Source organism: Gavia stellata, chromosome 33 (assembly GCF_030936135.1).
Source record: "Gavia stellata isolate bGavSte3 chromosome 33, bGavSte3.hap2, whole genome shotgun sequence".
Taxonomy (NCBI): domain Eukaryota; kingdom Metazoa; phylum Chordata; class Aves; order Gaviiformes; family Gaviidae; genus Gavia; species Gavia stellata.
This window is the reverse complement of record NC_082626.1, coordinates 2,019,576-2,087,657: the sequence shown is the minus strand read 5'-3', so window position 1 is coordinate 2,087,657 and position 68,082 is coordinate 2,019,576. Positions and strand designations below refer to the sequence as shown.

At 64.6% G+C, this 68,082-nt stretch overlaps 4 protein-coding genes across 4 annotated transcripts in view; all 4 read right to left on the bottom strand.

The window, feature by feature from the left end:
- Nucleotides 1-60, bottom strand: part of ETV3 (ETS variant transcription factor 3) — an 8,789-nt gene extending 8,729 nt beyond the window's left edge. The window contains exon 1 of the mRNA XM_059832093.1: nt 34-60. The gene's annotated coding sequence lies outside the window, so the exon portion shown is untranslated. The remainder of the gene's footprint in view (nt 1-33) is intronic.
- Nucleotides 61-10,554: 10,494 nt separating this feature from the next.
- LOC132319998 (SLAM family member 5-like) lies at nt 10,555-16,169 on the bottom strand. The gene is made up of 7 exons (XM_059832092.1): nt 16,097-16,169; nt 13,535-13,627; nt 12,834-13,175; nt 12,226-12,519; nt 11,980-12,099; nt 11,775-11,866; nt 10,555-10,671 (listed from the first exon to the last, which is right to left on the bottom strand). The coding sequence occupies exons 1-7, from the start codon at nt 16,167-16,169 to the stop codon at nt 10,555-10,557; spliced, it is 1,131 nt and encodes a 376-aa protein (XP_059688075.1).
- A 1,616-nt stretch (nt 16,170-17,785) lies between these two features.
- On the bottom strand, nt 17,786-19,889 carry LOC132319997 (uncharacterized). Its single transcript, XM_059832091.1, has 4 exons — nt 19,826-19,889; nt 19,244-19,567; nt 18,297-18,581; nt 17,786-17,925 (listed from the first exon to the last, which is right to left on the bottom strand). The coding sequence occupies exons 1-4, from the start codon at nt 19,887-19,889 to the stop codon at nt 17,786-17,788; spliced, it is 813 nt and encodes a 270-aa protein (XP_059688074.1).
- Nucleotides 19,890-26,753: 6,864 nt separating this feature from the next.
- Nucleotides 26,754-52,926, bottom strand: KIRREL1 (kirre like nephrin family adhesion molecule 1). Its single transcript, XM_059832182.1, is given in 16 exon segments — nt 26,754-27,277; nt 27,279-27,572; nt 27,752-27,829; nt 27,941-28,080; nt 28,221-28,328; nt 28,498-28,696; nt 28,804-28,904; nt 29,080-29,206; nt 29,293-29,420; nt 29,519-29,667; nt 29,817-29,922; nt 30,964-31,114; nt 31,225-31,382; nt 32,816-32,965; nt 34,050-34,199; nt 52,852-52,926. Coding segments are annotated over 16 exon segments (2,268 nt in total). The 5' UTR covers nt 52,904-52,926; the 3' UTR covers nt 26,754-27,100.
- Between the last annotated feature and the right edge of the window lie 15,156 nt (nt 52,927-68,082).

Sequence of the window (68,082 nt, the reverse complement as noted above, 5' to 3'; positions counted from 1 at the left end):
CGGCTCGGCCGCGCGCCCGGCACCGGGACCCACCTGCGGGGGCGGCGCGGGCCGGGCCGGGTCCAGCGGGGTGAAGCGGGGTGCGGTGGGGCGGCGGAGCGCGCCCGGGCCGCGGGTGCCGATGCGAGGTGCGCGCCGCTCGCCTCGCTGCTGCCGCCGCCGCCGCCGCCGCTGCCTCCCCCGCACGGCCGCCGGAACCGGAACCGCCCGCCACCGCCCACACACTTCCGGGCACGCTCCCACGCGCTTCCGCTTCCGGCCTGGGCGGCCGGGCGCGCGCACGCACGGCCCCGCCTCTTCGCCACGCCCCGGCGCTTGCGACGGGTGGCGGCGGGGGACAAACGAGGGCGGAAAGCGAAGGGCCCGGCGGGTGTGACGGGGACGGCTGTGCGGGGATCCAGCTGTGCGGGGATGTGACTATATGGGGATCCAGCTGTGCGGGGATCCTGGTATATGGGGGTCCAGCTGTGCAGGGATCCAGCTGTGCGGGGGGACCAGCTGTGCAGGAGTGTGACTGCATGGGGATCCAGCTGTGCAGCGATCCAAAGGGGAGGGGATCCTGGTATATGGGGGTCCAGCTGTGCGGGGATCCAGCTGTGCAGGGATCCAGCTGTGCAGGGATGTGACTATATGGGGGTCCAGCTGTGCGGGGATCCTGGTATATGGGGGTCCAGCTGTGCGGGGATCCAGCTGTGCAGGGGCGTGACTATATGGGGATCCAGCTGTGCAAGGATCCAGCTGTGCGGGGATGTGACTATATGGGGATCCAGCTGTGCAGGGATCCTGGTAAATGGGGGTCCAGCTGTGCAGGGATCCAGCTGTGCGGGGGGACCAGCTGTGCGGGAGTGTGACTGCATGGGGATCCAGCTGTGCAGCGATCCAAAGGGGAGGGGATCCTGGTATATGGGGGTCCAGCTGTGCGGGGATCCAGCTGTGCAGGGATGTGACTATATGGGGATCCAGCTGTGCAGGGATCCAGCTGTGCAGGGATGTGACTATATGGGGATCCAGCTGTGCGGGGAGTCCAGCTGTGCAGGGATCCTGGTAAATGGGGGTCCAGCTGTGCAGGGATCCAGCTGTGTGGGGGGACCAGCTGTGTGGGAGTGTGACTGCTTGGGGATCCAGCTGTGCAGGGATCCAGCTGTGCAGGGATCCTGGTATATGGGGGGTCCAGCTGTGCGGGGATCCAGCTGTGCAGGGATGTGACTATATGGGGGTCGAGCTGTGCAGGGATCCTAGTATATGGGGGTCCAGCTGTGCAGGGATCCAGCTGTGCAGGGATCCTGGTATATGGGGGTCCAGCTGTGCAGGGATCCAGCTGTGCGGGGGGACCAGCTGTGCGGGAGTGTGACTGCATGGGGATCCAGCTGTGCAGCGATCCAAAGGGGAGGGGATCCTGGTATATGGGGGTCCAGCTGTGCGGGGATCCAGCTGTGCAGGGATGTGACTATATGGGGATCCAGCTGTGCAGGGATCCAGCTGTGCAGGGATGTGACTATATGGGGATCCAGCTGTGCGGGGATCCAGCTGTGCAGGGATCCTGGTATATGGGGGTCCAGCTGTGCAGGGATCCAGCTGTGCAGGGATCCTGGTAAATGGGAGTCCAGCTGTGCAGGGATCCAGCTGTGTGGGGGGACCAGCTGTGTGGGAGTGTGACTGCTTGGGGATCCAGCTGTGCAGGGATCCTGGTATATGGGGGTCCAGCTGTGCGGGATCCAGCTGTGCAGGGATGTGACTATATGGGGGTCGAGCTGTGCAGGGATCCTGGTATATGGGGGTCCAGCTGTGCAGGGATCCAGCTGTGCAGGGATCCTGGTATATGGGGGTCCAGCTGTGCAGGGATCCAGCTGTGCGGGGGGACCAGCTGTGCGGGAGTGTGACTGCATGGGGATCCAGCTGTGCAGCGATCCAAAGGGGAGGGGATCCTGGTATATGGGGGTCCAGCTGTGCCGGGATCCAGCTGTGCAGGGATGTGACTATATGGGGATCCAGCTGTGCAGGGATCCAGCTGGTGCAGGGATCCTGGTATATGGGGGTCCAGCTGTGCAGGGATCCAGCTGTGCAGGGATCCTGGTATATGGGGGTCCAGCTGTGCAGGGATCCAGCTGTGCAGGGATCCTGGTATATGGGGATCCAGCTGTGCGGGGATCCAGCTGTGCAACGGTCGCACTTTACTGGGACCCAGCTGTGTGGGATCCTGCTGCATGGAGATCCAGCTGTGCAGGGATCCTAGTATATGGGGATCCAGCTGTGCAGGGATCCAGCTGTGCAGCGATGTGACTATATGGGGATCCAGCTGTGCAGGGATCCTAGTATATGGGGATCCAGCTGTACAGGGATCCAGCTGTGCAGGGATGTGACTATATGGGGATCCAGCTGTGCGGGGATCCTGGTATATGGGGGTCCAGCTGTGCAGGGATCCTGGTATATGGGGGTCCAGCTGTGCAGGGATCCAGCTGTGTGGGATCCTGCTGCATGGAGATCCAGCTGTGCAGGGATCCAGCTGTGCAAGGGTCCTACTTTACCAGGATCCAGCTGTGTGGGGGTGTGACTGTATGAGGATCCAGCTGTGCAGGGCTCCTGGTGAGCGGGGGTCCCACTGTATGGGGATCCAGCTGTGCGGCCATCCAGCTGTGCAGGATCCGGCCCTGTGGGGACCAGGCCCCGTGACCGGCCCCTGACACACTACACAGAGCCGTGGGTGCTATTCCCCACCACCTGTGGGTGCTGCCCCCCCCCCCCCCACTGTGGGTGCTGCCCCCCGTGGGTGCTGTGCCCCCCCTGCAGCTCCTGGGGGGGCCACTTTGGGATGGGGCCCCATCCCGGTGCCCGCCCCAGTCCTGAGCATCACCCCATGTCCCCCCGCAGCTTTGACACACACACATGTCTGCCCCCCCCCAGCACCCAGAACCCCCCACCCCACTGCAGGGAGGGCAGCCCGGCACCCACCTCCCTGGGTGCCCCCCGGGGGGGGGGGCTTTGGCCCCTATAAATCCACACACCCCTTGTCTTCACCCCCCCTTTATTGGAGTCACCAGTGAGCCAAGAGGTGCGGGGGGGTTGAGCCCCCCCCCAGCCCATCCCGCACCCCTGTCCCCACCGGGCTGCTCTTGGGTTTGGGGACAAGGGGATGTGGCAGCCCCCAGGGACGCTGCTCGCCGCCCCCCGACTCCTGCTCTGCTCCCACGGCAGAGGTGGGGGGACACGGAGCAGGGGGGGGGCAGGAGGAGACATCACGGGGGGGACACGAGTGTCTGTCAGCCCACGGCGCTGTGCAGCGGCCGCTCCTGTCCGGTGTCACGGGGGCTCGGTGGTCTCTGTCCTGCTGCTCCGTCCTGCTCCGGCTGTCCTGCTCGGGGACAAAGCGGGGACAGAGCTGGGTCGCTCCGGGGGTGGTGGGACAAGGACAGAGCCCCCCCGGTGCCGGCGGTACTCACCGGCGTCTTGGCCTAGGTGCCCACTCTTGCCTGCAGCTGGCTGTAGATGGTGGTGGGGTGCTCTTGCTGCTCGGGGCCAGAAAACAGGGAGACCCCCCCTGAGCCACCGGCCGTTCCGCACCGGGACGGTCACGGCCGCTCCCCAGCCGGGACAAGCCCCCCCGGGGACATGGTGGCCCTGGAAAGTGCCCTTCGGTGTCCCCTCATGGCATCTCCCCGTCCACCCCCGGTGAAGCGCGAGGAGCTTCGGAGCGATGCCGGGAGCCACTTCCAGGGCGATGGGGCTGAGGAAGGGGGCTGTGTCCCCCGGCTCAGGGGACACTGGGGACATGGAGGGACCCTCAGCCACAGCGCCTGGAGGGGAGGGCTGGAAGCTGGAGCCTGGCCCCGGCATGAGCCGGATTTGGCCCCGGCATCGCCATCCAATGGGTCAGGAGCCAGATTCGGCCCTGGCATTGCCATGCGATGGGTCAGGATCCGAATTCGGCCCCGGCATCGCCATGTGATGGGTCAGGAGCCGGATTCGGCCCCGGCATTGCCATGCGATGGGTCAGGATCCGAATTCGGCCCCGGCATTGCCATGCGATGGGTCAGGAGCCGGATTCGGCCCCGGCATTGCCATGCGATGGGTCAGGATCCGAATTCGGCCCCGGCATCGCCATGTGATGGGTCAGGAGCCAGATTTGGCCCCAGCCCCCCCTGCCTCACCCACTCATTTGTCTCCAGGGGGGGTCTCCTCTGGATCTCGGCATAGCACGGCGCCAGCGGAGCATCCTCACTGGAGGGGGAGGCGAGGGCGGCTACGGAGAGAGGAGCAGGCAGGGGTGAGCCGAGGGGTGCCGGGGGGGAGCCGGGATGCGGGGAAGGGGGGGATGGAGCCGTCCTGGTCCAGGCAGGGCGGGCAGAGCCACAGCGAAGGAAAAAGCCAGTTCCCTCTTTCCCGGCTCTGTTTGCCGAGCGATCCCAGCTGCGAGGACACAGCCTTGACCCGGCAGCACCCACCTCCCTCGGCTGCTTTCTTCCTCCTCATCTTCCTCCCCAGCCAGACGATGGCGAGCAGGGCTCCCACGCCCATGCCCAGCAGCACCGGGCACACGTGCCACCTCCACCTGCCACGTGTCTCTGCGGGGACAAACCGCGGTGGGTGCCGGGACCCCACCGGCCGGGTGGGACCGGGCGCCGGGGGGTGGTTTTTACCCTGCTGCCGGCACAGGGTGTCCAGGCGGATGGAGATGCTCCGCTCCTGGATGGGATTTCGGGCCACGCAGGTGTAGCTGGAGTTGAGGGCGCTGGTGGGCACGGCCAGGCACAGCGTCCCGCTGTCCTCGCAGAGGTGTTCCCGCAGCGTCCCGGGAGAGCTGCCAAGCTGCCAGGTGGCCTCGGCATCGCTGCCAGCCGGCACCTGGCACCGCAGGGTAACGTTGCACCCTTGGGCGGTGCGGGAGACCAGCCGGGGCTGGATCTCCGGCTCTGGCACTGGTCCTGTTTAAGGTGCAAACAAACCCTGTCAGAGGAGTCAGCTGCCCGGGGACACCCCAAGGACACCCTGGGACACCCTGAGGACACCCTCGGTCCCCCAGGGAGAGCGAGTTGGGCTGGAGGGGCAGCGAGAGGCTGTGGGAAGGGGAAGCACAGGTGGGGGTGGATCGTGGTTAGTCATAAAGCCAGGAAAATCCCGGTGACAGATGCTCAGCAGCAAGAGCAATTTCTCTTCCCCTTTCCCGGGCGCTGATAACTCCGGGTGCAGAAGGGTTTTATTGCCTCTCCCACGGACTGCTCCTGCCAGCGGCTGTAAACCCGTCCCCACCACCCGCCGCTTTGCAGCCACTCACCGTAGACAGAGAGGTTGAAGAACTGATCCTCCAACAGCCCCGGGTACAGTTTAATCCGAGCCCCGTAGACCCCGCTGTCGCCCCGCTCCAGGGCCCCGATCTTCAGCGCCGTCTCGTTGAACATCTCCAGCCGGTCCTTGAACCGGTCCTTGGGGTCGGGGCGCTCAAAGCCGCCGGGGCCGAACTTTGCCACTTCAATAGTGGCACCGGCGCCGGCCGAAAAGCTCCACTCGATCTCCTTCACCGTCTTGTTGGGGGGCAGAGCTGGGGAGAGCAGCACGGACCCCCCCAGGACGCCGTTCACCTGCCAGCGTGGATTGGCCGTGGCACCTGACCGGGACAGGGAGGATGGAGACCCCCAGCAGACCCCCCTCTGTTCCTGCCCACAGTCCCCACCCGGGGCACCCGTGGGCATCCGCCCGCCCGTGCCTTAGTCATGAGAAGAGCACAGCGCCCGCCTGAGATGATTCATTTAATCCTACACCCATCACCTCCCCTGCCAGCATCCCCAGCGCCTGGGTACCACACGTGGGGCTGGGCAACCCCCGGGGCCGGGGGGACGCTGGGCGCTCACGGTGCCTTCCCAGCGTCGTCCTGTGTTGTCCCAATGTCACCCCGCATCACCCCACGCTGTGCATGGGTCATCCCCATGACAGAGACCAGCCAGGGCTCCACAGGGAGGACAGGGATGCTCTCCCCACCTCTCCTGCACCCAAGCAGGGCTCAAACTGGGGCAGGTTTGCGATTAAACCTTTGGGAAACGTCCCCATGGGTCCCAGCGGGGACAGGGACCCTCCCTCCAGGGCTGTGGGGCAGCTCAGCGCAGAGCTTTTGGGGTGCAGCCCCCCTATTCCTGGGGTGAGAGCGAGATGTTCCCAGCGTCAGAGCTGCCCACGCCAGGGGAAGCGGCTCCGAGATGCTGAATGCTGCGAGAAGCCGACGCAGCCTCCCCCAGGCAGGGGACAGACAGACAGACGGCCGCGTCCCCACACCGCAGGGCCCATTCTGCACCCCGGCTCGCAGGCTGCTCGCTTCCTGCGTGCTTTGGGGCTGGCTCCGGCCTCTGCCCCCCTTTCTCCGCAGCCGCTTTGGTTTGCAAAGAGGAAGGCGAGGCGAGGGGAACCGCGCAGCCAGCATGTAGCTGGCAAACCGCATGCACCAGTGCAGCGTTGGGGGGTTCATCGCCCCATCATGCGAGCACGGCCATGGACCCCCCCTGGCTCAGGGCAAGCGATCCCCCGGGAGCGGAGGGGGGAGATGCATTTGGGTACCACTGCGTGGGGTGCAGCCGCGCGTGGTGATGGGGAGCGAGACCGCGGCACCGCCGCGTCCCAGCTGTCCCCGGGGCACCCAGCCAGGTGGTGGTTAAACACCGGGCAGCACCCAGCCCCTGCCCACTTGTTGCACCCATTGAGCGTTTTCCAGGTGCCTCTGACGGCTGCAGGATGCAAACCCCCCTCCAAGGAAGCGAGTACGTAGCGGTGATGCTGCGGCACGGCTGGAGCAGCCTGGGGCCAAGCCACCCTTCAGCCTCCCTCTTCCTCCTCGTGAAAACACGCAGGCAAACAAAGAGGGGAGATCGCCCCTCTTTGCCTTCCTCCGTAACTCGCCAAAATTAATTTTCCCTTTCCCTACAGCGGGTTGGCCGAGCCCAGAGCGCCTGGCAGCAGCCCCGGCAGCAGCCCCAGGTGCCAGCTCTGGAGTCCCAGCCCCGCCGGGAACCATAAACCTCTTGAGAGTTGATTTATGCCGGTAAAGTAAAGTGAGGAGGGGAGGCTGAGGGACGCCCCGCATCGTTTCTCTCATCGGCTGCCAGCAAGCAGCCCTGGCTCGCCCCAGCTCACCCCCCCGAGGAACCGCCGGTGCCCCGGTGCATCATTCCCAGCTCCTTCACAGAGGGAAATCCTGTTCTCACCCCTAATATTTCACCTATTTTCTAAACCCCTGGGGTTAGCGTTCATTTTGCAACTGGGACCCAAAGCCGCACTCCCCAGCGCTCTCTCCCACCGCCACCTGGTCGCTAAGAAATGGGGGTCGTTAATAAATGGGAGTGGGTAAGAAATGGGGGTCGGAAGCGTTGGAAGAGCCGTGCTCCCCTCCTGGCACGGCTGCTGCCCTCCCCTCACGCCTACCTGCCACCACGAGGAGCGGGGCCAGCAGCCAGGGGACACGGGGACGTGGGCGGCCGGGTGACATCCCCAACGCTCCAACGCTGCGAGCTCGAAGCCTTGATCTCAGCTCTATGTACTGGCTCGGAGGCAGTGAACATGCAAATCTACCCCCACACACCAACGCACCTTCCCAGGGGAGTGGCAATGAAAGGACACCACGGGGGACATCGCCCAGCCCCAGCCGGCGTAGCCCGGCCACGGGTCGAGGTCGGTGGGATCCCTCCCTCCCGCTGCACTGAGGGTTTGGTGGTGGTGCCCAAAGCCCCCAGACTGGTCCCCAAAGTCCCCAGGCTGGTCCCCAAAGCCCCCAAGCTGGTCCCCGCTGTCCAGCCCTTGTTTTGCTCCTGGAAACCAGGTGCAATAAAGGAAGGAGACGGATGCTGCCTGCTGCTGCCTGCTGCTGCCTGCTGCTGGGTAAATAACCCCAGCTGGGCTGGCTGCCGGCACGGAGCCCAGCACACCCGGGATGAGGACGAGCCCCCGGTCCCCAAAGCGGGGTCAAGCTGGAGTGGCTGCTCCTGGCGATAAATTGAGGGGAGAGGGTCCCTGTCAGCGTGGAAATGGCCTGGTTGGGCTCCCAGCACCCAGGATGTCCTGACCCCAGCGCCCATGATGTCCTGACCCCAGCACCCCGGATGTCCTGTCCCCTGCACCCAGGATACTTCTGTCCCCCGCACCCAGGACATCCTGTCCCCAGCACCCAGGATGTCCTGACCCCAGCACCCAGGATGTCCTGTCCCCTGCACCCAAGATGTCCTGTCCCCAGCACCCCGGATGTCCTGACCCCTGCACCCAGGATACTCCTGTCCCCAGCGCCCGGGATGTCCTGTCCCCAGCACCCAGGATACTCCTGTCCCCAGCACCCCGGATGTCCTGACCCCTGCACCCAGGATACTCCTGTCCCCAGCGCCCATGATGTCGTGACCCCAGCACCCAGGATGTCCTGTCTCCTGCACCCAGGTTACTCCTGTCCCCTGCACCCAGGATGTCCTGTCCCCTGCACCTAGGATGTCCTGTCCCCAGCACCCAGGATGTCCTGTCCCCAGCGCCCATGATGTCCTGACCCCAGCACCCAGGATGTCCTGTCTCCTGCACCCAGGTTACTCCTGTCCCCTGCACCCAGGATGTCCTGACCCCAGCACCCAGGATGTCCTGTCCCCAGCACCCAGGATACTCCTGTCCCCAGCACCCGGGATGTCCTGTCCCCTGCACCCAGGATACTCCTGTCCCCAGCGCCCATGATGTCGTGACCCCAGCACCCAGGATGTCCTGTCCCCTGCACCCAGGATGTCCTGTCCCCTGCACCCAGGATGTCCTGACCCCAGCACCCAGGATGTCCTGTCCCCAGCACCCAGGATACTCCTGTCCCCAGCACCCGGGATGTCCTGTCCCCAGCAGCCAGGATACTCCTGTCCCCAGCATCCAGCATACTCCTGTCCCCAGCACCCAGGATGCTCATGTCCCCCGCACCCAGGACGTCCTGACCCCAGCACCCGGGATGTCCTGACCCCAGCACCCAGGATGTCCTGACCCCAGCACCCAGGATGTCCTGTCCCCAGCACCTGGGATGCTCCTGTCCCCCCACACCTGGGATGTCCCATCCCCTGCCCCGAGTCTTTACTTGAGAAGCTTTCGCTGAACCAGAACCCCCACAGCAGCAGCAGGAGAAATGTAAAAGAGAAGCAGGTCTCTGGGGACAGCCCAGCCCTGTCCCCACTGCGGTTGTCACCCCTCGGGGCTCCCGCCACGTCCCGGCTGTGATGAAAAGTCAGGTCGCGAGAGCCCTCTGGGTTTTTGGGGGGGATGAGGGGGGCCAGGCTGACCCCAGGCAGCACACGGACCACGAGCGGAGGTCACATCGCTGCCGGCGCTGCCTTTCTGAAAAGGGAAGCGAGAGTCGCCTGCGTCCCCCGCTGCGCGTGGGGGACCGGACTGGGGCTTCTCGAGGTGCAGCCCCGAACCTGGGCGGTTTGCACGGCCCCGGGATGCTTTTACTGCAACGGGTCCACGTGCGGATGCGCAGAAACAGGCACGCAGGTACATGCATGCACACACATGCACACGCATACCCATGCATGTACATGCCTGCACACGCATGCCCACTCCGCCGCCAGCTCTCCCCTGTGATCTCACCAACATTTATTTACTCTTTTTACAACGGCGGGAGGTCCGGCCGAGCGAGGGGCCCCGTGACAGTAGGTGCTGGACACACAGGCAGTGAGACACCCCCCCCACTTCGCGGCGGTGCACGGGCTACACGAGCAACAGCTATGGGGCAGGGTAGAAGGTGGGGTGCTTTTCGGCGGATCCGTGCGGGTGACGGTTCCTTCTGCATCCCTCCGTGGCCCCGGAGATGCCACCAGGCCGGCTCCAGTGGAGCCGCATAGGATGGAGCTGGGGGGACACCGGTGTGTCCCCCCACCCTGGTGTCTCTGTGGCAGCGGCGAAGCGGGTGGGCAGGTCCACCCCGCGTGGGCATCTCCCCACAGAGGGTCCCTGCGAGGTCCCGGGGGGAGCTGGAGGCTGGGGAGGGGTGGGAGGGGGACAGGGGGGTCAATCTGCCCCAGGGGGTCTCATCCTGCACCCGCAGTGCTGTGCCGAAGCGGCACGGCCCAGCTGGCACCGGGATGTGCCCCTGCCCTCCCCAATGCCCCCCGTCCCGGCCAAGCCTGGCGGCGGTGGCATGTGGGAGGTGAACCCCACGGTCCCCCCCATCCCAGAGCATCCAGGGACCACGGAGGGTCCCCCAGCTTCGCCGTCACTCATCTCTGCCTCGGTCCGGGATCCCGCTCCCCAAACAGTCTCGGAGGGCGTCAGACAAGGAGGTTGGAGAGAAACCGGAGGTGGGGGGGAAAGCATCCATCCGGCTATCGCCCCGAGATGGTGCCTCCCATCCCCGGAGCCGAAATGGGGGCTGGAGGGTTTGGATTTGGCACACAACGCACTTTACAGCCCTTCCGGGAAATCCCGATGCTCCGGCTCTGCGGGTGCCTGCGGGAGAGAGGAACCCTTCAGCCTCCGCAGCGTGCGGCGACGGAGGTTGGGGGGGACCCCAGATGGACCCCGCCCAGACATCGGTCCCCTTTTAGGGACAGCCCCCCCGCACCTGAGGGCCTATGTCACCTCCTCGGCCGTGTCCTCTGGCGCCCGGCGGATCTGCTCGTAGATGGTGGTGACGGGTGCTTTCTGCGGCGAGCTCTGCTCCTGGTTATTTTCGGGGTGACTGAGGCCCTGCAGCAAAAGTCGGGGGGGGGACTGGTGAGGGACCTGCCAGCCCCACTGCCCTCCCCAGCCCCGGGGAGCCCCGGCAGGGTGCTCTGCACCCATGGGTGTCCCGTGCGGGTGGAAGCCCGCTGTGGCTGGGAGCCTTGTGTGGCTGGGACCCCTGGGGTGGCCAGGACCCCAGCGTGGCTGGGACACCCAGTGTGGCTGGGACCCTGGTGTGGCTGGGACCCCAGTGTGGCCAGGACCCCTGTGGTGCCATGACCCCATTGTGGCTGGGACCCCCAGTTTGGCCGGGACCCCAGTGTGGCCATGACCCCAGTGTGGCTGGGACACCCAGTTTGGCCAGGACCCCAGCGTGGCTGGGACACCCAGTTTGGCTGGGACCCCAGCGTGGCTGGGACACCAGTATGGCTGGGACCCTGGTGTGACTGGGACCCCCAGTGTGGCCAGGACCCCTGTGGTTCCATGACCCCAGTGTGGCTGGGACCCCCAGTGTGGCTGGGACCCCCAGTGTGGCCAGGACCCCTGTGGTGCCATGACCCCACTGTGGCTGGGACCCCCAGTTTGGCCGGGACCCCACTGTGGCTGGGACCCCCAGTGTGGCTGGGACACCCAGTTTGGCCGGGACCCTGGTGTGGCTGGGACCCCCAGTGTAGCCAGGACCCCAGTGTGGCCATGACCCCAGTGTGGCTGGGACCCCCAGTTTGGCCGGGACCCCAGTGTGGCTGGGACCCCCAGTTTGGCCAGGACCCCCAGTTTGGCTGGGACCCCAGTGTGGCTGGGACCCCCAGTTTGGCCGGGACCCCCAGTTTGGCCGGGACCCCAGCGTGGCTGGGACCCCAGTTTGGCCGGGACCCCCAGTTTGGCCGGGACCCCAGCGTGGCTGGGACCCCCAGTGTGGCTGGGACCCCCAGTTTGGCCGGGACCCCAGCGTGGCTGGGACCCCCAGTGCTGCAGTGACCCCTGGTATGGCTGGGACTCCCAGAGCTGTCAGGGTCCCCAGTGTGGCTGTGACCCCAGTTTGGCTGGGACCCCCCAGCATGGCTGGGACCCCCCCACCGGCACAGCCCTCCCCGGGTGGCAGCCCCCAGCCTCCCCGGGGGCCTCACCTGGTCATTACCTTCCGGGGGGCTCCGGCGCACGATCTCAGCGTACTGGGGGTCAGAGGGGCTCTCCTCGGCGGGCACCGTGGGGGTGGCAGCTGCAGGGGAGCGGGGTGTCAGGGGGGGGCCGGGAAATAACCCCATCACCACTCCCTCAGCCCCCCCAAAGCCATGCTGGCTCTCGGGGGGGGGGGGGGGGGGGGTCACTTGCCTGGGTCTGCCGCCTTCTCGCTATTCATCCGCCAGCACCAGAAGGCTCCCCCCAAGCTCACCGCCAGCAGGATGAGGGTCAGGACGATGTACCCCGACTTCGAGAAGGATGTCTGCCCCCCTGGGAGGGCAGAGAGAGGCTCTGAGAGGTGCCAGCCCCCCCGCCCCCCAAGGGCTGAGCTCACCCCATGGCCAAGCCCACCGGCTGGTGTCGGACCCCCGAGCATCCTCGGGGCGAGGGTCTCACCTCCGCTTTGGCAGATGGCTTGCAGGTCAAAGAGGACGACCTTCTGGTCGGCGGGGTTGCTGACGGTGCAGGCGTAGGTGACGTTGGCGGCGGTGGGTGGCAGGGCCAGCCGTAGGGTGGTCCCATCCGGGGAGAGCTGGTGGCGGTCGGAGGTCAGGTCCCGGATGATGTTGTCCCTCTTCCAGGTGACGTTGACGGCACCTTTGCCGGCGCCCTGGCACTGCAGCGTCAGGTTGCACCACTCCAGGGTGCTGGCCAGGAGCTGGCTGCGGGTCCGGGGGCTCGGCACCGACTCTGCGTCCGATGCGGGGGGGAAGGATCAGCACGGGGCGGCAGGGATTTGTCCAGCCTGCTCATCCCCACCATCACGCTTGTGATGCGGGCATGGCACGGCCACACCGGAGACCCCTGGGGTGGCAGGATTTGGCCTTTTGCAGAGGGGCTGCAGGCACTGGGGTGCAAAGCTTGGGGTCTAACCTAACCCTGGTAAACCCACTCATTACTCCGTGCCTCAGTTTCCCCACCTGTAAAGGGGTTCATGCTCGCACTCAGGGCTTTCTATCTTTGTCCCCAGTGCCTCTGCCAAACCCCAGCGTGTGGCCACTCACCGTAGACAGAGAGGTTGAAGAACTGATCCTCCACCAGCGCCGGGTGCAGTTTAATCCGAGCCCCGTAGACCCCGCTGTCGCCCCGCTCCAGGGCCCCGATCTTCAGCGCCGTCTCGTTGAACATCTCCAGCCGGTCCTTGAACCGGTCCTTGGGGTCGGGGCGCTCAAAGCCGCCGGTGCCGAACTCTGCCACTTGAATGGTGGCACCGGCGCCGGCCGAAAAGCTCCACTCGATCTCCTTCACCGTCTTGTTGGGGGGCAGAGCCGGGGAGAGCAGCACGGACCCCCCCAGGACGCCGTTCACCTGCCGGGGCTGTGCCCGGGCTTGGCCGAAGAGGAGCTCTGCGGACAAGGCAGAAAGTCACCGGGCGCGTGGGGACAAGACGGGGACAGCGGGGACAAGACGGGGACAGAAGGACCCTCGGGGACGGGTCCCTTTTCGGGGGGAAGAAGCAGCATCTCCCTGCCCTGACGCAGCCTCTTGGTCTCCTCTTCGCCGGCTGGTCCCTCTCCAGGCTGGGGACAGGGATGTCCCCCCCAAAAGACCCTGCATCCCAGCGGAGCCACCTCCTGCTCCGGCAGGGAGGGAAGGATGCCGGGCTTGGAGACTGGTTTGCCAAAAAAGATAAAGCATCTACTGGTTCAGATGCGGGTGCCCCATCTGAACGCTGCCGTCCCCGGGGCTGCGGCCGGGCTCTCACCAGAACAACGCTCCAAGAGAGTCTGGGAGGAGTTCCCAGCCAGCATCTGCAAAACCTCATTGTCCGCCTTAAAACGCGCCTCGGCCAAGATGCCTACGAAAGATCGACAAGGGTTAAGGCGATGGGGGAGAGCAGGGATGGCTCCGGGGGTCCCTGCACGGGGGGGATGCTGGACCCACCTGGGAGGGACGGAGCCACCTCCGAGACGCAGGACCAGGGCGATTCCCGCGGGGATGGAGTTTGCTAAAGCCTCCATCCCGGGCGGCTCCCCCAGCCCGAGGGGCAGGTTTCAGCCCCTCCATCTGAGCCTCCACCATGGGTTTTTTTTTGGCAGCATCGACAGTTCTCTGCAAAATCACGCCGGGAGCTGCTCGGCACCACCTCCCTCGCTCCTGGCAGCTCCCGCCTACCTACAAGCTGTCTCCTCTGCCGGCCCCGGCCCCCGCGGCCCCCCACGCCTCTCTGCCACTGGGATAACAGTCTCCGCTTCTCCCTATCCTCATCCCGTGCAGAAAACCGGGATGCCGAGCCGTTGGGATGGTGAGGTCGGGGCGAGCGGCTTTGCCCCCGTCCCAGCTGGGGTGGGACCCCGCGATGGTCGGGGTGACGGGTCCTGCATCGCCTCGATGCAACCCCTGCCGCCTCCCCTCCTCTCCCCTGGCCCGCAGGAGGCAGAAGCAGATGTGCCTGTATATTAAAGCAGATTAAACACAGACATCCGAGTGTTTACTTTGTATAAAACCCTCCAGCAGCCCCAAATTACAAGCTGCCTCTTTGCTTTGCTTTATAAGAAGTGCTCCGCATCGCTGGAGCTTTTGTTGCTCTGATCCTGCTTATCCCAGGCTTGATTCCTGTTCTTCCAGCCCAATCTTAAACCCGACCGCATTTCTGACAATTCCCCGGGAGACCGCGGAGTTTTTGGGGCCCCGGGAAGCTGCCCCGGCTGTGGGCACCATCGCTGCGTGGCTCTCACCGAGCTCGGAGGGAGGATGCTGAGCCCGTGCGTGGGAGCGGGGGGATATGGGGGGGATCAGTGGGGTGGTGAGGGGAAGCTGGGGGACCTGGGGTGCCAGGTTTGGGGTCCGGGGTGGGGACAGGAGGGGACAGCCACCACCCTGAGTAGGGGAAAGGAGCTGGGGGGACCCTGCAGAAGCTCATCGGGTTTCTTATGGAGGAGCTCGGGCAGATGCTCTTCCCCCACGCCTCGCCGCAGCCGTGCGAAGGCTGGAGGTGCACGTGTGCCCTGTCCGCCCGCTGTCCGTCTGTCCGTCGGCCGTGCGTCCCCAGCGGCACTGCCCACCGCGTTTAAACCAGGGGCTGCTCACCCAGGGCACCGCGCAGGCAGCAGAACAGGCAGCGGCACAGGCAGCAGCACGGGCAGCGACATGGGCATCCTCCCTGCACCCCTCCCGGCGTTTTCCACCCTCCGGTGGCACATCCGTCGGCCGCGGCTCTCCGGGGGGGTCCCCGCCGGCCGCCCCCGCGCTATTGTACGGAGCGGCTGGAGGAAATGACGGCTGGGAAAAGCCAGCTGGTGCCAGGCCTCCGCCGAGCACAGCCGCCGCCTCGCCTCCTCGGCATCCTCCCGGCTCATCCTGTTTACTCTGGGATTCGGGGAACCCAAGTCTCCACAACCCCGACCCCATGGCAGGATCTGGCGGGCGAGGGAGGCGGATAAACACGTTGATGCTCGATGCATCGTGATGCATTCGGCACCCAACTCGGGTCTCCATCAGACCCTGAAAAATAGAGCTATGGGGCTGATTTTAACCCGGGGTTTATCCACCACCAGCCCAGGTTTTGCTCTTTCTCATCACTCCCCCACCCCCGCTACACTCCGATATCGAATAATTTTGATCAAAGAAAGCAGCTGGAAAACTCCGAAGCATCATTAACCACCTATTTTCCATCTAGCTGGGTCAGATATTTGTCATCAGCGTGGCAGGGCTGGCACCTTGTGCCACAGCCCTCCTGCCCGATGGCTGGCGACAGCCCATCTTGCTCGTGAAGCCAATTAATTGTTAGGAAGATAAACACCCCCCAACCCCCCGCTAATCTGCCCGTACTATTAGATGCTTTCTGTAGGAATTGGAGGTTTTATGGGAATTATTAAATGTGTGGATTAGTATGCTGGGAATTAAGGGGATTCCTCACTCCTGCTTTACGTAAGGAGCCGATTCGCAGCTGGATCTGGCACGGCCCTGGGGGGTTAAAGGGCTCCGTGGGGCGATAGCGGCACCCGGCAGAAGCCACATTAGGGGCGAGGGGACCCTCGCAGGGGGATGGAGCTGGGGGGTCCGCGGCCGCTCAGCCGTGGCCTCGTTACGAAACCTCTCGTTAAGGCTGGACCGCTAAGCCAGCGTTCCAGAAACCATCTCACGCCAGGCCAGGAATGCAGAGGGATGGAGGGGCAGCAGTGGGGTGGGCTGCAATTAACCCGCAGCAGGCAGAGAGAAGGCAGGACGGGGTCGGCATCCCTACTCGCAGCCCACCCGGCCACCAGCCCCCTGCCACGAGGCTCCCACGGGACGAGGACTCGGCGGCGGCCGCCCGTGCACTCACCTGGCCCGAGGCCGAGCAGCGCCAGGAGCAGCGAGGGCAGCCGGGCTTTGCTCCTGGCCAATTCCCCCTCCATTTCTCCTCCTCGGCTCTTCGTGCGGCTCAGTGGGCAGAGTCAGCGGCAGAAGAGACGGGGAGGAGCAAAGCCGCTTCTCGCTGCAACCCGTAGGAAGCCGTGCATCGCGGGGCACAGCCAGCTTATTAATTAGCTCGTCAGAAATGATTAGGTGGCCGGGGGAAGCGCGCAGGACCCACACCGCTGAGGACGGGAAGTGAGGATGGTGGGGGCTGCTGGTGACCCCCGACCCTGCGGCATCCCTCGTCAGCCTGGTTCAGTGCCCGGATTAACGCCGGCGATGCCCGACACAGGGCTGCCGTGTCTCCGGCTGGCCCTTGGGACGACCAAGGGCTCGTTGAAATGGGGCTTCCCAACATCAAGAGCACTTCCCTGGGGAAGCCCAGGCAGCAGGAGCATCCTGGAGCTGGGTGGTGGGAGCACCCCCAGCTCCACTCCCAGGGCAGGGGAGTATGGGGGTGCCTGAGCACCCTTGGGTGCACAAAGCAGCACGGGAGGGGATGTCCCCGAGGGGCTGCGAGGTCTAGGCTGAATCACAGGGGACGCGCGTAGGGGACAGATGCCCTGGCAGGGTCTGGGGGTGATGCCCAGGCAGCTGGGGACCTGTCACACTGTCCCCACGGGCTCCCCCCAGTCCCTCACGTACCTCTCCCCCCTCGGAGGGGCTGCAGAAAAGCCCCCCCGAGCCCTCTCAGCCACGATTTAGCAGCCCAGAGCTGCTGCGGGGGCTGTGGCTGGAAGGAAGTGCTTTCCATTAGCAGCACTGAAAGCTTATTTTTTATTTAAAACCTCCAGCAACTCGAAGTGGAAAACACGGAGGGGGAAAGCAGCCTCCGCAGCAGGGCTGCTCTCCCTGCAGCAGGACAGAGCAGCGGGGATGGGTTCGTCGCTCCCCGCCTCCGAGCGAAATCATTAACCTGCACCCAAGGGACTATTAACCCCAGCCCTTCTCCTGGGGCACCTTAAAATGAGGATCCTCAAAGCGCTGGGGAAACTGAGGCCGGCGTGGGGAGGGACACAGGCTGTTTATGACCAGTGAATGGCCCAAAACTGCCCGGCGGGGTCCCCCTGAGGGGAGCGGGCAGCCGAGCAGGGGCTGGACACGCTGTCCGCTCTACCAGATCCTCCCACGTCTCTCGAGAGCAGAGGGGAAATGAAAGTTGCTGAGCTGAAATTTCCAGCTAACGGGGAAAAGCACCTGGCCTTCCAAGAGCCGAGGAAGAGGAGGACAATGTGGCTGGATGGCACGAAGGCCATCCATCTGGAGACGGGGGTCCACGGCAGGCGCTTGCCGGGGATGACACCGGCTCTTGTGCAAGGCAGGGGCTTCCTCCTGCCAAATCCTCCTGCCTGTGAGCCGGCACTGAGGGGTGTCGCGGGTTGGGACATCCCCAGCAAGGTGAAGCATCGCTGCGCTGGACATCCCCCGTGGTCCCCACGTGATGGGGAGACGGGCAGCATCTCGCCAGGGCTCGCCTGGCCGGGCAGGCTGACGGCGTTGGACGCTGGCTCAGGACTTCGGGAAACACTGAGCAGAGCCGCTGGGTCCGTCACTCCCCCAGCATCGCGCTGGGAAATGCTGCTGGCTCGGTCCTCTGTCGGGGTGTCCATGGGACTCAGGGGAAGGACACAGGATCAGACCCAAGGTCGTCATTCCTGCTAGCACGTGCCGCTGCCAGAGCTGCTCCCTGCGTCTGGGACTGGCTGGCTGTGGGAACGGTCTGCAGTTCTTGGCACATGATGGTGAGGGATGTCCCTGCGGCACGGGGAGCCGGCTCGAAGGGGCAGCCAGGCAGTGCCAATGTGAAGCTGAGAGTGTCGGTGAAGGCGCATGGGGAGACCTGAGCCATCACCGCGTCCCTCTTCATCAGGGACGATGCCGTGGAAGGACTTTGGGAAACTGCAGCGTGGCAGCACAGGCTGCCAGGACCACCACCGCAGCCACCGCGGTCCAGCAGCTGGGCCTGACGCCATTCCCTGCAATGGGGAAAGGATCGCGGTGAGGGGACGCCTGGCTGCCAAAACAGCCCTTTGCGGAGCAGGAGGGAGCTCGTGGGTGCCTGGAGATTCCAGGAGACCGCCCCAAGCCCCTCACCCTCCCCTCTGACCCCTCCATGCCTCCCTCACCTCCGCTCCAGCACACGCTGGCCAGGTCTATGGACTGGCTCCTCTCCTCCAGGGCATGCCAGGCCCTGCAGGTGAGGGTGGTGTTGGGGGAGCCGGGCTGCACCACAACGTGCAGCACCCCGCTGCAGAGGGGATGCACCCTGACACCCCTCGGTTCCCCATGGAGCTCCATCCAGGTGACGGTGCCTCCGGTCCCGCTGGGTACGTGGCACTGCAGCATGAGGTGGCACCACGCGGGGCTCTTCGAAAGCAGCCAGCTCTGGATTTTGGGGTCCCGCAGCGGCTCTGCAACGGGAAGGGATTACGCATACTGGCAAAAGCAGATCCTCTCCGCTGCCCTCCTGTCCCAGGGGTCTTGGGGACAACCAAAAGGTCAGGCAGAGCCTGGGAGCAGCCGGGATGTGGTCCAACAAGCACCACAGCCACGGGGACCAGGCACATGCCCTGTGCCACAGCCGGCTGCCAGAGCCAATTAGCTCAAGCCCAGCAAGGCTGCAGCGTGCCGGAGCTGGGAGGTTGGGAAACAGCATTGGGAGCTTGGAGCCGGAGCTGCCTACGTGCTCACCAGCCTCGGCTCGGCAGCTGCCGTTTGGCAGGCGAGGAGCAGCGAGCGCTTGTGTGCTGCGTGGGGGGAGAGCGGGGCCCCGGCGTGCAGCCGGCAGCCCAGTGCGCGGCCGATGCCGAGTGGCGCTGAGCCCCGGACGGGTGGGGGGCAGGGACCGTGCTTATTCGCAGCCAGGAAAACCACAGAATTTGCTGAGAACTCAGCTTGACGTGACTGTAAATCGTCACTTTGCACACACAGAGGGAGGGAGACATGGGGGCCAATCTGCTCCCAGGGCTGGAAACATCCCAGCCGCACTAGCAGAGGGGCCACGCGCGCTGGCGTTTGGTGCCAAAAAGAAAGAATTTCTGCAATCTCCATCCCCCGCTTTGCAGCCACTCACCGTAGACGGAGAGGTTGAAGAACTGATCCTCCACCAGCACCGGGTACAGTTTAATCCGAGCCCCGTAGACCCCGCTGTCGCCCCGCTCCAGGGCCCCGATCTTCAGCGCCATCTCATTGAACATCTCCAGCCGGTCCTTGAACCGGTCCTTGGGGTCGGGGCGCTCAAAGCCGCCAGGGCCGAACTCTGCCACTTGAACGGCAGCACCGGCACTGTCTGAAAAGCTCCACTCGATCTCCTTCACCATCTTGTTGGGTGGCAGAGCCGGGGAGAGCAGCACAGAGCCCCCCAGGACTCCATTCACCTGCTGTAGCTGTGCCTGGGCTTGCGGTAATTGAGCATCAGAAAAACAGGGTGCAGAAGAGAAGTTAAGGGAGGTCCCAGGAGCCTGTTGCCCCATCCCTCACCCCAGGGCTGCAGGTACAGGGCGATGGGGGACCCCAAAACTACCTGCAGCCAGGGATCTGGCTGCTGGGGCAGGGGAGGTGGCCGCAGCCCAGCGGGTGGTGGGACGCTGCGGCCGACCCAAGCCCTCTGTCCCCGGCCATTTTGCAGACACCTCTGTTCTCGCGCTTCACCCACCTGCAAAGCTGACGGCCACGGCCAGCAAGGCAACCCCGAAAAGGCAGACGCTGCGCCCACCCATCCTTGACCCTCACTGCCTTCTTGCGCAGTGGCAAATGAAAGCGCAAAGCCGGGGGTTCCGCATTTGCACCCTGGCGCCTATAAATAGCAACTTCCCCTGCAATTTCACACCTTGCCCATCTCTGTCAGCCCATGGCTCGGCAAGCGCTTCCTTCACCTCCTGCCTCACGACCTGCACTGCTGTCCCCATGTGAGCAGGGTCAGAGTGACAAGGAGGGGACACTGCGTGGCCACTGTCATACCCCCCTCTCAAGCCACTGTGCCCCCCCAGAACAGACGGGGAAGGAGGGAGTGGCAACTCAGGCTGAGAAGTGACGCCCCTGCACCAGAACCGGGGGACCCCCGTGGCTCTAGGGGTGCCAGCCGATGTCAACCCCCACCGCCCCCCAGCCAGGCCTCGGCAGTGGGGTGAGCGAGGCAGGTCCTGGGCGTTGGAGCTTGCTTCTCTTTGTCCCCATCGCTGTCACAGCAGTGGTGACAAAGTCCGCTCAGAGCAGGAACTCGGCTCAGTGTCACCTCCTGGGCGGACCCCTCAGGGCCGGATCTACCCCTCCCTGCCCACCGTCCCCCAGCCTGCAGCCTCTCCCCTTCTTTCAGGCAACCACATTCGGGCTGCCTGGCATCATCTCGCTGACGATGGTCCCTGGGCAGCGGTGCCGGCAGCTGCCAGACTCAGCTGGCAGGCTAGGAGCAGGAGCTGTGGCCGGCCAGGCTGCACCCCTCGCTTCAGCTCCCGAAACTGGTGCGAAAGTGCCAGGGCCAAGGCACCGCCACACGTTTTCCTCACCCAGCGGTCATTTCTCTCCCTGCAGGTGACAACCCGAGGATGGAGGGGTTCAGGGGTCTTCCTGCTGCTCCCAGTAAATGAGAGCTCCTGGATGGAGAAGGATGCGCCCGTGTGGCCTTCCAACAGAGGGAAGTGTGGCCTCAGGAAAGGACCCAGTGACAGTCACAGCTATTTGTCACCAGCTGCAGACAGAAAACACGTTATTTTGTAGGGATCTTGCAGGTCCCAGGGGGCTGCGCCAGCCCGGGGCCTTGCTTTCAGCCCCCATTCCATGGGGTACCCCTGCCGCAGCCGCCCCGTTACTCACCCCACACACCCGGGACTTGCCCCCAGCGCTGCCATCTCGCACCCCAAAGCACGAGAAGGAACCCAGGGCCAGCACGGTGCTGGGCAGGGGCACCGAGCCCCTGGGCAAGCCGATGCCAGCTCCCGTTTCCCCTCCAGCCCACGCTAGCAACCGAAAAAACAACTGCATAAAACCAGGAGGGGCTCAGCAGGTAACATAAACCAGGGTTGCCTGTGCCCCCCGCAGCCACGGCCAGAGCTCAACCTGCCAGCGTCAGGGCTGGGTCCTGATTTTGACCCTCTGCGAGGGGCAGAGGCAGCTGAATTCACGATAGTTCAGACTCTTTTGCTCCTCAGAAAAAAAACCCAAGTTGCGACATGGTTAAAGCACCAAGGGCTGCTGCCAGTAACTAACCCCCACGTGCAGTAAGTGCCCCCCGCTGCGAAAGCGCATGTTGTGAAATAGGCCACTGCTCCAGAAACGGCTGCTGGAGGGGGCTGAGAATGCAGGGAGAAGCAAAAGGCAGCCTTTTATTATTTATCACCAACAGTTAGGGATAGAGATTCACTCTTACGAAGCGCTTCCCTCCCGGGGCCAGGCCAGCAGTAACACTATTTAGCACTTTGCAAGTAGCATCTTCCCCGGGAGAGCGCCACAGCGCTCGGCAAACCCCGTCCCGTCCCGCCTCTGCTCCCATCGCTCTCGGGCGCAGGCCTGGCTGCTGCGGGCGGCTCTCGGGCTCGACCGTGCCCTCCGGGCTGCTCTCACCAGGGCTGAGCAGCACCGCTCTGGGAGGTGACCCCGCGGTGCTGGGGGCCCGGGACGTTGGGGTTCAGCCAGGGACAGAGGCCTGCAGGGGTGTGCGTGGGTGAGGCTGCAGATGGAGGCGGGGGGACCCTGCCCACCTCAGCCAGCTCTGGCTGCTGCCCCCCAAACCAGGGAGCAGAACAGAGTTATGGGGGTAGCAGACCCCCCCAAGACCCCCAGTGCCCCCCAGCCTTAGGTCCCCCCAGCCCTGGGCCCCCCAGAGCCCCCGGGCTCAAACCCAGCCCCTCAGCATTCCCCAGCCCTGGGCCCCCCCAGAGCCCCGGGCCTCAGCGCCACCCAGAGCCCCCCAGCCCTGCCTGGGCCCCACGGCACCCCTGGAACCGCCAGCCCCCCTCAGGCCCCCACGGCCCCGTGCCCTCTGGCCCTACCAAGGAGCCCTCCAGCCCCAGCTCCCCCCGGCCCCACGGCCCAGGCTCCCGGGGACACCCAGGCCGCTTCCAGGCCCCAATGGGTACCCCCCCCCGCCCCCGGGGCTCTGGCTGCCGCCGGGCGCCTCGTGATGACGCACGAAGGGCGCAGCTGTAGGCAAGCCCCGCCCCGCGCCTCGTTCTCACCTGGCAGCGGCCCCACCCAAGTCTCGCGGGATTCCCGAGGTTATAAATAGCCCCGCTGTGGGGCGCAGCCCTCAGTGCCCACCCGGGTCGGGGGTCGGCGGGTAGTGGAGGGGCTGAGGTGGCTCGGGGGAGCCAGGGGTGTTACCGTGACTGGGCAAGGCCGAGGCCTGTGAGGGCCGGGGCCTGCTCATGAGCCCTGTGAGGGCCAAGGCCTGGCACCGGGGCCTGCTCCTAAGGCCTGTGAAGGCCGAGGCCTGCTCCTGACGCCTGTGAGGGCTGAGGCTTGGCATTGGGGCCTGCTCATGAAGCCTGTGAGGGCCAAGGCCTGGTGCCAGGGCCTGCTCATGAGGCCTGTGAGGCTGGGGCCTGGTGCCGGGGCCAGCTCCTGATGCCTGTGAGGGCCGAGGCTTGGCGCTGGGGCCTGTTCATGAGCCCTGTGAGGGCCAAGGCCTGGTGCCAGGGCCTGCTCATGAGGCCTGTGAGGGCTGAGGCCTGGCACTCAGGGGGATCTCGCCCCCTCGGTCCCCTTCTCCTCTGCGCTCAAAGCAGCCGTCCTGGCCAGGACAGGTCCTGCAGGGCTGTGGGTGGAGGGGCAGCCACTGTGTCATGCTGTCCACGGTCACTGCTCTCGTGGTTTGCTCCTAGGCCTGACGTGGCCCTTTGAGAGCCCCGGGCAGGTGGGGAAGCTGAGGTCCGTAGGCAGCACCTGCCTGTCTCCTGCCTGTAACCTCCGCTTTGCTTCGCGGCCTCCTGCGTCTGCCCTGCCTGCTTCGGGGACGGCTGCTGACACCAAGCACCAAGCTGGGGTGCTGCGTTAACCCCCACTTTTCCATCCTTCCACCACACAGACAATTTCAGGCAACTTCAACCCTCCTTCTGTCTTTTTTTTTTTTCCTCTCCAAGAGCTCATGATTTATTAGGAACAAAATCAAATTATATTTTATCACCAGCCTGGGTAACAGAGGGCTGAAAGATTAAATTTCCAGCATGACAGCCGGTGGTGAGGGGAGGGACAGGAATCATATCTCTGTTTGGTTACAGCGTGTTGTTATCAGGCACTGGGCTCTGAGAGACAAATTACGGTTTTCTTGAGGGAATCTTTATTTAATTTTTTATTTTTTTAACCTGCTGCAGCTGCCGGGGTGACTCAGAGTTAAAGCGTGGCTGTCCCGTATCCCCCGGTAAGCGAGTGGGGTTGCGTTTCCCTGCCTGCCTGGTGGTTTTGCTGGCACAGGACAGATTTTGGGGAAAATCCTGGGACCCGAGGCCGGGTGTGTGTTGGTTCCTGGTGGGGGGGGGGTGTGTGTCCTCCCCCCCCAAAACACGGGGATGAGAGCAGAGGTTTCTTCTGCACCCCCAAACTTAAGTAGAGACCGCCCGCAGCCCTCCTCTGCATCATATCGAGGGGAGAGCGGCCGCACGGGGGTGGAATTGAAAGAAAATCACGCAGCCCACCCCAAATTCTGCCCCTGCTCCCCCGAAGGCTGCAGCCTCAGCGAGGCCGCGAGGGAAGGGAAACGGGAGGAAGAAGGAGGCGAGAGATTTCTGTGCCGCTGCGTGGAGGCGGTGAGCCTGCCGCCGTCCTGGGGAATAAATTAGAATCCAGCTCGGGAATAAATCAGCCGGATGGCGAGGAGGGGAGATTTGTTTCCCGGGGAAGGGAGGCAATGTAGAGACACCTGCGGGGTTGGGATTTCGGAGCCGAGCCCGTCTCTTTGAAGCTGCCTGGCTTGGTTCGCCCGGCAGCATTGGAGTTAGAGGGGTTACGGCCGGAGAAGAAACTTAATGTCTCTCCCTTCCTCCGTGTCTATCCATCCGTCTAGCCATGCTTCCATCCGCCCGCTTCTCGCTCCGGCAAAAGCCATTAAGAATGACAAAGCACCCTTTTTTTTTTCCTTTTTTCTTTTTTTTTTGTTTTAAAGATGGGTCCCCGGGAGCAGCAGGCAAATTGCTTGGTTCATGCATAATAAACCAGGCGTGGAAACACACCGAGTAATAGGCTACATTTGTAGGGAAACAAAATCGTTAAGTGAGCCTGTTTGCAGGGTTTTCTGGAAAAAAGAAATTATATATATATCTAAAAAATCAAACCAGGCTGGGCGCAGAGGGGCTGGCAACCCCCCCCGCCCCTCCTGGTGTCGGCTCCGAATAAAAGCTTCGGCAAAATGGGTGAGCAGAGCCCGGCACACGTCCTGCTGCCCCCTCAGCTGCTTGGTTGGGGTCCCCCCGTGCCCCCGCCGGGGACGGGACCCCGTGCAGGCGTCACCCCGGGGTTCAAGCGTTGCCCGGTGCTGGGCACAGGGAAGGAGCTCGTTCCTCCTGTAGCACCCATGTCCCCAAGCCCGCTGGCCGTGCCACCGCCAGGTCCCCCGAGACCTTGTGGACCCCCCACCCCGAGCCGCTCTGTCCCATGGTGGGGGGGGGGTCGCTTGTGCCCACCCTGTCGTGATGCTCCCGCAGAACAAAGGCAACCTTGGAGCCCCTTTTTTTAACATTTATATTTATATATATATATAAAAAAATTAAATATATATAATATATCGTGTTTAAGACTAAAAATATAGTACATAATATTTAAAAAAAAAAAAGGAAAATGAAAAATAAAAAAAATGGGAGATTGGGGATCACAGATACGTGTCTCGGGGCGGGGGGTCTAAACCAGCCTGTGCTAAGGAAGGGACCCGCTTGCCCGGTGCCGGGGGGCTCAGCCGTGGCCTCAGGGGCTCGGCCATGGCCTGGGGTGGGGGGGCCCCGTTCTCACCCGGGGGGAGTTTTAATTTAAAGCTTCGGCTTCGATTCCCGGCACCCGGGGATGGCTATTGCTATCGACATGGGTGGGGGTGCAGCACCTGGGGTGGGAGCCCCCCTGCCCCAAGATGGGGGTGTCTCCGGGTGGGGGGATAGGACACGGGGCGAGGAGGAGGGTGTTGGGGTCGGGGGGGGTTAAATCAGGCACCATTGCGAGAAATGGCACGCAGTCCTGCGGTCGGAGGCTCAGGCTGGGCGCGGGCTCAGCACCTTCCAGGGTTTGGCCCGTCCTGACAGTACCTTTTGGTGGGGGGGTTGAGGGGGAAAGGAGGGGGGGACAGGGGACACCCCCCCGCCCCGGGCCGTGCCGTCGGCGCTGGGTCGGCAGCACAGCTCTGCCAGCCCCCTTCCCAAATCCTCCGAAATCGTACCTGCTGGCGACAGGGCCGGATCCAGCCTGCTGGAGGGGTCCGGCTCTGTCGGTGGCTGAGAGTGCGGCACGCTCGGTGGGACGGGGACCGCAAAGCGTGTCCCCCTCCCTGGGGCAGACCCCGCGGGGCGGGTGCACGTGGGGAGGTGTTTCGTACCTAATCCCGGGGGACCGCAGGGACAGCTTCGGGCAGCGCCGCGACCGGGAAGCCAAAACCCACCCTGCATCCCCACCCTCCCTCCAAAACTCTCATCGTGCCTCGGCAAGACCCCCGTCCCCCAGCTCCTGAGCCAGCGGACGGGCAAGCGTTATCACTGCAGGCAGGGAAATCGGGGTCCCCATCGCTGGCAGGCAGCAAAATCGGGGCCCCATTGCCCTGGCTGCCCAGTGCCTCCCAGTCCCTGGGGCTGGGGGACTGGTTGAGCTCCCGCTCCCAACTGGTTTCGTTTGCCGCAGCTCAAAACATTCGCCACATCCTCGGGGCCGGGGCGAGAGTGTGCCGGGGATGGGGTTGTGGAGTGGTGACGCTTGCTGGTGGCTGGGAGGATGCTTACACCCCTTATATACGCCTTTATATACATTCATAAGAGGGACCCTCCTCGCATCCCCACGCCGGCTGGTGCCGCAGACCGCGGCGCTGGTGCTGGGACGGAGCCGGACGGTGCCACAGGGTGTTGCTCGGGGTCAGGCTGGGATGGAAACCCACCGCGGCCTGTTCCATAGGTATGAGTGTGCGTATGTGGGGGACACACAGACCCCGGGGGTCTGCTGGCTCTGAACTCGCTGGTCCCGATCCCCTGGGACCCCCAGGGCACCCCGTTGCTTGCAGCTCCGAGGGTGGGCGCGGGGGCTGTTGGCAGGTGGGACGGATGGGGAAGGGGGGAGCCGGCCCCATGCGGGGGGCTGTTCCCAAAGTCAAGGCACAGGGAACGGGCTGGGATGGGGCTTTTTTGGGCGAAAACAGAAACCGGGCATTGCATGTATGTACGTACATAAGACACGTATATACACACATATAGCACCTCCTTTCTCCCTCACACGGGGGTCTGGACGGGATGGGGGTGTTTCTGGGGGCAGCCCGTGTGCAGCCCCTCGCTCCTGCAGAGGAGGGAGAGGCGGGTGCTGGCTCGGGGGTGCTGGGGACCCATCGGGGAAGGATCCGGCCCTGCGGAGCTTGGTAGGGGGTGTGGATCCGGGGTGGCAGGAGATGGGAGGATGCAGAGCCGGCCCCGACAGCCGCGCGGACCCGCACGCACCGCTGAGGCTGGGTGGGATGGGGGGGACGGGGTGGGCACAGAGGGGAGGATGCCCCCCCAACCCTCTCCCTCCTCCGGGAAGGTACCGAAAAGAAAGAACTGAATGAGTGGAAGCTCAAAGAGACTTGGGGCACGTCCCCATTGCCAGCAAACCCCAGGGAGGGGGGGTGGCACGGCACGTGGAGTCCAGCCGCCGGAGGAGAAGCAGGGCAGGAGGATCAGGATGAGCCCCTGAATATCAGGGGACAGTCGTGAGGTACCTGTGGACCACTGCTGCCTGCGCCCCCCCCACCTTCGGCACTGCCTGCCAGCCCCTGCCCGTCCTAGACGTGCGTCTGCATCCGCTGCTGGAAGCGCTGCCCATAGTCCGAGTGCTGGGAGGTGTAGGAGAAGCGGGTGGCACTGGCATACTTGCCCATGGGGTCGTAGGCATCGTAGGGTGCCCGGTCCAGGCTGGGGGGCTGGCCGTACCCCAGGCGATAAGTGGCATAACCGGCGCCAGCCGGGGAAAGCGGCATGACCCCCATAGTTCTCATAGGAGAGCTGGCTTGCTGTCTCGCCGCCCGCTGTGCCGGGAGGGGGTCCGGGACCTGGTGCCGCCTCGGCGTTGTAGTCGGACGCGGGGCCGCGGCTGTAGGTGTTGAGCTGAGCGTAGCCGCTGGAGTGGGAGAGGCGGGAGGGCGGGCGGGTGTCGTAGCGTGCCGGGCCGGGGTTGCGGTAGTCGGCATAGAGGACGGTGCGGGAGGACGGGCGGTCCTCGTGGGCGCGGACGTTGTAGTAGCCGTTGGTGGGGTCCTACGAGGAGAGGGGGACGGTGCAAGGGATGCGCTGAGCCTGGTGGGGCTCCGCAGGGAGAGGACCCGCAAGTCCCAGCCCTTTCCCCTCCACTGAGCATCCCACAGCCACCCGACCCAGGACAAAACTGGGACCTGCCCCTCTTTTACGCCCTACACGCCCCAACACCATCACCGGACCTTGAGCTCGTACTCCTCGCGGGTGTCGATGGTGTCACAGCGAAGGTCCTGCTTCAAGTCCACGTCGTCCTTGAACGACTGCAGGAGAGGGCAGGAGAGACACACTTGTTCCTCCGTGGTCCCATCCGTCCCGGCACGGGGTGGGGAAGGATGCTGCGGGGTGACCCCCTGGCGTGGGGTGACCCTTACCGAGTAGATGGCCTTCATGACGCGGGTGGCCGTGGAGACGCTGGCCGTGTCCTCTTCACGGTCTGTGTGCAGTGTCAGGGGCTCCCTGTTCACCGTCTCCACCTTGATGTCCAGCTTGCGCAGGGTGACGTCCTTGCGGCCTGGGGACACGCGGGACCGGGGATGGAGCTGGTCGCCGGCAGCCTCCTCCCACCCCCGCCCCGTGGGTGGCATCCCCGTCGTGGGTAGCCCCCACGGTCCCCTCTGCCGTGGCCGCAGACCCCCTGTGCCCCCCACTCACTTCCTTTCCGGCGCCGGTAAAGGAAGCAGGTGAGCGCGACGAGGAAGCTGATGACGAGGATGCTGGCCCCGATGGTGGCACCGGCGATGATGCCCACGGGCAAGACCTCTACAGGAGACGGGGAGACGTTAGCTGGGGACAGGGGACAGGGGCACTGCCAGGAGGCGGCCGCGGCAGGAGGGCACCTGCCCTTGCCGAAACCCCATTGCCTGCAACGCCTGAGACCTGGCCGGCCTCTCCGGCATGCCAGGCGGCCGCGGTGCCGTGCCGGCGCTACCTTTCTCCTCCAGCTGGATGATGGCTGTCCCTGGCCCGAAGCTGTTCCAGGCCGTGCAGTTGTAGCGGGTCTGGAAGTCGGCGTCCATGACGTTGTTGATGGTGAGGGTGGAGAGGACTCCGCTGCCTGTGTTAGTCCGCTCCACCGTGTACCGCTCCAGCGTCCCTGCCTCCAAAATGTTCTCCTTCCAGGCCCACGCCTGGCCCCGCCGGGGTGGGGGAGAGGGGGCTGCGTCAGCACCCGCAGCTCAGCGTCGTCCCCAGCACCATCCCCCTGGCACCCCTGGCCCCCCGCCGCGGCACTCACGATGCGGTCCGGGGGTGGCGTGCTGCCGATGAAACACTCCACCTTGCCGCGGTCTCCGCGAACCGCGTACTGCACGGCCTCGCTTGAGATGATGGGGGGTCCTGTGGGAGGCAAGGGGGGGGCTTGACCGAAACCCCAGGAGGGGACGGGACACGCTGCGTCGCAGGCACCGCTCGTCACAGGCATCGCAGCTGCATCAACCCATCCGTGTCCCGCATCGGGGTCTGGCACGGGGGGACACCGGTGCCCGCCCGCTCCTGGGGGGATGGCACTCACCGTTGACGAAGAGGGTGACCTCGCGCTCGCCCACGCCGATGCGGGGGACGATGGCTTTGCAGACGTACTGCCCCGCGTCGGCTTGTGTGACGGACTTCAGGTACAGCTGGTTGCTGTTGCTCAGGACCTGGGTGCAACGTGCCGTGGGGGCATCAGGGAGGGGGCACGACCCCCCCCGGACCACCCCGCCCCAGCTCGGCTGCCGGACCCTACCATGTTGGACTCCTTTTTGGTCCAGGTGAGGGTCAGCGGCGGGTTGCCGGACCACACACACGTCAGCGTCACGTCGGAGCCGATGTCTGTGATGGTGGGTTTGGGGTCCACCACGATCCGAGGGGCAACTGGAGGGATGGGGAGAGGGTGAGGAGCAGAGCCAGGGGGCGGGGGGGTGCCGGCAGCAGCCCGGGGGTGCCGGGGTGGGGGGGGCTGCCCCACTCACAGTGCACGTCCACCAGCGTGCTGACGTTGGTGCTGCCGATGTCGTTGTGCACCTCGCAGGAGACGGGCTCCGTGAAGAAGGTGTAATCCACCTGCGTGTCGTACTTGTTCTCCTTGGCGTCCTCGATGATCACCCCCCCCTTGGCCCACCTGGCGGGGATGGGGGGGGCAGAGACCCGAGGCGGGTGCGTTCAGGGGGGGTGCGTGGGACCCCCGTGGCCCCGTTTGACCCCCATATGACGCTGAAGCCAAGCCAGGAGGTTGGGGAGGGACCTCCCGGGGTCCCGCGGGACCCTCACCTGTAGCCTTTGATCTCGGGGTTGGCGGTTGCCATGCAGGTGAACACGACCCTCTCGCCCTCCTGCACCGTCTGGGGCTGGATGGACAGGGTGACGGTCGGGGGATCTGCGGGAGGGCGGACGGAGCCGTCGCGGGCGCTGGCACAGGGGCAGCATGGTAGAGGGGACAAAGGGAGAATCCCCCCTGCCCTGCGCTGCCCGCGCTGCCTGCATCGCCCCCTCCCCACGCTGCCACCCCGGGCCTGGCCCGCCGTGCGGGAGATCCCAAAAGCTCTGGTGCTCGGTGTGGGCACCCAGCATCCCTGCCTGGCATGGGTGATCTCTGGGGGCACCCAGCATCCCTGCCTGGCATGGGTGATCTCTGGGGGCACCCAGCATCCCTGCCTGGCATGGGTGATCTCTGGGGGCACCCAGCATCCCTGCCTGGCATGGGTGATCTCTGGGGGCACCCAGCATCCCTGCCCGGTGTGGGTGCTCAGCATGGGTGCCCAGCATCCCATCCTGGCATGGGTGCTCGCTGTGGGTGCCCCACATCCCTGCCTGGTGTGGGTGCTCACCACAGGTGCCCAGCATCCCTTCCCGGTGTGGGTGCTCGCTGTGGGTACCCAGCATCCCTTCCCAGTGTGGGTGCTCGCCACAGGTGCCCAGCATCCCTGCCTGGTGTGGGTGCTTGCTGTGGGTGCCCTTCATCCCTGCCTGGCGTGGGTGCTCACCACCAGTGCCCAGCATCCCTGCCTGGCGTGGGTGCTTGCTGTGGGCACCCAGCATCCCTTGCCTGGCATGGGTGCTTGCTGTGGGTGCCCCACATCCCTGCCTGGTGTGAGTGCTCACCACGGGTGCCCAGCATCCCCGCCCGGCGTGGGTGCTGGCAGTGGGTGCCGGGCCCCGGCGGGGCAGAGCCTTCCCACAGCAGCCACTGGAGGTCGGTGTTCACCACCAAGTCCCAGCTCGGCCTCCGGCCTGGCACCGTCCTGGTGGGACTGGGCGAATCCCCCCTCCATGGGCACAGCCCCTCTGCAGGGACCCGGCTCCAGCCACAGGGCTGGGGTCCCCCGGGCACCCCACAATGCCCAGGTACACCCAGAATTCGACTCCAGCTCCCAGCTACACACAGGGATCGTCCCCTCCGCCCCTGGCACCGACTCACGGTGAACGTTGAGCTTGACGAAGGTCTCCTTGCCCGCCGGGATGGCATCGTTGGTGCTGCGGCAGGAGAACACCCGCCCGATGTCAAGGTCGGTTGGGTTGATGGCGAGCTGGCTGGTGGTTGTCTCCCGCTTGCCATCGGCCAACACCTCCTGCCGGGGAGAGGGGACGGTCCCCGTTGGCTCCCAGCACCGTGCTGGGGACGCCAAGGCACGGCACGGGGCGGAAGGGATGGATGTGGGGTCCCGGCGCGTCCCCGTACCGTACTGGTGACGGCTCCATCCTGCTGGAGCCCATCCCGGTACCAGAAGATGGTGGCCGCCGGCTTGGCGCTGCGTGCCCGGCAGGTCAGGTTGTACGGCGTCCCCGCACGCAGCAGGATTTCGGGGGCTCCATCGATGGTGGGGTCCTCGGGAGGGACTGCAGAGGGGAGAGGGGACACCGGCTGGGTGCCGGCTGCCTGGAGCTGGAGCTCCTGCCCGCAGCCGTGGGCACAGGCAGACCCCACTCCACGCCACGTGATGCTGAAAAATTGATGCTGCTCTGATAAAGGGAGGGTGATGGAGGGCAGCGGAGGCAGACCTCCTCCCGCTGCCTGCAGCATTTGACAGCGGAGCATCAACCGGGCCAGCGCTGCCTGGCTATTAATCCCCTTTTTGATCAGGAGCTAAAGCCCCTTTACGGATTTATCAGGGCTCGGCTCTCGGGGAGAGGTAAAAATGCTGTTTGGCATCAGGAAGAAAACCCTGTGCTGGCAGAAGCCGGGCAGGAGGCTGGCCTGGAGTGTCCCCGATGTTGGGGGCATGGAGATGGGGGGGCTCGGGGGGGGCGCGTTTCATGCCATGCGTGCGGAGATGGGTGCGCTGGAACGGCCTCGGCTGTTTGCGAACCGCCCCGGGGAGCTGGCGGTAATGATGGAAACGGGGACTGGGTGGTCTGGTGGAGGTGTGTGGTTGTAGGACAGGCAGAGAGGGAGGGACCCCCCTGTGGGGGGACCCCAATACTCACAGGAGCCTCCTCTGCCCAGGGACCCCCCTGCCTTGGGACCTCTCTGTCAGGGGACCCCCCTGCTCAGGGACCCGGAGAACCCCCTGCCTGGGGACCCCTGTGCCCGGGGACCCCCCCTGCCCTGCCCCAGCTGAGCCCCACGCCGCGCAGGGGATGCAGGGGGGACCCCGCTGAGCTTGGCAGGGGATGGAGGAGACCCCGGGTACCCCCAGTCTTGGCAGTGCCACCCCAAAGACCCTGGGGCAGGGCTGTTCCCAGAGGCTCACAGCCCCCCCGGCCAAGCGCTGCCCCTTGGGGCTGGGGGTCCCCGGGGGACCGTCCCTGCCTGGGGACACGGGGAGATGCTCCAGCGGCTGCAGCACGGGGAGAGCTGCGCTGCTCAGTACCCCAGCCACATCTCCTGCTCGTGCGCCTTTTATCTCCCGTCTTTCTAATGGGAATTTCAATGCCAGGGGAAGAAGGAGAAAGGAAAAAAAAAAAAAAAATTAGGAAAAGCAAGAAATCCACCCCAAAACCCTCCATTCATGCAACATTTCCGCTGCGGCTCCAGCATCTTCTTTCCTTTTTTTTTTTTTTACAAGACACAAAAGTCAGGGAAATCAAAGTTACTGCACTCGTAGGTCCCGTAACTCAGCCACGGCATGAATATAGATTAAGGCATTAAAGATAATGGCACATCCAGGCTGCCGGAGGGAAGGGGAGAGCGGCAAGCGCAGGCAGCACCAGCCTTTCCCGCGCCTGTGAGCAGCCGCGCTGCCTGTGATGGCTCGGGGGATGCGGGACGCGGTGGGGGACATGGGGTACGGTGGGGGACGTGGGGTACGGTGGGGGGGCTGGCTTCTTACTCAGCACGGTGAGCTTGGCCCGGCGGGACCGCAGCGCGGCCTCGGTGGCCTGGCACTCGTACACGGCGTCATCGGAGAGCTCGGCGTCGGTGATCTCCAGGTTGTACTGGCCCGAGTCGGCCGTGCCCACGATGCGGTAACGCGGCCAGGCTGTGGGGACAGCATGGGGGGGGTAAGCATGGAGGGGATGGGGTTCACCCAAATTCTCCAGGGCTGGGGGGATGCTCCAGGGCCCCTTTTCCAGGGAGGAGAAGCCGGTGCGGACGGAAACCCCCTATTCATGGAGAAGCAGCTCCTGCCTGTTTGGGTACAGCCCGGGCAGACCCGAGGGGGCTGCTGGCATGTGGGCAGGTCTCTGCCTGCGCCCCGTGCCAGCCCCAGTGGGGACCCGGGCAGCCAGCGGGGACCTGGCACATGCGGGATCCCTGGTGCATGTGGGATCCCTGGTGAACACGGGATCCCTGGCACATGCGGGATCCCTGGTGCACATGGGATCCCTGGCACATGTGGGATCCCTGCTGCACGTGGGATCCCTGGTGCACGTGGGATCCCTGGAGCACACGGGATCCCTGGCACATGTGGGATCCCTGGTGCACGTGGGATCCCTGGCGCACACGGGATCCCTGGCACATGCGGGATCCCTGGTGCACGTGGGATCCCTGGTGCACGTGGGATCCCTGGAGCACACGGGATCCCTGGCACATGTGGGATCCCTGATGCACGTGGGATCCCTGGCGCACGTGGGATCCCTGCTGCACGTGGGATCCCTGGTGCATGTGGGGTCTCTGCTGCACGTGTGATCCCTGGTGCACGTGGGATCCCTGGCACATGTGGGGTCCCTGCTGCACATGGGATCCCTGGTGCACGTGGGATCCCTGCTGTACATGGGAACGCTGGCACATGTGGGATCCCTGGTGCACGTGGGATCCCTGGTGCACACGGGATCCCTGGTGCATGTGGGATCCCTGCTGCACATGGGATGCTCAGCGCATGCAGGGACCCCGGTGCATGCAGGAAGGAGCAGAGCAGCAGCAGCCGGCCCCAGCCAGTGCTTCGCTGCCGGGACACGTGGCACCAGCCCCAGAGCAGCTGGGGACGCTGCGCAGGGAGCTGGGAAACGAGGCGGGGGGAAGCAGCGTCGCAGGAGACGGTAACACCCAAGAGCCTCCCACATGGTGACAGCCCCTGCCCCGCACGGTGATGTCTCCAGAGCCGCCCACCGCCCCACAGGTACCTTTGAGCCCCTGCCCCATCCCCAGGGCGAGGCCGTCTTTGGTCCATTGCACGATCCCGGAGTAATTGAGCACCACGCAGGAGAGGACGATCCTCTGGCCGGCCACTACCGTCTGGTCCTCCGGCTCCTCCACGAACCGTGTCTGCGCCACTGGGAACAGAGGAGGGGGATGAGCCAGAGCTCGGGGTGCCCCGCACGCTGGCAGCTGTGCCGGCAGCGCCCGGTGCTCCGTCATGCCGGTGGCTCCAGCGCCACGGAGCTGCCTCCAGCACAACCCGCACAGAGCTGCCCGCGGTCCCCAGAGGTTTCGGAGGGGCTGCCAGGGGTGTGGGACCCCCCAAGCCAGGCTCCGTCGCGCCCCCGAGCCCCTGCCCAGCGCAGCAGCCGGGATTGATCTCGGTGCCCCAGCACGGCGCCCGTCACGCGGCCAGCGGGTATCGACTGGGATGTGATGGGGGGGGGAAGACGCGTGGGGTGTGCCAGCGCGGGCATGCCTGACACACGTGTGTGCTGCTGGCCCTGGGGCAGGGGATGGGGACGAGGACCCCGGGGAGGGCAGCGGCGAGAGGGGCATCGAGGCAGAGCAGCCGCCTCTCCCCCGGTAGTTTCCCCCCCTTAAAAGCCTTTTTTCTAAAATATTCAAATGCTTTCTGCCGTGGCGCGGGACGGGGGGAGGCAGAAATCCCTTCTGGGGATGAGCGAGCTGCGGAGAACGAAGCCGCTAAGTCCCCAGCATGGCCTCCGCCTGCGTGGCCTGGCATGGCACGGCACGGCTGTGCCGTTCGCAGGGGTGCCGCGTGCCCTTGCCACGGCTGTGCCGGGCACAGCCACAGCTCAGGCACCCCGACCCGTTCCGGTTTGTCCCCAGCTTGTGCTGTGTCCCCGGAGAGCCAGGGGTTCCAGGCTCCCTCCTGCCTTTGATCCTGCAAACAAAGCCCCCGACAGCTCCCGAAATCCCCACGCTGCGGCCCAGGCTGCTGCCTCCCTTCCCGGCAGCCCCCGCTCTCACGCCGGCCCCGAAAACGCTGCAGCGCCGAGGCGCAGCCGGGCTGCCTGTCACCCCTAAGGGGTGCAGGACACGCTGGCGCTTGGCACCCACACCCTCCTCGCCATGCCCGGCGTGGGGGACCGATCCGCCACCATCGCCCTGGCACCTGCCCGTGGGTCCTGGCACGGGGTGGGGTACGGCAATCCACAGGGTCTTGAGCTGGAGAGACCCCACGACTGCACGTGCGGCATCCCCAGGTGCCACGCTGTGCCGACAGGTACACCGAAAGAACCAGAATCAGGCATCTCCAAAACCCCGGGATGGGGCACCCCAGGATCCCCGGGACCTGGTACTGTGGGATTGCCAGGACATGGTACCCCCAGGATCCCCGGGATGGGGCACCCCAGGATCCCTGGGATGGGGTACCCCAGGATCCTTGGGAGATGGCATCCCAGGATCCCCAGGATGGGGTACTCCAGGATCCCTGGGGACCTGGTACCCCGGGATCGCTGCGACATGGCACCCCAGGATCCTTGGGATGAGGTACCCCAGGATCCCCGGGACTTGGCATCCCAGGACCCCCCGAATGGGGTACCCAGGTATCCCTGGGATAGGACACCCCCAGATCAGGCACCCCAGGATCCCCATGATGGGGCACCCCGGCACAACAGGGTGCAGCAAGAAGTCCTCGCAGCACCGCTGGCCGGGCAGCCGGGACCTGCTGCGGTGATTTGGGGACAGTCACTGCTCCCGGCCCCCCTGGGGTGACCCAGTGCCACCGCCCCGGCCCCCCCTTAGCCCCAGCCCACGCCTGCGTGCCCCGTGGCCCCCCGGGAGGGGAGACAGAGCAGGGATGCAGGGAGGGAGGGAAAGGGAAGGAGGGAGTGGGAGAGGCGGGGGAAGGAGGGGAGGGATGGAGCAGGAATGGGGGGGCCGAGGGGAGGGGGAAATAAAAAGCAGAGCGGAGATCAAAGAGGAAGGTGCCTGGAGAGAGGTGGGTGGCAGGGAAGATCAGAGCCGGGGAAGGGGGAGCGAGACGGGTGGGAGGAGGCGCAGGCAGCGCGGGGGGACCCACAGCCCTCCGCCTACCCGGCGGGCAGCGCTGGCCTGGCCCCGGCTGGCACCGGCCTGGCATGGCACGGGGCTGCCATGGGGCTGCGGTGGCATGGGCCTGGCACGGCACAGCGCGGGTGATGTTTTTGGCAGATGACGGTGACAACAGTCAGCGAGGAGCTGCCTGCTCTGGATGCTCGGCCCCGCTGCAGGGGATGCTGCCCCTGCCCAGCCCCGGCTCCGGCAAACTCCAACTCGCCCGCTAATCCTGGCAGCGGATAATCGGCTGCCGCGGATATTTAGGCTGCGAGCTCCCCAGGCAGCAGCTCCCTCTCCCCTGGCAGGACGAGGGCACCGCCGCAGCGGGGACACCCGCAGTCCCCACCCGGCGTGGAGGGGATGCGACCGTCACCAACGCCCTGTGCCCATCACCACGCGGTTGTCCCCAAGCACCAAAACACCCATCAACGGGATCCGCCTGCACCCCAGCGCCCAGTGCGGCAGTTCCCCAGGGCAGGGACCAGCGGGTGCCGGTGTCACCCGCCCCGTGCCAGCCGAGGTGGCGGGTCGCCAGTGGGTGCTGGCGGCGGTTGTCAGAGCGCGGGAGCCATCAGCGCGCGATGCGCGCCGGCTTGGCGCGGGCTTCTGCCTCCATCCCTTTCCCTCCCCTCCTCGAAGGGGCTTTGAGGGGTGCCCCAAGGGACTGGGGCGGGGGGGCTTGAGCATCTTGAACCCCCTGTGCCACCCATCCTGCCGGGCGAAGGGCTGTTTAGTCTGGAGGAGGGCGATACGGGGCCGGCAGCGCGGGGGAGGCTGCGCGCCGAGCAATTGCCACGGCACAGCGAGCGCTGAAAGTCTTTCCATGTCGTGGGGCCTTGACATCATGCCGAGGAGACGGGCCGCTTCCCAAAGGCTGGAGGCTTCAAAGTCTCGGGGTGCCCCCTCGTCGCTGTGCCCCCCTCGCCTCGTCACCGTACCCCCCTCGCCCCATCACCGTACCCCCCTCACCTCGCTGCCGTACCCCCCTCGCCTCGTCACCGTGCCCCCCTCGCCATGCCGCCGTGCCCCTCGCCTCGTCGCCGTGCCCGTCGCCTCGTCACCGTGCCCCCCACGCCTCGCCACGCCGCCCCCCGTGAAGCATTGGCACCTCGGCACAGCCGATCCCACCCGCTCCTTGCCCTGCGGCAGGCACGGGGAGGGGGATCGTGGCACGGTGGTCCTGCGCTCTGAGCGTGTGTGCACACGTGTGTGCATGGGTACACGTGCAGGTGTGCATGGGAATGTGCAGGTGTGCATGGGGACTTGCACATGTGCGTGGTAATGCACACATGTGCATGGGAGCATGTGCCCTTGTGCATGGGAACACATGCATGTATGCATGGGAATGTGCATGTGTGCATGAAAACACATGCATGTTTGCATGGAAAGGTGCCTGTGTGCATGGGAACATGCACGTGTGCCACGAAATACACGAGTGCATGGGAGCACGTGCCCTTGTGCATGCAAACATGCACGTGTGCATTGGAACACATGCATGTGTGCATGGAATGTGCATGTATGCATGGGAATGCATCTGTGTGCATGAAAACACATGTATGTGTGCATGGGAATGTGCATGTGTGCACAGGAACACACACATGTGTGCAGGGAATGTGCGTGTCTGCATGGGTATGTGTCTCTATGCACGGGAACACACGCATGCGTGCATGAAAACACATGTATGTGTGCATGGGAATGTCCATGTGTGCATGGGAACACAGGCATGTGTGCAGGGAATGTGCATGTCTGCATGGGAATGCGTCTGTGTGCATGGGAACACACACATGCGTGCATGAAAAGACACGTATGTGTGCATGGGAATGTCCACGTGTGCACAGGAACACATGCACGTGTGCAGGGAATGTGCATGTCTGCATGGGAACATATCTGTGTGCACGGGAACACACGCACGCGTGTTGGGAACGGGCGCGTGCGCACGGCAACCTGCCTGCGTGCACGGGCGCACACACGTGTGCGCGGGCAGAGGCGGGCGGGCTCCCTGCGGGGCTCTCCCGTGCCCCCGGCGAGCCCACGCGTGCCTCCCGCGTGCCTCCCGCGTGCCTCCCGCGTGGCTCCCGCGTGGCTCCCGGGGGCCAGGCTGGCGAGGTGCGGGGACCCGGGGGGCCGGGGACCCCCGCTCCCGGCCCTGTCTCCCTCTATTTATCACGCGCGGGGCTGATTAAGCCCTGGGGCTGGGGCGCCCATCTCCCGCTCGCTCCTCTCGCTATTAAACTCAGGGTTCAAAGAAAAGCTTTTTATTCGCGCTGACAGCTTTCAGATGGAGCTAAATCTCTCCGCGCTAGAGGGTTTTTTTTTTTTTTATTATTTTATCTGTCTCCCTCCTCCCCTTCCTCTTCTCGCTGCTTTTAAATTTAAGCCTTTCCCCCTTCCTCTTCCCAAGTTGTTCGCTTCTATTTATATAAAAAAAAAAATTAGACAAGGAGGGGGGGGGAAAAAAAAACCCAAACCCTCCACCGGTTTTATTCTGCGGGAGAGAAAAGAGGATTTGGTTTCCTTGTGGCCCTGCCCGGCAGAGCGGAACGGGCGAGCTGGGAGAGGAGGGCAGGATGAGGCCGTGGCTGGATGCTGCGGATGGGGCATCGCTCCTGGCCCCGGCCGTGTCACCGTCCCCCCACCGCGGTCACGGCTCCGGCGCCAGCGCCCCGAGCCACCCGGCACCCGGTGCGAGGCAATGGTACGGAAAAAAAAAGCGTGAGCGCTGCAGCCCTGAAATAACCCGACGGGAGCGGGCGATGGAGGGGACCCCGCGGCCCCCTCGCCTGCCAGCGGCTGCGTGGGGAAACTGAGGCACGGACGGGGGCTGAGCTCAGCCCCAGCCAGCAGCACCGTGGCCTGTTGACGGATCCCACCGGGGCCGCAGCCCCCCGTGGGGTCCCATCCTGCCGGGTGCTGGCAGCGCGGTGCCGTGCCTCGCCGGGGGGATGTGTCGGCGCCGAGACGTGATCAGCCCTGGCACGTCCCCGCGCTCCCCCCGCTCCGCCCGGCGTCGGGGGCTATTTTCGGCTCCGGCAATTTGGGTCTTTCAGCTAAACCCGGCCACGTCTCAGGGCAGGGACGCGGGTGGCTGGTGGGGACGGCCACGAGGCCGGCCACCCCCCACCCTGCGTGTCCCCGGGGGGCCCGGGGTGGCAGCGGGGCCCCATCCTGACCCCAGGGACGGGGAGCGGGGCTGCGACGAGGCTCCGGCGAGGTTTTCCAGGGAGGATGGTGGGGGATCCTTGATTCGGGGATGCCCTCCGCCATGTCCCGGTCACCACCGGCCCTGGCACACCGGGAACCCAACCGGCGGCCGCCCGACCCGGCAAAGCGCTCACCCGCAGCTCCCAGCCACTGAGTTGATATTTGCTGGAGAGGGTCCCTGTTGCCATCAACAATTTATGAGCCTCCTTCGCCGCGACTACCCCGGCACGACAGCGCTGGCCGGGAACAGGCCGAGCCGCGCGCTCTGAAAGCCGCTTGGCAGGAGAAGCCGCTTCCGCTCCTCGTTCGAAGTCGCTCAATGCCCTCTTCTATTTTCTTCTCTTTCCTCTCGGCTTTTTAACGCTGACGTGGCTGGATGGTGGGTGGCAAAGCCAGAGCAGCTCCGGGTGGGGAGGGGACCCTGGGATGGTGATGCCGGTGGTACCGGCAGCCGAGGACCCATCCCGGTGCCGGCCGCACCGTTTGGGGGTCAAAGCTCCGTCCCCCCCGCCCCGGCTTCGTTATCAGCCCCCGGCGCGTCCTCGTCAAAAAGGCATCGACCCCGTTTGACCAAAATCTCTCTCCTCTAATCCCGCCCTGATTGACAGTAATTGAATATTACTATCCCTTAATTCCTCGTTAATTGAATCCTGCAGCCGCTACTCCACGATGCGGGGGGAGCCGCCAGCATCCCCGCCAGTGTCCTCGGCGGCCGGTTGTCCCTGTCCCCATCCCTGTCCCCATCCCCGCCATGCCAGCATCCTTGGCGGCTGGTTGTCCCCATCCCCGTCCCCATCCCCGCCACGCCAGCGTCCTCGCAGCTGGTTGTCCCCATCCCTGTCCCCTCCACACCAGCATCCTCGGCGGCCGGTTGTCCCCATCCCTGCCGTGCCAGCATCCTCAGTGGCCTGGTGTCCCCGTCCCCATCCCCATCCCTGCCACGCCAGCATCCTTGGTGGCTGGCTGTCCCTGTCCCCATCCCTGTCCCCTCCACACCAGCATCCTTGGTGGCCGGTTGTCCCCATCCTCATCCCTGTCCCCATCCCTGCCACGCCCGCATCCTTGGTGGCTGGCTGTCCCTGTCCCCATCCCTGTCCCCTCCACACCAGCATCCTCAGCAGCCAGTTGTCCCCGTCCTCTCCACACCAGCATCCTCGGAAGCCTGTTGTCCCCATCCCCATCCCCATCCCTGCCACGCCAGCATCTTCGGCGGCTGGTTGTCCCCATCCCCGTCCCCATCCCGGCTGCCTCCGGACCCCGCGCCCTGGCTCCGCTCCCGGCGCTGGCGGGTCCTCCCCATCCCGGCAGGAACGGAAAGTATTTCAACACCATCATATGACGCCAGCGCATCGTTGGCGAGCGCCCAGCGCCCGGGCTCGGGAGGCACTGGGACGGGGCCGCATCCAGCCCGGCCCCCGCCGCCTCCATCTCGGGGGGGGGGGACGTCGCTTCGCCCGGCCGAGCGTCCCCGGCTGCTGCTGCGTTTGACCCCGTTACTTCTGCACGTGCGATGGCGGCGGCAGAACCGGGGCTGTTTAAACCCACACCCCCCTGCCGAGGGGGGAAACCAGGCGTTGGGGGCATAGGACCCCCGCCATGGCTGCACCGTGCCTCAGTTTCCCCCGGGGCTGCGCATCCCTCCCCGTTGCTGGGGACACTCGGGTGTCCCCAGGGGCCCTGGCAGGCTGGCAGGGTGCTGGCGGGGGCCTCTCCGTGCCTCCCCCTTCCGCTCCCCGCTCCCGAAGCCGGTGGTAGCGAAGCTCTCCGGGGAAAGGATGCTCCAGTTATTTTCATTTTTTAAAAGGCAAAATTATAAAAACAAATGAGGAGGAGATTGGTTCCCCTCCCCCGGCTCCGCCGCCTCTCCTCCCCACCCGCTTTCGGCAGCGCCGGGTCCCCACTGCCTCCCCGCGCCACGGTCACCTTGGCCGTGCCATCCCGGCATGGCATCCCCCGGGGCACCGGGATGCGGGACCCATGGGGACCGAGCCCCTCCGTGCCACCGAAGCACCCGCGGTCACCCCGCCTCTGCCATCCCTCCGTGTCCCCAGCAAACCGACGCACCACGTCCCCCCGCTGCGGCACCTCCCGATTTCTCATTTCCCGGCGCGGCCGCAAGCGCTGGTGACACCAATCTCCCAACAAATTGAGCAGCTCATTTCCCCACCGATCAAATATTCCACCTCGATTATTCCCTGGGCCGGGGAGACGGGTGCTGCCGTGCTGCACCGGCACCTCTGTGGTGGACCCCATCAATAACCCCGGCGGGAGGATGCCCGCGGCGGCGGGGACAGTCCTGGTACCCCGGGTACCGCTCCCCGGACGGCATCCTCAGGGTGCCACGGTCCCCAGGAGACGCTGACCATCCTCGCGGGGAAACTGAGGCACGGGGAAGGGAGAGAGCAAAGGGAGATGGGGGTCCATCAGCTTGAGGATAACGCCGCCGGCGTAACCCATCCCAAAATTTTCCACCCGAATCTCCTGCCTTTTACGAGCAGGGCAGGGACGATGGGCCGAGGCCCCAGGTCGCCGTTAGAGGCAGATGCGCACCGCGGGGACGATGCAAAACCATTTTCAATTAAAATCTTGTTGGGAAGAGGCATAAATACCGGGGGAGATGACGTGGTGGAATTGGGTTCTATTTTTCCTTCCCGAGGAGCCTTAAATATTCCCCACCTAATAATAATAATACAAAAAAAAATGAACTCCCGACTGACGAAACAACATATAAATTCCCCTCGTAATTACGTTACTTTCAGCGCCGCGAAGTTGCCAATAAAATATAAACCAGCGCCGGGCGGAGAGAGAAAATATAGATGAAAATAAATGAATTGCTTTAGTGCGGTACGGCACACGAGCCAGGCTGGGGGGGCGGACCCGGGACCCCCCCATTGCCGCCCCACGGGAACCCCCCGGGACCACCACTGCTGCCCCACGGGGCTCGGTGCATGTCCCCAAGGCCACACGTGGGGGTCCAGGGTAGGGTGCAGCCCCCCCCCGCCGTCCCCCCAGGGTTCATCCCAAGGGGCTCCAGGTTTGGGGGGGTCCCGGGAGGAATCCCTGCACCCCCACATCCCGCTCCTGCCCGCAGCTCCTGCCCCCTGCCCCGGTGCAGGCGGAGGTTTGGGGGGGTGTGGGGGGGCTTTGTCCGCCCCCCACCTGCCCCACGCTGGGGAAGAACCCGTCGGCCCCCCAAAGTTGGTGGAAAAATTCGGCCCCTTTCTGCTGCCGCTAATCCCGGTGAAAGGGGGCAGCCAGGCAGAAAGACAAAGGGCTCGGCCGGCCCCGAGCGGGGCGATGTGGGGGGCACGGGGGGCTGCGGGGGGCACGGGGGGCATGGGGGGCTGTGGGGGGCACGGGGGGCCGGGTAAGGCCAGTGGGCAAGGGGCGCAAGGGGCGATGCGGGGGGCACACACCGGCGGCGTGCTTGCATGGGACCGTGTGTGTGTATGTGCATGTGTGTGCACGTGTGTGCATGTGTGTGCACGTGTCTGTATGTGTGTGCACGCACCGGCTGTGCGCTTGCATGGGACTGTGTGTGTGTGTGTATGTGTGTGCATGTGTGTGCACGCACCGGCTGTGCGCTTGCATGGGACTGTGTGTGTGTGTGTATGTGTGTGCATGAGTGTGCATGCACCGGCTGTGCGCTTGCATGGGACCGTGTGTGTGTGTGTATGTGTGTGTGCGTGCATGTGTGTGCACATGTGTGCATGTGTGTGCATGCACCAGCGGTGCGCTTGCACAGGCGTGTGCGTATGTGTGTGCGCACCGGCTGTGTGCTTCCACAGGAGCATGCATGTGTGTGCATGTGTGTGCATGTGTGTGCACGCACCGGCTGTGCGCTTGCATGGGACCGTGCGTGTGTATGTGTGTGCGCGTGCATGTGTGTGCATGCGTGTGCATGCACCAGCTCTGTGCTTGCACAGGCACGTGCGTGTGTGTGTGTGCACACCAGCTGTGTGCTTGCACAGGAGCATGTGTGTGTGTGCGCGCATGCGTGTGCATGTGTGTGCATGCACCAGCTGCGCGCTTGCACAGTTGTGTGTGTGTGCACAGTGGCTGTGTGCTTGCACGGGAACATGTGTGTGTATGCATGTGTGTGCACGCACCAGCTGTGCGCTTGCACAGGCGTGTGCATGTGCACAGCAGCCGTGTGCTTGAAATGGAGTAGGTGTGCACAAGCGTGTGCATGCACCAGCTGCGTGCTTGCACAGGCGTGCGTGTGCACACCGGCTGTGTGCTTGCACGGGAACATGTGTGTGTGTGTGCATGTGTGTGCATGCACCAGCTGTGTGCTTGCACAGTTGTGTGTGTGTGCACAGTGGCTGTGTGCTTGCACGGGAGCGTGTGCATGCACACCAGCTATGTGTTTGCACAGGAGTGTTCGTGTGCGTGTGTGTGCGTGCATGCACCAGCTATGTGCTTGCACGGGAGCATGTGTGTGCGCGTGCACACCAGCTGTGTGCTTGCAATGGAGTGCGTGTGCATGAGTTTGTGCGTGCACTGGCTGTGTGTTTGCACGAGTGTGCGTGTGTGTGTACACCCCGGTTGTGTGCTTGCACGGGAGCGTGTGTGTGTGTGCATGTGTGTGCATGCACCGGCTGTGTGCTCGCACGGGAATATCTGTCTCTGTAAGAGCTGGGAGCGTGAGCGCAGGCCATGTGTGTGCACACGCGTGTGCCTGCGTGTGCAGCCATGTGCACGCCCCAGGCGAGGACAGGCACCCCTGTGCCACCCCCAAACGAGCTCCCGCCCCCAAACGAGCTCTGCCAGCCCCACAGCACCCCTGGGTGGGGGGTCCCTGCGGGGGGCTGGGGGCCTTTGCAGGCTGCCGGCTCCGAGCAGGGGTCGAGCTGCGCCTTCGCTGCTCAGGGGCTCGGCAGAAGGGGCGAGGGCGCAGATCGGAGCTGCCTTAGCACCCCAGCCTTCCTCCTCCTCCTCTTCCTCCTCCCAGCGCTGCCCTTTGCACCGCTGCCAAACAAAGGCCTGGGCTGCAGATGTGCGGGACGCTGCAGATGTTGCTCCCACCCCAGTTTCCAGGGGTCAACCCACCCCTCCCTGCCCCCAGCCCAGCACCCCCACCCTGGGCAGCCCCCCCCACCCTGGGCAGCACCCCCCTACCCCGGGCAGCACCCCCCCACCCACCAGTCCTGCACCCCCAGCATCCCACCCCATGCAACGTCCCCGGGGACACCCAGCATCTCCCCGCGGGACCCATAGCCAGGGGGTCCCCGGGTCAGAGCCCCCCAGCCGGGACACGGACCCCGTCCCGGCCCCCCGTGGGGGAACCCACCGTCGGGGCACCCTCCCACCCCCCGGCAGGGAGAAGGAGCTGGCAGAGCCTCCCCCCTCGTTATTCCCTCTTCATTTCTGGGGCTGTCAGAATTATGGAGCAGTGCTGTTTATTGGCTTGAGTTTAATTAATTTGTGTAATATCCCCGTTAGGAACAATGTCTAATTAAGACTTTTGTTTGCGTGTGCGCGCGGGGTGGAGGGAGGGGAGCTTTTCTTTGGGAAAAGGGGGTGTGTGGGGGGGAATAAAAATCCCTAATCATTAATGAAGGGGGAAAAAAAAATATTTAAACAGCGCTGGCATCCTTCCACCAAGCTGCTGGTAAGCGCTCTCGTTACAGATGTCTTAATGAGACATCTCTTAATAATGGGATTATCATTCACATTGAATCGGGAGAAGCAGCTGTGAGAGCGCGAGGCTCCGATATGGGCCTCCGCGTCCCAACGTATGGAACAGGATGAGTCAGAGGACGAGCCTCGTTAGCCGCCCGAGGAGCTCTCTCGTTGGGGACGGAGACCGCGTGTGCGATGGGACGGTGTGTGCGATGGGGCGGGCATGCCCCGCGCCGTGCCTCAGTTTCCCCACGGGCGGCTCGAGTCCCGACCGGTAAAGGCGGCGTGGCGAGCGTCGGTTCGATTCCACGTCGCCGACGGAGCTGGCAGGGGCTCGTTTCGATTCCCCGTAAATGGGGTTTAATAAAAAACCCCTCATCCGGGAGGAAATGGGGTTGAAGGGAAGGGGGTGCGGGTTGGCGTCCCCCTCCAGCTGGACCCCGAATGCGGCGGGGACCCCAGGGCCTCCCCCTGGCCTGGGTGCTCCCTTCCCCCTCCGCTCCGGAGGGGAGAACATGGGCAGGAAATCTGGCTCCATCCTCCCCAACCCTGCCTGGCTGCGGAGTCATCGCCCCGGCACAGCGGCAGCGGGGGGCACCCGGTGGGGTGGGGGGCACCCGAGAGCTGCCCACCCAACCCGCAGGGCTCCCCAGCTGCCACGTCGCACCCCGTGAGGATTTGGACCTCTCTAGACCCCCCCAGGGACCCACCACCCCACTGGGGCTATTTGGGGGTGTCCCGTGGACGTTTGAGCCCAGCAGCCCCCACACCAGCTCGGTCACCCCAAGCTGGGTGCTGGGGTCCCCGCAGCTCGGTGTGGGGCGGAGGGGGGGTTATGAGCATCGTGTCTCTGACTGTGGGGGGACCCACCCCACCGGGGTGACCCTGGATTTGGGGGGACGCAGCCCTCCCTCCCCTCTGGGGCTCTGCAAATCCTGCTGGGGAGAAGCTGGAGGGAGCAGCCCTGGCTCCCGCTCCTGCGGTCAGAGCCCAGCAATGATCCCACAAGCCTGGAATTTGAGGAATTTCCTGCCAAGGCTCTCTGGAAGAAGAGGGAGAGAAAGAAAATCCAGAGCTTAACCCTCAGCTCCCCGCAGCGGGCAGGGGGCTGAGACCCCGGGGAAGGGGCTGCCGGGGCTGGGGGGCATTTTGGGGGGGAAGCGGTTAGCTTTGGGGGTTGCTTCTCGCTGCTCCCCAGCTTTTTGGGCCGATGCCGCTGTGTGCGGAGCTGGCTGGAGAGCCTGGGCCCTGCACTGGGGTTGCCCACCTTGATGGGGAAAGCAAAGCGCTTCGTGCCTCAGTTTCCCCACTGCCACTCTCCTACCTCCTCCTTGGCCCCAGGGAGCCTGCTCCAGCCCCCACCCGAACACACCACCCCGCAGCACCCAGCCCATCACCCGGCGTCCCCCACCCCATCACGAGCCCCCGAGACACCTCTGACACCCCACCGACCTGGTCAGGGGGGGCTCAGCACCCCCAGCCCTCCCTGGGGACACAGGATGGAGCTCTGCACGCCCTGAAGCGAGGCTGGCAGCGGCGCGGGACGGGAAATCGCCTCTTGAATGTTTAAAGCTATTATTTTAAATCAAATCCACTTGAAAGGTCATTTTTTAAAATAAAAAATACAAGAAAGGGAGGGAGGAAGCAAGAGAGGAGGCGGCTGGAGCCCCCCGCTCCCTCCGCAAGAGGGTCCCGCTCTGCCCGGGGGAGCGATGGGAACCGGGCACCCAGATGGGAATGGGGCACCCAGACGGGAACCGGGCACCCTCCGAGTCCAGCAGTGGCACCGGGATATTCTCATCTCTGGCCCCACGGTGTTCCCGTGCCCGGTAGGGAGTCAGCACCCTCAAGGATGCTCCGAGGTGACCCGGGAGGTGTCAGCCTGGGTGCCCCCCAATCCCGCAGCTCCCCCGGGCTGGGGCTCAGCGGGTGTCCCCGGTGTCAGAGGCCAAGGGCGACGTGTTTGCTCTAGGGGAGACCCCAGCGAGGGGGCTGCAGCCTTCCTCCCGCTCCTCTTCATCGCCCTGCTGCTCTGCCCACTCCCCCTCATGCCTCCCAGCACGGCGGCGATGGGGTGGTGCACGCCCGCACCCCCTTGCACACCCACCCGTGCTCCCTTGCACACACACACCCACCCATGCTCCCTTGCACACGCACACCCACCCGTGCTCCCTTGCACACCCATGGTTGCCCGATCCCTTGCACGCCCACCCATGCTCCCTTGCACGCCCACAGCCACCCATGCTCCCTTGCACGCCCATGTGCTCCCTTGCACGCCCATGTGCTCCCCTGCACGCCCACCCGTGCTCCTTTGCACGCCCACCCGTGCTCCCTTGCACACGCACGCCCACCCGTGCTCCCTTGCACGCCCATGTGCTCCCTTGCACGCCCACCCGCACACTTTCCCCGGCTCCTTTTCTTCGCCGTTCCTATGGCAACCCCTCCAAGGCACACAACCGCTCTCCGATTGGAAATAAAAGTTGTTTTTCCTCCCCTCCTCCTTTACTCCACTCTTTCGCTTCCCCCCCCCCCTTATTTTGATTTCCATTTGGATCATAATCCGCCCGTTGCCATGGCAGCGCTGGCAGCCCTTTATGTCCCAGCCCTTGCAGAAAAGGCCTCTCTCCCCCTTTTTCCCTTCCCCGAGTGGGTTCGCTCTTTAAATCCCTCCTTCCCGCCATCCCCCGGCGGCAGCGACCCCGGCATCGCCGGGATCCAGCCTGGCACCGGGGCCTGGCGTCACCGGCTGCGCCACATCCGATGCCACGCCGACGGGACTTTTGCGGCGGGTGGGTGGAAGGGAAGCTCATTTTCCAGCTCTGATAGGCGCATCCCAGCGAAATCCAGGCTGCATCCCGGACCAGAGCTCCGGCCCTTTCCCAGATACCCTTAACTCTGCCCGGCCGCACTTCCTCGCTGAGCATCCTCCCTCCTTTTCGGGGTTGGTACCCGCCGCTGCCCGCTCGCCCATCCGGAGGGTGACACGGTGGCCACGCTGTCACCCAGAGAAGCGACGGGGGTCACACCGCCAGCGCGGGATGGTCCCTCCGTCCCCTCCATCCCTCTTCCCCGCTTCCCTCCCGCGCCGTGCCCGCTCCTGGCTGGGAGCAGGAGGTTATGAAAATGAGCTGTGGGCCCAGGAGACTGTAATTATCTGCTAAGTGTGAAAGCTAGAGTGATTAATTAAGAGATAATAAAAAGAAAAGGAGGCTAGAGAGGGAATAACGGATGCTTTGATGATAAAACCTGAGGTAAGGCAAGCAATTAGGGGAATCTTTACGGAGAGTTAGCTATAATCCCGTGCAGCGGGGGGCTGCGCGTCAGCTGGACGGATGGACGGACCCCCAGACAGCGGCAGAGGAGCAGCGAGGGTCGGCAGCCACCGCGCGCCACGGTCCCGTGACTGGAGCTGGCTCCAGCATCCCGGGGGGATGTGCTCAGCGGGACGGGCGTGCATGCCGGTGAGCCGGGCGGTAGGATCCCAGGTAGGATCTAGGCCAGAAGGAAAGCTGGCTCGGGATTAAACCAACCCCCAATTAAAGGATGGGAATGTAATTAATGCCGCTCAGCCCTGGTCGGTGGGAGAGAGGTGCCCAACCACCCTGATTTCACCTCCGGATGGTTGGGTTGCCAGAGGTCACCGCGGACGGACAGCCAGCCAGCCAGACGGACGGCTCGGGGTCCCGCGGAAAAGAGGCAGGATGCTGCCGGCGCAAGCAACGCTCCGGGCTGCCGGGAGGGCTCCGCGGTTGGGCTGGCTGCCTCCCCGCCGGCGAACCGGGCCCCGGCGCGGCAACCGGTGATTCAGCCCCTGGCACGGGCTGCCCAGGCAAGTCCCGGCACAGCGCGGCGGCTGCCGCGGCAGGGCCCGTCCCGCCGGCCCCAAAGGCTGCCTTGGCCCCGGCCACGCAGCGGGGCAGAGCCTGGGGACGGATCCGGACCCCTCCTGCGGGACTGCGATGGATCCCTCGCTCGCTCTGCTCCCCTGCGGAAAGATGGAGCCATCCCGGGGGGGTCAAGGGGCTTCGTCCCCTTCCCGTGCCCGCCCCGGGGAAGGGAAAAGCATCGGCAAAACCCCACCAGTGCCCGCGAGTCCCGATCCCAGTTGCCAAAATGGTTTCCTGAAGAGCGGCTGAGAGTGCCATCCTGCTGCGGGGAGCCTGCGGTGACCCGCCACGGCTCCGTCCCCTCCACCGAGGGGTTTGGGGGACGGGGGTCCGGAGGGATGTTGGGTTCGATCGTGGTGAGCCGGGCTCCTGGCCGGAAGGGGACGCAGGGGACGGCTGGGCACGGGTCCACATGGCATCGGGGGGGTAGCGGGGCACGCTGCAAGGCAGGGGCCCAGCCACCACCGCCACGCTGCCGGAGACGGTGAGGCCAAACCGGAGCCAGAGATGGATCAGCTCTGGGCCGAGGGCACCGCGCGCCCACGGGGACGGTGGCATCACCCCAGGCGAGCACCCAAGGGAAGCCCAGGGACCCCGCAGCGGGTCCGGCAGAGCCCAGGACCCACCAGCACCACCACCGGTCCCCAAATGCCCACGGCCAGGGCGCGATACTGAATGCCACCGGCTCCGGCGCAGCCCCGGGGAGGGGGGGTGAGGGCCACCGTCCTCCCCCACCGCCACGTTTCAGCCTCGGAGTGTCTCCCGGGGACTTTTATTACCCTGCAGCAGACGACGGTCATCTTACAAACCACATCACACCACCGCGGCTCCGGTGACGCGCGGGGAGCCGAGCCACCGCCGCTCTGCCGGAGGGAGGGACGGGCAGGTGCCCACCGCCATCATCCCCATCATCTTCCCGGCTGTGCCGGGACCTTCCTTCGCCTCTCTCCCCCTTGGGGAGCCACCGAGGGCATTAACACCCCGGATCGGGGCCAGCCAGGGTGGCCCTGGCACCATCCCTCCTGCCCTGGCACCGTCCCTCCTGCCCCAGAAATCTGGGGCCAAGGGGCCACATCCTTCCATCCCAGCCCCATCCCAGCCCCATCCCAGCCCCATCCCAGCTCGCCTGAAGTCACCAGCAAAGGACCAGCCTGACCTCAAAGCACCCGGTGCCACCCCCTGCTCCTTCAGCAGTAACGTCTCCCAAGGGAGCGGGGCTCAGCTGGGGCATGCAGCGAGCGTGCCGGGTCTCAGCCACACACGAGCCACGGCGGGGGGGGCTGGCAGGAGCCCCCCGGGACGAGTCCCCGCTGCCACCCCCTGTCTCTCCGCTGTTTTAATTTTGCTGCTTTTGAGAGGGAAAAGCGTGGTGTGGGGGGGATTAAAAAAAAAAAACACAACTCAGAGAGAAAGAGAAGAAGAATCGCCCAGAAAATGAATAAATATTTCAATTTGAGGCGCAATCACGGCGAGTGATTGAAACGGGGGGAAGAATAATGGGTTTCATTTAGATAAGATACAGAAAATTATTTAGTGAGAAATGAAGAGTGATGAAACCCATTCAACATCTTTGTGCGCAACGACATGAATGGCACCGACCCCCCCCGCCCCACGCATCCACACGCCGGCCAGCACCGCCCCGGCTCCAGGGGGAGCGACCCCCAAATTTGGTGCCCCCCCCCCCAGCACCCCGGTTTAGAGCAAGGATCCGAGAGCAAAACTTCGACGGTGGGGACCGCGATGGGACGAGGCTGCTCAGGCGGGACCGGGGGGTCGCCGGGTCTCTCGCTCATGGATGTGACCCCCCCCCCCAATCCCACCAGAGCCCCGAGCCCAACCATCCGGCTCTTCCCTCTGCCGAAGCGGCGATGCCGGAGCTGGAGCCCCTCTCGCCGACGAGATCCGCATGGCACCGGGCGGGAGAGCGGGCGCTTTTGTTCCCGGGAGGGCAGCGGAGCCCCCACGGCGCTTGCCCAGGCCTGCGCGGGGGAGCCTGGGATGTGCCCCCCCCCGGCCCCCTAAGAAGCTTTGCACGCTCCTTTTAAACCCCGGGTCGACTCAATTTTTTTTCCCCTCCTCCTGGCATCTTAGCAACGCCGCCCCCTTAATTAAAAATTAGATTGGATTTTGCAGCAGGGAAGGAGCCGGAGGCCGTGTAGGGCTGCCTCGGCGCAGGGCAATGCCCTGCGGAGGGATGAGCCAGCTGAGACCTGGCGAGCTCGCTGCACGCATGGCGTGCTTCCCCGCTCCCCTCGAACGGCGGGGCAGGGAGGCCGAGCTTTGGGGAGGTCCTGGGGGGGGCAGAGGGGGGCAATGGGGCTGTCCCCCCACTCTGCTCCTCTTACTTTACGTGACCTTGGCTGAGGCGACTCCCTGTGCCTCAGTTTCCCGAGAGGGCACCCGCGGGGGTCAGATGGGGACTTGGGGGGGGGGCTTGGGCTGCCCCCCGCCTTGCAGCAAGCCCTGGAAAGCAAGTGGAGGGGGGAAAGAGGGTGCCCCACGCTCCCCCCGGTCCCTCTCCCAAGGGCTGCCTGGGCTGGAGCCGGGGGTCCTGCCAGCGCCCCCCAAGACGCCCCCTCGGCTCCCCACGGGGGGTTGGCCAGCGCCCCCCCCGCCCCAGCATCGCTGTGTCCCCCCGTCACCCTCAGCCCCACGTCCCCCCAGCAGCTGGGGTGCCCAGGGCTGGGACCCCATTGCTGGGACCCCATTGCTGGGGCACCCATTGCTGGGGCACCCCACTGACCCTGGGGTCCCCTCTCCTGCCCGACACCCACAACTTCCCGCGTCCAACCACCGCCGCCCACCCCGTACCCCGACTCCTCCAGCCTCGCCGCGACCCCCCCCCCCCCCCGGCTCCGGCAGCACCGGGCCCCGGGAGCCCCGAGGGACCGGGATGGGGGGGGACCAGCACCCACATTGGGGGGGACACACGCACAGACAAGACCTCGACCCCAGACCGGGGCATCCCACAGCCCCGGGGGAACAGACGCAGCCCGGGGGGGGGGGGGGAAGAACCGGACTCGGCTCTATCAGGACCCCCCAATAAAGGGGGGGGCGCACCGGGAACGGACCCGGGGTACCCGCACCCGGGCGGGAGGTCCCCGGCAGCACCGAGCCCCAGCGGGGAGGCGGGGGGGGGGGTCTCCCACCGACACCAGGATCCACCCCCCCGCCCCCCCCCAGCACCGAACCGCCGGTTTTCGGGGGACGAAGCCGCCGCCTTCCCCGGCCCGACCCGCTCTCAGCCCACCGGGGACGGGCGGCACCGGGGGGGGACCGGAGCCATCGCGGGGGGAACGGGGACCGGAGCCACCGGGGGGGGGACGACCGGAGCCACCGCGGGGGGGACACGGGGGGGGGACGACGACCGGAGCCACCGCGGGGGACGGTTTGGGGACCGGAGCCACCCGGGGGGACGACAAGCGGAGCCACCGAGGGGGGGACACGGGAGGGGACACGATCGGAGCCACCGCGGGGGGACGACGACCGGAGCCACCGCGGGGGGGGACACGGGAGGGGACGACCGGAGCCACCGAGGGGGGGGACACGGGAGGGGACCGGAGCCACCCGGGGGGGGACGACCGGAGCCACCGCGGGGGGGGACACGGGGGGGAACACGACCGGAGCCACCGCGGGGGGGGACGACCGGAGCCACCGAGGGGGGGGACATGGGGGGGACGACGACCGGAGCCACCGAGGGGGGGACATGGGGGGGACGACGACCGGAGCCACCGAGGGGGGGGACACGGGAGGGGGCCGACCGGAGCCACCGAGGGGGGGACACGGGAGGGGGCCGACCGGAGCCACCGAGGGGGGGGACACGGGAGGGGGACGACCGGAGCCACCGAGGGGGGGGGACACGGGGGGGGGGACACAACCGGAGCCGCTGCCCGAGCCGAGCCGGGGCTGGAGCGCTGCCCGCGGAGTTGGGACTCGCACTTCGGGCGGCCCCGCGCTGCCGCCGCCGCCGCCGCCGCCGCCCGTGCCGGTGCCCGGTGCCGGTACCCACCTTGCCCGCGGGTACCAGCGAGAGTCAGGAGGCAGAGGAGGAGGATCCGCATGCTCCCGTCCCGGCCGCGCTCCGGGCGGGGGGCACGGGGGGGTGGCCGCTGCCCCGCTCCACCGCCCCGCTCGGCCCCGGTACCGGCACCGTTAGAGCATGGGCCCGGCCGGGCAGGGGCCGGGGAAGGGCCGCGGGCTCCAGCGGCTCCGCTCCGCGCCCCGACCGCGCCGCTCCGCGCCGAGCCCCGGAGTGCGCTGCCGGGGGGGCGGGGGGGCGGGGCGGGGCGGGGGGGCGGGGGGGCGGGGCGGGGCGGGGCGGGGGGGCGGGGCGGGGCGGCCACTCGGGGCGGGGGGGACGGGGGGGGCGCGGGGGGGGGGGGCTCCGGGCGGGGTTCCGCGTGTGCTGCAGCTCGGGGGGGGGGGGGGGGGTGTGTGCGTGTTGGTGGTGCGAGCGTGCATGTTCGCGCGCGTGTCACGCGTGGCTTTGGGCATGCGTGTGCGAGGTGGGGTGCGGGCAGGTACGGTGGGGTGCGCGCTTGCGTGGGTGTGCGTGGTGGGGTGCGGATATGTGGGGTGGGGGGGTACATGTGTGTTGGGGCGTGTACATGCGTGTTGGGGTGGGTACATGTGCGTTGGTGAGCGTACATGTGTGTTGGGGTGTGTACATACATGTTGGAGCGTGTACATGCATGTTGTGGTGCATACACGTGTGTTGGGGTGCATACATAAGTGTTGGGGTGCGTACATACATGTTGGGGTGTGTACATGCGTGTTGGGATGCAGACATGCGTGTTGACGTGCATACATGTGTGTTGGGGTGCATACATGTGTGTTGGGGTGGGTACATGTGTGTTGGGGTGCATACATACATGTAGGGGTGCGTACATACATGTTGGAGTGTGTACATGCATGTTGTGGTGCATACATGTGTGTTGGGGTGGATACATGTGTGTTGGGGTGCATACATAAGTGTTGGGGTGCGTACATACATGTTGGGGTGTGTACATGCGTGTTGGGATGCAGACATGCGTGTTGACATGCATACATGCGTGTTGTGGTGCATACATGTGTGTTGGGGTGGGTACATGCATGTTGGGGTGCATACATACGTGTTGGGGTGCGTACATACATGTTGGAGTGTGTACATGCATGTTGTGGTGCATACATGTGTGTTGGGGTGGGTACATGTGTGTTGGGGTGCATACATACATGTTGGGGTGCATACATACATGTTGGAGCGTGTACATGCATGCTGTGGTGCATACATGTGTGTTGGGGTGGGTACATACATGTCAGGGTGCGCACATGCATGTTGGGGTGCGCACATGCATGTTGGGGTGTGTACATGCGGCTTGGGGTGCATACATGTGTGTTGGGATGCGTACATTTGTGTTGGGGTGTGTACATGCGTGTTGGGGTGCGTACATACATGTTGGGGCGTGTACATGCATTTTGGGGTGGGTACATGCGTGTTGGGGTGGGTACATGCATGCTGGGGTGTGTACATGCATGTTGGGGTGTGTACATGTGTGTTGGCATGTGTACATGCATGTTGGAGTGCATACATGCATGTTGGGGTGTGTACATGTGTGTTGGACTGCGTACATACATGTTGGGGTGCGTACATGCGTGTTGGAGTGCATATATACATATTGGGGCATGTACATGCATGTTGGGGTGCATACATGTGTGTTGGGGTGTGTACATGCATGTTGGGGTGCATACAAGTGTGTTGGGGTGTGTACAAGCGTGTTGGGGTGTGCACTTGTTTGTGTGTGCATGTTGGAGTGTGTACATGCGTGTTGGGGTGTGTACTTGTGTGTTGGAGTGTGTTCATGGATGTTGGGGTGTGCATTTTTGTGTGTGTGCATGTTGGGGTGTGTACATACATGTTGGGGTGCGTACATGCATGTTGGGGTGTACGCTTGCATGTGTGTGCATGTTAAGGTGCGTACATACATGTTGGGGTGCATACATGTGTGTTGGGGTGTGTACATGGATTTTGGGGTGTGCGTTTGCGTGTGTGTGCATGTTGGGGTGCACATGCATGTTAGGGCTGTGTACCCACATGTCGTTTTGCACGGTGGGATGCTTGCATGCATGTGTGCGTGTGCACGCGTGTCAGGGCATCTGCCCTTGTCTGCGTTGCACTTTTCGTGTGTGCGCCCGTCGGCGCGCCCGTGCGCGGCCACGTGTTCCCGCGCTGGCACGCACGTGTGTGCAGGCGTGTTGGGGTGGGCACGTCTCCACACGTGAGCGGGTTTGCCCCCCACCTCTGTGCACGTGTGTTGGGGGGGTCGTACACACGCACCGGCGCCTACACCCTGGGGCTGACTGGGTGCGTGGACCCCGCAGCACCCCGGCACCCCGCAGCACCCCCGGGGCGGCGACGCTGAGCCCCCGGCCCTCGCCTCTCCTCCCGCGTCCCGCGCAGCCTCCCTGCCCCTCCCCGCCCCGCACACGTCTTCGGCCTTCCTCCCGCTCCTTCTCTCCCGCCAACTTCCTCGGCTCCGGCTGCGGGCCCTGGATATCCGCCCCCCCAAAAACCCTCTTGCCCCCCGGCTCCCGTACGGGACGCTTTCCAAGCCGACGGCGCGGGCTCGGCGGAGGCAGAAGCTTCGGCTCCCGTGGCGTGGGTTGGGTTGGGTGGTTTTTTTGGTGGGTTGTTGTTGTTGGGTTTCTTTCTTTCTTTCTTTCTTTTTTTTTGGGGGGGCTTAAATAGAATTTCTAGCCCTGAGGGTTTTAAGAGCAAACATTGCGAATGGGAACCAGGGCCCGGCTCCCGTGTGCCGCCGGCACCCGCCGGCTTTGCCAAGGGGGTAGGAGAGCAGCCCCGGGGATTCGGGGCGGGAGCCGAGGCCGCTCGAGCACCACGTGCCGCAGCAGAAAGGCCAAATTTTGGCTCCAGCGGGGATTTCTAGCAGGGATTTTTGCCCCCCTCCCGCCCCGGCCGTGGGGCAGGCTGGGGTCCCGCGCCCCATCCCGGTGGCCGTGGTGTTCCCGGCGTCCCTTGTGCGACATAGGAGGTGGCTCTCGGCCGGCGTGGGGGACCGGGGTCCCCCTTGGCTCCCTGCTCGGGGGGCTCCGGGCTCCCTCCTCTTCCTCAGGGCCTTCCTTCAGCTGCACTTTTTTCTCCAGGGACCCGCTGCTCCCGGGCGGTTTCACCCAGTGACACCCAGGGACCCCCTTGGACAGAGCCAGGGACCCCCCAAACCCCTCCCGGCACAGCCCCTGGGGGCACCGGGAGCCTTCGTGGCGGCCGTGCCGGGCTCCGGAGCTGCCGAGACGGATGATTGCAATAAAAAGAGATGAAAATAAAGGATGTTTTATTAAAAGTAATAACAGCAGCTCTCCTCGGGAGGCGGCTCGTGGGCGATGCAGGTTGTGTCCGGATCGGCACGGGGAGGGGGCCGGGGAGGTGTCGATGGGGGGAGCGCGGCCGTGCCGGCTCCGGGCATCGCTGTGTCCCTGGGCTCCTCTCGCCCCAAATCCGGCCAAACTCTTCCCTCGGCGCTGGAGGGTCTCTTGGGGGACGAGGGGCCCCGCGGAGCTGCCACCCCCCCTCCGCCCGGCGGAATTTGAGTAGGAGAGGAGACGGCTGCGGAGCGGAGAGAAATATGGAGGAGTTTCTCCAGCACGGAGGAAGGGGAGAGAGGTCAGGGAGGAGCGGCGGCGGCGGTGGCCGGGAATTTGCTGACGGGAGGAGAGGAGAAAGCCGCCGCGTTCGCTCCCCCGGGAGCGGGGCTGGGCTGGGGGGTGCGGGTGAGCAGCAGAGGCAGCGTGGGACCCCCGAGCCCCCAAAACCTTGGCAGATCGAGTGGCAAAATCCCCACGGGGCTGCACGGCCCGGCCAGCTGGGCGTTAGGCCCATCAACCCCGGCGTCGGGGCGGGTTGAGCAAGACCATCGCGGCCCTGGGGACAACCGTCGTCGTGGCACGGTGGTCCCCGTGGTGCGAGGCGAGAGGTCCCTCCTCCGGCACCGGCCCCCGGCTGGGGAGGGGGCAGCCGGACCCAGGGGGGGCAGCCGGCACCCCCCAGCACCGCGCGGAGCCGGGACTGGCAACGGCAATTTGTTTTCTCCCGCTTGCCGTGCGCCGGAGGCAGAACAGGATCTCCCGCGGTGCGCGGCGGGCCATGAAAGCCCATCTGCGCCAATAATAATAATAATCATAATGATATTTATACAGAGCCTAATGTCTCCGAGCAGCTTCCAGAACCCATTTGGAGGCAGCCGCTCGCCTTTCCTCATTACGAGCGACGCGCTGGAGCGGAATGGCTAACGAAGCCGCTCGTTAGCCGGCCCCCCGGTCCGCGCCGGGTCAGGACCGCGGATCCCCGGGGAGTTGCAATGCCTGATGCTCCCGCGGCGGCTGAGGCGGGATGGAGGGGAAGGGATTTCGCTTCCCGCTCGCCGGGGCACGACGATGGGGAGCAGAAAAATAATCTGAGCTATTTTTTGGCTTACGAAGAGCACCTTGGCGGGGAAAGGCGGGTGAATTCCCTGCTTAAATAAGCAGCCAGGCTGGAGAAGTCCTTCAAACCTACGTTAGGTCTCGTTATTATTGTTATTATTTTTTTTTTTTAAAAAAAGCAATTACCAGGAAGCCTCTTTGCCTGCATTCGTACGCTCCTGCCGGCGTGACCTCTATTCCGCGGTAATTAACTGCCTTCCAGGAGGGGCTGCGGCGGGCGCTGCTTGCCCAGCTCCCGCCTGCTCAGCGGACGGTGATTTGCGAAGAGCTGCAGGAAACTTGATTTCCTAAGGAAAGGCAACTTCTCTCGCCTCTCCGGCCTCCTTCCCCCTGCCAATAACTCCTCAACTCCTTGGCTGATTTAAGACAAATTTCACAAGCGGGTCAAAGTCACAGGGGTAAAGGAGATGGGGCGAGGAGGGGGCTAGGGTGATGGGAGCTGTTGGGATCGTGCTCAGTGGGCTCAGCCCTATATTAGACATCAGAGCATCCCCACCGGGCGCTATAGGAAACCGGGCACCAAACCCTCCACCACTTGCTGATGCCATTTTTCTTTAATTCCTTTATTTTTTGGAGCAAAGATGAGTCCCGGGGAGAGATGGTCGAGGCGGGACTCGAGCCCGGGAGCAGCTCCCGGGGGGACCAGACGCTCTGCCTTCCCCAGCTGGTTTCGGGGTGGGTGCTGGGTGCCAACGGGTGCTGGGTGCCAGCCGGGTGCTGGGTGCCAGCTTGCAGCTGGTCCTCACAGAGGCCTTTGCTAAACGGACACCAAACAGATGGGGATGTGCCGGAGAGCCCCCGCGGGGCTGGCGTGCCGTGGCATCCATCACTGCCTCAATCGCCGCCGTTCTCAGCTGGGCTGGGGAGGGAAGTGCCCCGGATCTGGCCGCAGGCTGCGGGCGACGGTGACCCAGCCCTGCCCCGGCCATGGGGACTCCATCCCCAGCACCCTAAACCACTCGGCCAGGCACCCACAGACAGCGCCTTGGACTAATCCTGCGCTGGGGGAAAATCCGCTCTCCGTCCCCCCGGCCCCAGACAGCGGCCGAGGACTGAGCGTGTTTTGCTGGCACTAATCCTGTCCCCGTAACCCGCTGCCCGTCCCTCCCCAGCTGCTCCCCATCACCGCGATCGGGGTTTCCTCCACAAAGGGCTCCCTGAGACACGTCTCCCCTCTGCGCCGCGGACCGGTCCCTTTGCTCCTCGGTGCCTCAGTTTCCCCATCTTCCAAATCCTACTGCTCCCTGGTGCCGGGCTCAGGCAAGAAGAGCAGATTTGGGTGCGATGGGGCGAAAAGGGGACACAACCTCACCCAGCACCTCTGATCGCACCCTCGGTGCGGGGCCCTGGGGATGGCCAGGTGCCGTCTAGCCGGGGATTTAGCCAAAACGCATCACCCCGGGGCTGCTCTGGCCCCGGCTCTGAGCATCGCCTCCCTCCACCCCGCTTGGCGCCGGCGCGAGCAGCCATCGCAGGGGTGCCGCCGTCATTTAATATTTATTTTTTTCCCCCTCGCGCTAATTTCTGGCGTGTGCTTACATCTTCTAACGAGGGTTTTATTTGTCGTGTTTGTTTGTTTGCCTCCCGGGCTCGGCTCTCGGACAGAGGTGCTAATAAAGCAGACATCTGTCACCGGGGATTAGATTGTGTTCTTGTTAACACGCTGTTTCCTTTAAATAAATAATTGTCCCCCAAACCGGCATTCAATTATTAAAGCAAACACTGGCGCAGGCCTGGCACCCGGGTGATGGGCGAACGGGGCTCCCGCGGGGACCCGGCGGAGCGGCCGGGGTGGCCTTTGCGGATGCAGGAGCATCCCCAGGGCGACCCGTCCCCATCCCCATCCCCTCCGCGGGGGCAAATCCGGCTCTCCCATGGCGGATAACTGTGCGGCATCCCGGTCTCCCATTAAACCCCCGGCTCTCGCAGGTGGATTTTCCTCTCTCCTGCCTCCCCACCCCAAAATTCACCGCCCTCCGAGCTTGATCTAATTGCCTCCGCCGCAGGCTGTGCCTCGTCACGGGGAAGGCACTTCCCCATCCCATCACCCCACGAGGTCGAGCCGTGCCTAACGTATTATTTTAATCAGCTCCGCTCCTGGAATAAGAGGCAGAGCCAAGAGATTCGTTGAAAGCGGACGCAATTCCCACGCGCCACTGGCGGGGAGAGGGACGGTTAAACCGGAGGAGTCCCCTCCCGGGGCTCGTGACTTCGTGCTTTGCCTCTGTGTCGGGGCGGCGGCTGTCACGCTCCTCGGGCGACGCTTTAATTACGCCCAGGACCTGGTAGAAATACGGTTCTCGGTGCGCTCGAGACACGGAGAGCCACCCCGGGCTGCTGGGAGGGAGGATTTCGGCTTGTTGGGGGAGATGGAAACGCGTTCTTGCCGGGCGATGATTATAACGGCAATAAAACATACGGCCAGCGCAGTGTGCCGTAGCCTGCAGGCAATAAAGCACAGGTAACGAGCCCGGGGGCTGCCGCGGGGTTGCTTGGGGTGTCGGGGAGAGCGCTCGTGGATTTGTGGGAGCTCCTCTGACTCCCTCCTGCAATGGGGAATAGCGGAGCAGGGCTGGGAGCGGGTGTTGCTTCCCCAGGGATCGCTAGGGAAGCTGCCTGACCCCGGGATCGCTGTGGGACCCTGGGGTTGCTGTGGGACCCCGGGATCACTGCCTGACCCCAGGATCGCTGCCCGACCCCGGGATTGCTGTGGGACCCCGGGATCACTGCCTGACCTCAGGATCGCTGCCTGACCCCGGGATTGCTGCGGAAACCCAGGGTTGCTGCCTGACCCTGGAATTGCTGCCCGACCCTGGGATCATTGCCTCACCCTGGAATCGCTGCCCGACCCCCGGATTGCTGCCTGACCCCGGGATCACTGCCTGATCCCAGGATTGCTGCCCGAACCCGGGATCGCTGCAGGATCCCAGGGTTGCTGCCTGACTCTGGAATTGCTGCCTGACCCCAGGATCATTGCCTGGCCCTGGAATCACTGCCTGACCTCAGGATCGCTGCCTGACATCGTGATCACTGGCTGAGCCTGGGATTGCTGCAGGACCCTGGGATCGCTGACTGGCCCTGGGATCACTGCCGGACCCTGGGATCGCTGCCTGACCCCAGGATTGCTGCCCGACCTCAGGATTGCCGCCCGACCCCGGGATTGCTGTGGGATCCCAGGGTCACTGCCTGACCCTGGAATTGCTGCCCGACCCCAGGATCATTGCCTGACCCTGGAATCGCTGCCTGACCCCAGGATTGCTGCCTGACCCCAGGATTGCTGCCCGACCCCGGGATTGCTGCGGGATCCCAGGGTCGCTGCCTGGCCCTGGGATCACTGCGGGACCCTGGGATCACTGCCTGACCCCAGGATTGCTGCCCGACCCCAGGATCGCTGCAGGATCCCAGGGTCGCTGCGTGACCCTGGAATTGCTGCCTGACCCCGGGATCATTGCCTGACACCGTGATCACTGCGTGACCCCGGGATCACTGCCTGACCCTGGGATCACTGCGGGACCCTGGGATCACTGCCTGACCCCAGGATTGCTGCCCAAACCCGGGATCGCTGCAGGATCCCAGGGTCACTGCGTGACCCTGGAATTGCTGCCTGACCCTGGGATCACTGCCTGACCCCGGGATCACTGCCTGACCCTGGGATCACTGCGGGACCCCAGGATTGCTGCCTGACCCCGGAATCGCTGCAGGACCCTGGGATCGCTGCCTGACACCGGGATCGCTATGGGACCCCAGGGTTGCTGCCCGACACTGGGATCGCTGCCTGACCCCGGGATCATTGCCTGACCCTGGAATCACTGCCCGGCTGGTGCCTGTGGCTGGAAGGAGGGTGCTGAGCACCCCGGGGTGGGGACAGTTCCTCTGGGACCGGCGCAGAGGGCAGACCAGGATCCATCCCGCCTGGTACCCAGCGCCTGTCGGATGGGGCAGCACCAGGGATGGACTCGGGATGAGACGTCACAGTGAAGCGAAACCCTCGGGTGTCCTGGCAGGGCTCTCCTTCCTAATCGTCCTTAGTTGCCCAGGCCTAATTCATAAATCGGCAGGCGCGAGTAATTTCCCCAGGAGAGCATTTAGACGGGAGATTGAATGAGTAATTTACTGGGAACATTAAGACGGCACCAGATAACTTATTTATGAGAACTTTTTGACAGATCTGCCGCTCAATAATTTATGCCGCGCAGCATTTAGTCAGGGTCACCAGTAAATAATTCACTTATTATAAACTATAGAAGGTTTTATGAGACGCTGAATTATTATCTCACACCGGCTTCGGGGCCGTAAATATGAACCCGATGATGTCCCGGTAACGGAGATGTCCCTGGATCAGGTGTGCTGAGACCTGACGCCGCGGCACGCTCGGTGCAGGGGCTGTGCTGGAATGTGTTTTGGTCCTGCCGGGTGCTGGGTTCCTGCCGGGCCCCCATGGGCTGAGTGGCCTTTGGGAGGAAGAGGCGTTGCCGCATTTTGGGGCAGCTGCTTGTGCAACAGATGAGGAAACTGGGTTTCACTTCGCATCCTCAAAGGGCTTTTATTAGAGCAACCTTGGCTTTCCCCAGCTGGGGAAACTGAGGCAGGGGAGCCACCGCTCCCAGAGCCCCGAATGCGGCTCATCACCGCCATGGGGATGGTCCCTGCGGAGCAGTGATGCCGGGGGGCTCAAACCCCACTCTCAGCCTCACTGAGACCTCATCCCCTGGCTTGGTGGCTTTGTCCCTGGTCACAACGTGGATGGCGGCCACCAGCAGCAGCAGCGGCCCGAAGATGGCGGCCACGAGACAGCCCTTCACCATGCAGTAGCGGCCCGGCACCCTGCATATCCCCAGCCTCCCGCCGCTGCCCGGGGGCTGCCCCCCATCTGCGCCCCACGTCGTGGCATCTCCAGCACAGGGCTCGGTCGCTCCCCAGGGTCCCGCGGTGCTCCCGCCGTGTCCTCCCGCGTCACCGGTCTCATGCGAGTCACCTGTGGGCACGGCGTGAGCCATGGAGCCAGCGGCTGTTTTGGGGACAGGGATCGACCCCCACCTTGGGGGGTCTGGGTGCCATTGGGGCTGGGTGCAGTGGGTGCAGTATCCCAGGAGGTATGGGTGCCACCGGCACTGGGTGCAGCAGGTGCAGCAGGTGCAGTGGGTGAGTGCAGGCACCGAAAGAGGAAGGGGAACTTCTCCACCCACCATGTCCTGGGCTTCTCCACAGGGTCAAGGAGGAGATGCCGTGGAACGGGTGGGCTTGGGGCCGGGGAGCTCACGCAGTGGCAGCCCACCCCCATGGGGACATGCGCGATGTGGACCGAACCCAAGGCTGTTCCCCGCGACCCTCCTCCCTCCATCCTTGGACTCACCATGAACCAGCAATAAGTAGGAAAATGTCTTTGGGTTGGTGGGGTCAGAGAAGGTGTCCACGACCACCTTGTACTTCCCTCTGTCCCTCAGCTTCAGCGGTCTGATCTCCAGTGACAGGTTGGTGGGGTGGATGAGCAGCCGGCCGTGGAAGTAGGGCAGGTAGTCGACGGTGAATATCTTCTCCCTGGGCTTGGCCTCAGCGATGTGGGTCTGCCGGGACCTCCAGATGACCCGCGCGATGTCCGCAGAGACGGGGTGCGGGGCCGGGAAGGACAGGGACTGTCCCTTCAGCCCCTTCAGCAGCTTGACGCCGCAGCAGAGACGCAGACCTGCAAGGCACCGGGTGCCGTGAGACAGTTGTGGGGGGAGACCACAGCGGCAGCGATCGCAAGGGCAAGGGTGGTTTCCATCTCCCCCTCCCAAAAAAAAAGCACCCCGAAGCATCCCTAGGGATTGATGCTGGTGCAGCCTGGATGCTCCAGCCCACCTGCCCTGGTATCCCAGCCCTGCCTGTGGCAAACTTCCCACCCCAGCCCCAGGAGCATCCTTACCCCCGGCTGCTGCTAGCAGCACGCAGCAGAGAAGCGTGGCCGCAGCTCCGGCCATGTCCCTGCCTTTGCGTGGGGCTGGCTGGGGGGGCTGAGCGGATGCTGCGGCCCCTGACCCGTGGGTCTGAGCCCCACAGGGGCAGGAAACCACCCCCGGGGCTGGCGGCAGCGCTGTCAGAGAGGGATTGCACAAGGCTCTCTGCCAGGAAGGACACGGATGCTCGTGGGTGAGGGAAGCGGTGACTTGGCGGGTGGGACGGGCTCCGTGGAGGAAGCGGTGGCAGCTGGCGCTTGCTGGGACGTGCCGGGGCCTGACTCTGCCCTGGGATGGGCAGGAGAGGAAGAGGCAGCTCCGCTTCACCGGTATCTTGTGCGGACGATGAATAACCCGTCGGAGGCGATGGGACGGGCGGCAGAGGGGAGGCAGGCGTTTAAGGTCCTGCTCGTGGGGTGCGACCGGCCAAGGGGCATGGGCAGAGCTGGGGCTGGGGTCCTTCCCCGGCACATCCCGGCCCTTTTCCCATCAGAGCCAGCTGGGAACGGGGACACGGCTGCAGGCGCTGCCCCCCAGCACAGGTGAATTTTAGCTGGGGCTTGGGCAGGCTCAGGCGCTGTATAAGATGCTCTCGGTGGAAATCCGCTTTCCCCTGGATGCAATCCCCCCGCAACCCGTCCTCCATCCCCGTCCCACTCACAAGAGAAGGTTTCCACCTGCTTGTCGCTCCCCCTGAGTGATTTGGGATCAGCGCACGGAGCCAGGGCTCAGCTCCTGCGGGATGGATGCTGGGGGGACGGTTCAGGGACCCCAGCCAAGGCCAGGCCTGGCCCCCCCAGGGACAAGCCCAGCCCGGCTGCCACCGAGCGCGGTCGCATGCTGCCACCTCTCGGGCAGAGCTGCGCGCCGGCCTGGGAGAGGATTTTGATGCAAAAAATGTGACTTTTCTTGGTCATGGTTTAGAAGCGAAGCGCAGGTGGGACGCTGCAGGGATGGGCTACAGGCCTATTAAAATAGAAAAGCATTAAAAAACCTGCCTGAGGAATGGGGGGGGGCTGTGGGGGTCCCCATGGGGACCCCGGCGGCGGCATCCGTGTGAAAGCCTCGTGCGGGATGGCCGCCTGCTTCCCGCTCCCATCCTGCAGCATCACCTGCCCTGCGCGGCTGGTTCGGCCGCGTTCCCGAACACCGGAGGGATGCCGGAGCCAGGAAAGCAGCCACGCTTTCCCCGAGCGGTCGCACCACCGCGCCAGCAGCTCTGCCTGCGCAGAAACCCCCCCAGCCCTCCGCCGCCCGTCCTCCCCTGCGCATCTCATGGGCCAAATTTAGCTGGAAGGGGAATGAGAAACCGCGGATGATGCGCTGAATAAAAACACCCTCTGCAATGCGGTGCTTCAAGTATGCAGCATCTTCCCTTCCTCCTCAACGTGGTCCGTGAAACGTGGTACATGTTTTCCTTTCATTCCCTTCCCTTTTTTCCCCCCTCTCGCGCTCCCTGAGCAAAGCTCCTCCAGCCCAGGGAAGGTCCCCTTGATGTAAATTGTTCCCTACATGCTGAACGGAGCCGCAGACAAAAGCTCTAATTAATCGGCTCAGCCCCTGCTCTGGAGCGGAGGTTTTCAACCTTGCAAAACGCTGCTTTTCCCTTTGTAGCCTTAATTAGTTTTTTTTTGCTCCTCTGCCTGCGAGGGGGAGGAAGGGGCCGTGGGAGCTGGCGTGTCCCACGTCACTGCCGGGGCACCGCGCTGGGAGGGAAAGCCGCCAGAGCTCCTCCAGCCGGCTCCATCTGGGCTTGCGGGGTCAGGCCGTGCCTCAGTTTCCCCCAACGCCGGGGTTGAAGCCGTTGCACCCTGGTCGCTGCCGGCTGTTGGAATGGGGACCCATCGGCTTGTGCATCTTTGGGTGCGCACACCTGGGCACGCCGGCTTGAAGGAAACCTGCTTCGGCTGCCGGAGAGCCTGAGTTGATCCTGTCCCTCTCTGCTCCCCGTGCCACGGCCTTTTTCCAAGACTTTTGCTGGGAATCTGCCCCTTTCCCACTCGTTTTCCCAGTTCCCAGCAGAACCAGCCAACGGCCCCTGCTCAGGGTGGCCGTTTCGCAGCGGGGACTGTTGGTCCCCAACTCATCCCGTGCATCACCCAGCTCCCAGCCACCGTTTCCCTGCCAGCATCCAACCGGGGCCGGGGAACGGCTCGGGGCCGCCGCGGAGGCAATGAGCTTATCATAAGGTGATTAGCGGCACGGATCAGAGGGCAGAAGCAGACGGCGGGGCGATCGGATTAGGGGCTGCCGGCCCCCCCGCCCGGTGCCTCTTGCTCTCTTCCAGCGGCACCACGGCTGCCTGCGACCCACCGGGCACGGATGATGCTGCCGGGCACGGGACGGTGCGGGCACAGGGGACGCCTGGCCTCAGTGGGGCTGTGCTGAGTTTGGGCATCCCTGATACCGCAGGAAAAGCTGAGAGTGCCGCTGGATCGTAGTAAAACCACTCTCAGGACAAGCTCATAAATATCTACCAGCAATTTAACGAGGTGGTATCTATCGGCCGGGGTTAGATAAGGGACCAGCAAACCGCTGCTGCGTCCAGACAACACGATGCCCCTTCCACATGGTGCCACATCCGCAGTTTATCTAAACGCGGCAGATCTGGAGTTAAGATATTTGGGAGAGGGAATAAAAGCCTGGCGATGAGCGGGCGGCACGCTGAGCTGCTTCGTTAGAAGATGGGGAAGAGAGTTAACGCAAGGCTGGGGTGATGCTCCTCGGTCCCTGCATCCCGATCCCATTGGGATGGCTCCATCCCAGAGTGAGGGGTATGGCAGGGTGCAGGACAGGGGAGCGTGTCCCTCTTTGCTCAAAACCCGAGGGAGAACCCCGCTCTGGGGGTCTCTTCTGGGGCGGGGGGAAGCCTTGTCCTGAGCCTCATCTTTTGGGGTGAAAACCACTGCAGCCTTTTGATCTGTCCCCTCCACAGAACAGCCCAGAACTTGTTCAAGAACCCAAAATACAGAATACTGGGGGGAAAAAATAGATTTTTCTTTAATCCACGCTCAGGTGGGTTAACAGCTCATCGCGGTTACAAGCGGCTCGTTTGTCGGGGGAGTTTTGAGGCCGGACCTGATGCACAGGGGCCAGCGGCTGCTTTGCAGGCTTCCCCCTTGCGGGGGTCCTACGGGGCACCCGAGGAGCCGGGAGTGCCGCGGGAAGGGGGTCCCCGCTGCCGGGTGAGGATGTGCGTGACGGCCACGGCTGCGACCAGGCTGCCCAGCACCAGCAGGCAGAGCAGCCCCTTCACTCCGCAGTAGGACCCCAAAACGCCTACAACAAGAGAGAAACTGGGGATGGGGGGACATCCCCTGCCCCCCTGGGCGCAATGAGGGTGGGTTGCCCACAGCACAGGCTCAGAGCACTTGTGGGACTGATCCTGCCACAACCCCACTGCTGCCGGCACCGGTTCACTGCCACGCAGCACCTTGCACGCCGGTGGTGCGCTGCTCCGTGCCCCGAGCCCGCGGCTACATCTCCCACTTAGGGATTTAAGTCCCAAACCTCATTTTGGATCTGGAGGGGCAGAAACTCCCCCCAAAAACATTTGTCCCACAAACCTGGAGCTGCAGCACGGCAGGCTGCATCGACATCGACGTTGCCCGTGCTCGAGCTCACCGGGTTGCTCGCGTTGCAGCGGCAGATGGTGGGGTCAGCGTCCCCACGGACCTGCAGGTGCAGCCGGGGCTGGTGCTCCAGGGCTCCCGGGGGATGCCCGGTGCAGGACCAGCTGTAGGAGACGTTGCCGGCACCGGGCACGGTGCAGAGCAGCGAGAGGTTGCACCGGCCCTGCTCCCAGTGCAGGATGCGTGCCTCCAGGCGTGGCGGGCGGACGGGCTCTGCGGGGACAGAGCTGGTGAGGAGGGACAGTGGGGACAGAGGGACGGGGGGACGGGGACGGGGCTACTCACCCCACACCAACACGCGGAAGCACAGGGAAGTATAAATGCCTGATGCGTTCTCAAATTCTGCCTTATAGACCCCACTGTCTGCCCTGCTAACCGGGCTGATCCGCAGGGAGAGGGTCTCCTGCTGGAAAACGGCTCTCCCAGAAAAAGGACCACTGGAGGATGAGGCAGCTTTATCCTTCTCAGCCATCAGGATCCGCTGCCAGTATCCCCCATCCGGTCTCACTCTCCAGTCGACCTTTATCCACCCCTGCGGGCGTTTCTCCGGCAGCAGCTTCAGCTCTCCGTCGGCAGACACAGACACGATTTGTTCCGGGCACTCCGGGGATCCTAAAGCGGAGAGGGGTGAGCGGGGGCCCCCGGCCCTGGGAGATGCTCCGTGGCTGGGGAGGGGGCAGGGTCACCGCCACCACAGCGTGTCCCACCCCCGGCACAGCCCCGCTCTGTCCTTCCCCTGGGATCTGGGGCTTGAAGCCTCCGGCATCGCGTGCCTTCAGCCTTCCCTCGGTTCTCCCCGGGGAGGCCAAGCGCACTTTGGGAAGCACTTTCCAGTTCCTCCTTCTCTCACATCCTCCACCTCCACCTTCGGCTGGTGAGAAACACATACTCCCAACTATGCTCCATGGGGGTTATTTTCTCTCAATATATATTTGTTATTTAAGGCTAATATAAAGGGAATCCCATTTTCCAAAGACAGAAGAAGCTCTCGCTCATCACCCTCCCCTGTGCCTTCTACAGCAAGTCAAAACCTCACAAGAAAAGTGGTTTTTTCCTAGACGTGCAGCCTTTCCTAAAAAACAAAAGACAATTCCTTCTTAATGGCCCAGTTTAAGCCATACCCGTAGTGCTGAGGCTTTCTGACCCTCAGAAAGAGCCTTTTGCTTTCAGCTTCGGTTTGTGGGGCTTTTTTTTTCT

Coding starts and splice junctions, on each gene's coding strand:
- LOC132319998 (XM_059832092.1), bottom strand. CDS start 16,169: ATGGAGGGGGAATTGGCCAGGAGCAAAGCCCGGCTGCCCTCGCTGCTC. Junction 12,520..12,833: donor CTTCAACCTCTCTGTCTACG/GTGAGTGGCCAC, acceptor CATCGGACGCAG/AGTCGGTGCCGAGCCCCCGG. Junction 11,867..11,979: donor CGAGAAGGCGGCAGACCCAG/GCAAGTGACCCC, acceptor GCTCCCCTGCAG/CTGCCACCCCCACGGTGCCC.
- LOC132319997 (XM_059832091.1), bottom strand. CDS start 19,889: ATGGGTGGGCGCAGCGTCTGCCTTTTCGGGGTTGCCTTGCTGGCCGTG. Junction 18,582..19,243: donor CTTCAACCTCTCCGTCTACG/GTGAGTGGCTGC, acceptor TTCCCGTTGCAG/AGCCGCTGCGGGACCCCAAA. Junction 17,926..18,296: donor CAGCGTGTGCTGGAGCGGAG/GTGAGGGAGGCA, acceptor CCCGTGCCGCAG/GGACATCCCTCACCATCATG.